General features: G+C 40.5%; 1 protein-coding gene across 1 annotated transcript; it reads right to left on the reverse strand.

The window, feature by feature from the left end:
* Positions 1–5,210: 5,210 nt before the first annotated feature.
* RAP1B (RAP1B, member of RAS oncogene family) lies at positions 5,211–37,027 on the reverse strand. The gene is made up of 8 exons (XM_075058125.1): positions 36,872–37,027; positions 17,767–17,851; positions 16,308–16,376; positions 13,470–13,526; positions 11,914–12,054; positions 9,729–9,872; positions 7,904–8,019; positions 5,211–6,450 (listed from the first exon to the last, which is right to left on the reverse strand). The coding sequence occupies exons 2-7, from the start codon at positions 17,821–17,823 to the stop codon at positions 7,933–7,935; spliced, it is 555 nt and encodes a 184-aa protein (XP_074914226.1). The 5' UTR covers positions 17,824–17,851; positions 36,872–37,027; the 3' UTR covers positions 5,211–6,450; positions 7,904–7,932.
* Positions 37,028–72,089: the final 35,062 nt, after the last annotated feature.

The raw sequence follows: 72,089 nt of genomic DNA on the forward strand, positions 1-72,089 counted from the left end.
TGACAGATGAGAACAAAGCAAGAGAAATAAGGCTGAAGAGAAATTAAGAGGGAAGCACGCATGCTTTAAAAAAACCCAAACCAACCTGTACAAGAATATAAAAGATCGGGGCCCTCGAGAGACCTTGTCTTTGTATATACAGCCTCCAAGTGCAGGCTGGGGAAGCACCTTAGAGGCTTCAAGTTGGCTCCAGTAAGGGGACAAGAGGCAGGGGAACAGGGCAAAAACCTGGAGGTGTGGTTTCAGGCAGTATTTTTTTTGGCTATCATCCCACTTCATATTTATCCACTGAGGGGGAAAGAGGGGGAAAAAAAAAAGGAGAAAAAAAGAACTGAAAGTCTCATGCAAGCATCTTACACTTCCAGGAAGCAGAAGGGAACACAAATTTTTCAGTCAGTGATATAAAGGACTCTGAATTTAAATTTTTAATTAAAAACTATAAATCCATCTTAAGTTTCACATATTTGTGTCAACACTGATCCTAACTGCAGCATGCTGTCAGAATATCACGAGGGGTAGTAATGCTCCATACTTAGAGGCAGGACAAGCAAAGACAACTCAGCAGCTAGCACAACTAACACAGAAACATGACATGCCTATCACCAACACCTGAGGTTCCTCTGCTCCCTACTAACTTTCTGTGAAGTTAGTGCAGTTTACAGGATGTACTAGGTTAAAGTTCAGGATAAATTCAGATTAAGTTCAGATTAAAATTAAATAAGTAAACTAACTCAAAACTCCAACTACCCTTTAAAAAATACATTTAGACAGCTCACAAATCAAATAAATTGCCCTAATGCATTGCTAAGCTGCATACATGACACATCTGCTTGTATAAAATCGTAGTCTTAATTCAGAACTATCAAAAGCAAGAACACAACAAAGTTCTTGTGCAATGCATGACAGCAGCACAACTGCATTCAGTACAAAGAAAACTAGAACCTACGCTATACCTTGTCTTTTTGTAAGAGAAGAAGAAAGCTCATGTTTTAGCCCATCTTAGTTGAAACACATGCCTGGAAGTGTGTAATTTTTCCACTTTTTAAAAAAATTTAAATGTAAGGAAACTTTTTTTTTAAACCAATCTCAAGAATTTAATTAAAGTGTTTATATGCTTGCTTAGTATCAAAATACCCGTGTTGACTCTCAAATTGTTTGCCGGGGGTCTTACCCTAAACAGATTGACTCCAATGCCTACTCCTATTGAGGAAGCTCAGCTAAAACCCCTTTTTTATTAAAAAGGAAAAAGAAAAGAGACAAATTTGTAACTGTCATTTTATTTGTGTCTGAAAATCATGACAGCAGTGCCAAAGGTCTTTGTTGTATTGGGCACATTACAAGCAGTAAACCCTGTTTATGAGAGCTGGGACTTCACATGTAGATTTTTGTACTTCATACAGGAGTGAAGTTACTGACTCCTCCGTGCTAGATTGAGTAGTATAAGGTAAAAATGCCACATAGTATGAAAAAGGAAAGCATAATGACGAAAGAAGGAACTATAACTTCTACTATAATTTCACTCAGTATCCAAGATTGCAGAAACACCCCTTCCCTCCAAGTTTACGGCAGCCAAAAGACATTACATGAATTAATTAGAAATTACAATGTCTTTCAAATGAAGTAGTTCACCCCAGCCACAACCTCAAAGAAAAAAAAGAAATCCTGCTGGCAGTGAACTTTCTTAAAACAAAGCTGTAGAGCTTGTTGTTTGGCAGAACTAATATTTTTTGAGGCTGAAATGAGTACAGTGGAATTATGAAGACATTTCTTCCTCTATTCATAAATCTCTCCCTAAAGAACATCTCACCAAAAACAGGAAGCCACCCTCTCCTTGACAATTCAAAATTCTGAAAATAAATGGGTTTGGAGGGTATTTAAAAAAAAAAAAAAAAACACACAAAAAAACACCACCACCCCCAACCCCAAATAACCCAAACCCCCAAACACAGAAAAAAGAAAAAAGAAGTCCACATTTATCTGTTGTTTGAAGCCCAGATATTGCAACATTGAGAACAAAATCAAGACTACAAAACCAACTTTATAGTGCCAGACTAAGAATGTAAAGTTTGCAACAAATGTGAGTATCATTCGAGAGTTTACTTTACAGAACAGAGAAGTTAAATTAGGTTTTAAGAATCTTCAAGTTGGTCCTAAACCTTTCAAAGAAAAGCATAAGGTGCTCAAGACTCAGAAATAAGAACCTAATTGGCTTAAGAGCTCTGCTGCACACAACTGCATTTTGTTACATATTTGAGCAACTTTTTCTTTGCTTTTATTCTCCTTCCCATACACAGGCAAAAATAAAAGCTGTAAATTGAAGTATAGCCTAATGCTGTTGGGAGAGCAGTTTAAAATTGGACAAAAAGCTTTCTGTCTACACTGATGCTTGGCTGAATCTTCATACTACAATTCAAAAAGTGCTATAGACAGCTGTATATAGACCACTATTTTTGACCATTCACACCTAGAAATAACTTTCTATTGTTGATACGTCTAAACTGAAGTCTATCTAGAACAAGTACAGTATTGTGGCAAAATTTCTCCCCCTCTAAGTTATTCCCCAAACTGGCAAAGATTAGAAAGCATTGGAAAAAAAACCATGAAGTTTGATTTGTCCATAGTTTCTTTAGAGCATTTTAAAAGAAGAAAATCCTCATCTTTAGTGCTCGCCCACGAGGAAACAGCAACTCTATTTACACCAGAAAAGGAGAAAATGCACAGTTTAATCCAAATTCCAAACTCCTCCCACCTCCCATTTCTAGTATTGCAATATCAGTACATATTACGAAACAAACTTAATATCTAATTCTACAATACTTTTCCAGAAGTTACGTTCTCTTATGCAGAAGAGCAGTAGTCTAAGCTTACAGTTCATTCATTTGGACATCTGAAAACATCTTGCAATGTCTCAAAATATTTTTGTAAGTTAGGCAAGTAGACATTCATTTCACAGAATAATTTGAGAATGAAAAAGGGCATTAGGAACAAGGTAAGGTATAAGAAAAATTTATACTGCAAGGAAAGAGTCCTAACAGGAAGAGTGCAATTCCATTAAATAATACGTCTGTATTTCGGGACATAAACATTACTTTTTCCATAGAAAGCTCAGACATTTAAATACCGACATATACCAATTTCAGATTAGGGTGGAAATAAAGCAGTCACAACCTTTGTGTGCACTGTAAGCATAAGCTAACTTTACAAGCAGTAATACATGTGTATTAACACTGAGTTTGGAAAATTACTGCGTTAGTTCTCAAAATATGAATTATGCATGTTTTCATCCAAAGCTTTAGGAGAAGCGCTCTGTTTCTGTACAAGTAGTTCAAGCGTGAACTTCTTAAGCGTTGGTACACAAAGCAGTTATCCTGGAGATATGTAAAAGTTTGTTCAAAAATTTCAGCAGAGGATTCTTTTCTAGAATTGGTAACTGCTTACATAGTTCCAATTCCTGTGGGGAACTGGATGTTCACTTCCTCAGCGGGAACAGCTTCTTATGCCGCAGTTACTTAGATATGAAGAAAATTCTTTCATGTGTTTTTCCTTATGCTTCATGTCCATCACTTCCTCAGCATCATTTTGTCATGCATCTTCCCTTTAACAACCAGGATACTGCTCCCTTGAAGCTTGCCTAAGTTTTCAAGGAGAAAAAACCTGGGGCTTAGGTATTACCTGGGTTATAATGTGTTGGCTTTACAAATCTGGTCTAAGTTCTAAAAATAGGGGGGTGGGGGGCAGTGTATATCATTTTTTTAGCACAATCTTTAGATGGTAAAGTTAGAGTTTCTGAAAATTTTACTTCCCTGGGGTTTGATCAAGCTGACTACCTCTAATGCTGAGGAACTGTACATTTACTATTCTACAAAGCAGCCAAGAATCCTTCAGTAGAGAGCTTTCAGGACAAAGCCTGATGTTCCCTGTAATTGGTACTCTTTGGCTGGACACTGAGACTAGACCAGGGCCCCCCTCTCTGATGTTATCAAAGAATTTTCTCTCCCTCCCACCCAATGCCATCTGTACAGCTGCCTGGAAAAGAAACACATTACAAAGAAGACTGATAAAAGGACAACTGGGACATAAAAGTGTTATAAGACCTGAATAAGCAGAGGTTGAAAATGAAGGGAGGAAAAATACTGATTAGCTCATCAAGGAGGAAGGTACCTAGTGGAAAAAAAGAACTAGAGCATCCAGTGCTCCAGTCTCATCTACTCTGGGGAGCAATCAGGATGCAGGGAGTACCAAAAGAGATATTTATGGGGATCATCAACCACATGTTCTGGTTTCTAATGATAAATGAAAAGGAATTTCAGTCTTAACAATAAATGAAAAGGAATTTCAGTCTTAACAATAAATGAAAAGGAATTTCAGTCTTAACTCTGACTCTGCACAGTGGAAAGAGTATATTACCTCCATTAAACAATGGTGATGACTGATGAAATTACCAGCAGGAAGGATCAGCTGGGCTCCTTAATTTACTTTGGGCAACATAAACTATCTCAAAGCTTACCAGTATTAGCTAACCTAATCTGACTGAATTTGCAGCAATTGATTAGAACAAGCTCTGATAATTCTGTGCCAGAGAAACAAGAGGTACCAAGTATTTGGTTGTGACATTAATTTTCAGCAGCACAGCCAAGATCAGGAAATCATCCACAGTCCACACATTCCACTTCACAGTCCAACAGTGTTAACAGATATTTAAAAGTCTGCAAAACTCTACACTCAGTACTGCAAGAAAGAATGCTCTTCTGCAGATTTCCTTGAAACCAAACAAATATGGTTCAATCATGCAGAAAAATCTTATTTTCTCCCAAGAGGATTTTTTTTTTTTAAGCTACACTAAGTCAATTTTAACAATGAATTCTTCCTGGAAAGAAGGAAAATAGCAGGCAACATATTTTCAAGTTCCCAAAACAGCCACTGATAGTCTAACCTTTGAAGACAGGTATTTTTGTTATGCTCTCTCTTACATTAGAGCTTGGAATATTGCAAGTCCAAAACTGTAAGTGGAATTTCATTCAGTCAGAAATTCATCCACCCTAGCACATGGGATGCTATTAGAAGAAGTATCTACAGCACGTATTTGTCAGAAGACAAAGTCATAATGGTTCCTTTTCGTCCTAAGATGTATGAATCTGCACTGTGCAAGAGATTTAAAATCAATATTTACTAGCACTACTAAAACACAAAACATTCAAGTAGTATATAACTGTAATGCAAGCCCTTGCATGGCAATCCAAATTTATTGAACTACTGATGCTAAGTCATACAAAATTGCACCACTTTAATTAAGGCTTTTAGTTTACATTTGGCCACCTCAAAGCAGTTGTAACATTAGGTTGGTCAATTTAAATACTGTGGCTCCCTGTTGGATATACACACAATCTTTACACCCAAACGTTAATGCATACAAAGCAACAAGGCATTGTTAAATAAATCAGCAAAAGTTAATTACTGCAACTTAGGCCCTGTGACCAATTACACATGATTAAAATTACTTCCCACATTCACATCCACAGTACTCTTCCACCATTTAACATCTCAACCAAAACGTTACACATGTAAAACAATCACTAACAGGCAAAAGTACTAAACCTGTATATTTGGTATTGCAAATACACTTAATGCATGAGCAAGCAAGGGAATTCACAGTGAGAATCTACAGCTGCAGAAGCCCAAAAATGATTTACAAAAAATTGTTAAATCATTAAAAAATCGTTTTAAAATATACACTTCTTGTTGTAGACCCCCACTGTACACACAACTATAAACATTGTTCCCTATGTAAACAAGGAAAAGGAAACATACAATAAAAGGTTGAAAAGTCTGGACATTTCCTTCCCAACAGATATTAAAGGCCATGTCTTTAGTCAGACGTTATACTGAAAGGACTCTTAAAGACTAGATCACTGTCTCCACAGGTTTTTCCTAAAATTAAAAAACTATATAGCTGTTGTGTTAATCAAAGCGCTTTTGTACAATACGATGATGATGATCCTGTATTTCTTTAAAAAAGTTACAATAAGCTACAAATACCGATGAAGCAAAGTTATCTGGAGTAGTCTATATAGGAGCTCTTTGGACTTTCTTTTATTATGCTAAAATAGTGGTGCTTTTAGGATTTACATTATTGTACTCTCCAATAGAAAGTGGGGATTGTTGAAGTATACAGTACACAGTTTTCATACATGTACAACATTGGTGGATGAACAATGTCTCTTATCAGTAATACTGGATGTAGGCTCTGGTTTTACCAGTTGCATACACTTAGAATATTTATAAGTAAAAATCTCTCATGACACTGGAAAGTGATTAGAATGTGCAAACTGATGTAGTAGCTTTCATCCATTTCTTAAAGGGTACCACCACAGGAAAGTCCATTTAAGATGTTGGTAGGTTTAATAAAGTTGGAATGCTGGCACTGTTGAATTGGGCAACAGTTCTTCAGACCTGTAACAACAAAACAAGAGGTTCGTATTAGTAACAATTTTTTGTCATTGCTCTTTAAGTTAAAACAACTAAAGCAGGAACTAGGAAAGTTCTTAGCAAATAGACTTAGAAAACAACCTTAGCACTTCTCCTCTACTAGTATAATTTCTACTGTACACATACAAATAACAGACTGTCTCAATTAGTAAAACTGATTTGGGATACATATGGCAATCCAAGCTGAACTGTGGTAGTAGTATTTGATGGGTGGGACTAGTTTTGCTTACAGTATGACAATTCCAGTGGCTTTAAAAACAAACACACATTTGGAGGATCAAAGCTCCTGAACCAAAAGCCCTGTTAAGGAAATGGGGCAGCCATTTCTGCCATCCTCAGTTAATGCTTTTGGAACTCTCTCAGGTTTACTTTGAACTGGTTCAAGTTGTTCAAATTAAGTAAGTTTTAATATTGATACCAAAAAGAGTTAAACATGCCACTATCTGAATATTAATAAAAGCCTGCAATTTATGACAGTGAAATGTCCTACCGGATCCTCCAGTATATCATATAGGTCTATCGGATGACAAAATAATGGATCATAGCACTGAAGCAAACGAACCACCATATGTCCAGTAAAATTGAAGGGAATCGAGATGAACAGGCAACTTGCATGATGTCAGGTCAATCAAGAGAGACCTCTGCCCATACTAAGGCCTGGAGGTGGAAAGAAGGAAACAACCTGCCCAAGAACAAGTTGCAGAAGAAAATTCATGCCTGCTGACTAACTTCTGAAAAGGCTTACTTAAAGAGCAGGCTGGAGCTTGCTTGAGCCTTCAGCAGCATTCTTAAAGCATGGATTTAGTCATGTAGAACATTAGCCAACTGCCAATGAGCAAGAAATTGATCTAGTCACCAATAGCTCGAGGTCAAATATTTGGAGTGTTACAATGATCACTGCACCATTCTCTTCCTAAGGTACTAATTACAATGCAGCCTATAAAATATCCATATAGTCCAAAGAAAGCAAGCTAAATTCCTATGGCATCATGCAAATATATCCAGGAGTTCAAAGCAGGAAGTGACATTTTAACATGCAAACTGCAATATTTTACAGTGTGCATTCCTGATAATTGAGCTCTTGCAGGATATTCTAATAAGCCTTTAAAAAAAGAAAACCCTGTTTCCAAAAGCTAAATTTTTGAAGTATCAGAATGAACATTGTTAATTTGAGCTCTACCAACACCTTAAAGCTTGAAAAAAAATTGATACTAGCATGAACAGTGTGTCTTGCATATATTTGCAGTTCTGACTTTGGAATGGCAAAATAAAGACCATAAAAATCTCTATGATAATGTAAATCAAGAGTTTTCAATGCTGTTCTGCATCAACAGCTACCACAGTTTAGGGTTTTCTGTCATTGTTGTTTTGTTTGTTTTTAATAGCCATAATACACAGAAAATTTTAAAAGGTTTACCTGGCTCAGAGCTACAGTACAGCTATGTATTAAAGTAGCTGACATGATGACTTTTTGCGTGCTTTTCCAGGCACTGGAGTTTTTCTGTTAATTTGTCGCACAAGGTCGTAAAAGATCTAAGAATATAAAAATCACTTGGTTATTGGAATTAAGAGGCTTCTCTCATAACCTTAAGCCTCGAATCTACACACATAATGTACTCACATACTCAAGAACCCCTGTAAATATTTAGTTATCAGAAAGCCAGAAAGTGAAATTGTATACTTAATTAATACCTAGGGGTTTTTACTGTTTAAGATAATTGTCTTCTAAGGGTTTTTCACTTTCAGTGAAGCAAACTGGAAAGGCATCTATAATCTGCAGCTATTTAACCTCTGGGTCAAATTTATCTGATATATGGCATGATATATGCCACAGTGATCAACTACTATATGCTATTACTTTGCAATTTAGCACCGAGGTCAAGAAACAGGCCACAGCTTTCTTCTAACTCAAATCACTCTAAGGATATTCTTTTAAAGAAAGTTCTAGTAAGTTAACTAAACATTTTCATGGTAACTTGAGTACACTGCATATTCAGTAATAGTCTCTTGTATCTGAATGAGATCATGCTTTTCCAGATACTTTAAAAATACTGAAGTCTAGACAATTAATTCAGCAGCCTCTCTAGGACTACAGCATGACATAAGCGTAACATTTCCTAGAAAAGTAACTCATGTATGAGACACTCTCACACTTTGAGTCTCCTAGAATTCTAATTAGAACATGATTTTGTTGAAAGGCTAATTTAAGACGAGTCTACATACTACAATTAAACAGCATCTGTTTTGTTCATAATCGATACAGTTGTAATTATTTCTGCATCTCCTAAATCAAGGAAGTCCTCGTACTAAAGCCATCCTAGAAGTTTCCTAAGCACTGGCTGCAAAGCAGCAAACATTCCAACAAGGGCTTTTAGTATTTGATGGAAGTAAGTTGTAGTTTATTAAACATATGACTTTTATATAGTTAAGCCGATTAATTTGTATTTAAGAAAAACTGAACAGTTTCCAGAAATTCTCAGCTAATTAAATGCACATTGCTTATTTTTAAAATCAGCTGTGCTTAAAACCACCATACTCTTTTGATTACATGCAAGTCTTGCACAGAGGGCCTTTCAACTTGACTGATGCTGCCAGCAATGTTTTCCAGAAGACACAATGAACTGGAGGGTTTATCATAAAATTCAAGCTGTTCCAGAAATGTAAATATTAACACATTTTTTCTCTAAAAATTCTGCATCCTTTTATGCTGCTGCCCCCACTGGATAAGAAGGCATGCGCTATGGCAAGTCCCAAAAATGCATGTGTTTGATCAGTCACCTAGCTCCTGCTAAACAAGTAAGTAGCTAGATAGTAAAGAGGCTTTTGCCCCCATTTTTCTTTACAGAACTGCTAATTTTGACAAAACCCTTAGGAGTTTTTGTTCTTATCATCTCAAATAATTTAATACCAAATAACTTAAATCAAATAGTTTGAAGGACTTAACTCAAAAGGTCTTTATTTATCCCAAATTCATATGAATATATTTGAAAACTAATTATACTAAAATTTATATAATTTTAAAAAGTCCCAAGTCAAAGCTAAATACATCCCTTAATATAAACATCTCACAAATTCTCACAATAGTAGGGTACAGTTTTGTCCACTGTGGTAACGTTACTCATAATTTTCTTAGTTTTTCCTTGTCAGATGGTAAATATTTGGTTACCAGAACAGTGTCCTATCCTTCTCTCCCTGCCACTTCCCCCCCCCCGCTGCCCCCCCCCGTAGGTAATGGGCCTTACCTCATTAACATTTATCTTTGATTTTGCAGAAGACTCTAAGAATGCACAGTTATTCCATTGCCTTGCTAGGTTCTGACCTTGTTCCTTTCCCACAACTCTTTCATCTTCCAAGTCACACTTATTGCCAACCAGAATCATAGGCACCTAAAAACCAATTTAATACCAGCAAAGAAATCACTAAAATTTTGGGAAGGCACAATGTAAATGCACACCTAAAACCCTATCTGAATCCCTAGAGCATCCTGACTTACAGAATAATCAAGCTCTGGTATAACTGAAACTTAAGTTTACAGCTGTGCGATACCTTGATCTTCAAATCTAAGTGACTGTATTTTTTGCCTGCTGTTTGGCAGGGCAGTAGGAGGAATGGTTTGAGGATTCAGTACACTGCCAACGGAGCAAACTTTGCATCTTCTAGATGACCTAATGAGATTTCATTTTTAGATGTTTAAGGCATCAAGAAGTCTACTGAAGAATCTGCTACAAGATTTTTAATGTTCAGAAATCCTGGAAAAAGTGGTCTGTACTCGGTAGTGTGATGAAGGACACTAAAGCTCCTTTACCATTCCTCTACTTCCAGCATATCTCCACTCCTTTCAAGAGCAGTTTGCTCACATAGTTCTTATTAGTAAGCTGATGCACAGAGAGGAAAGAAACGTGGTACCTTATCAAAATTATGAACTACAAAAACCGCTGAATTGACCTTTGTGGCAAGAAAAGGCAATCATACAAAGTTAATTTTGTTTGTTCTTCCCCTTCCTTTTACTAATTTAAGGACATAGCTAAGTTTGTCCCAAATTCAAGTGTTGAAAGAAAGGGTTACAATATTTTGACCATTTAATTTCCCCCCACTGAGAATGCAAATCATGCTCAAGCTTTGGCATAGGAAAAACTATGTAAATTTTGGTGAGAACTAAAGTTGCAACTTAAAGCTCATTATCCTTCTCCTGATACTATGGAATGGCTTTCAAGATTGAGGGGAGTGTTCTAAAAAGAAATACAATTCCAAGGAAATACTACCAAAATACTACCAAAGAAAGGTTATGCTAGTCAGCATAAATATACCATGTAAACTAAGGTTTCAAATATCATCACACTTATCTTGATTTTAGTGTACAAAATTAAATTGATGCTAAACAAGGCTATAACTTGGTAGGTTCTGAATGGGAAAGGTACATGCAATTTAAATACTATCATTTTGAGATACATTTGTGATAATGGGTAATAAATCACTTCTAGAAGAAATCTGCTGAACGTAGACAAGACCTCCAAATGCTTACGGTTAAGAAAGTACAAGGTGGTTTGTATTACAAAAGTCACAGTGAGCTTTCCTGAAATTGAAGCATTTAATACATTCTGCGTCTGCTGACAGCGGAAGTGTATGTGGATACATACAGCAAGGAAGGCATCAAAGTTTCCATGAGCACAGTTTAAATGAGAAGAGCACACTTAAAAACTGTTCATTGCTTGCTTTTTTTTTCAAGGAAGTTTTTCCTGCCTGATGGCTACAACTTACGAGGTGTTTCTGTTAAAAACACGCTCTTACTGCTGTTTCACATTTGAAATAGCCTTTCATACATTTATTAAGGGACTGAGTATTCACTTCCTACAACCGTAGTAAGTTTTTAAAAATCAGTTATAAACTGGAATGTTTTAGCATCCTTTATCACTTTAATAATGCTGAGAGGTGTGTATTGAAATTGTGTGGAAATAGCACGACCAAACTTACTTGCAAGCACAAACACACAAAACATAAAAGCTATGTAACATGCAAGTTTAAAGCTTACAGTACTGTCTTTTGCAAGAACTTAGAATTTTGTCCTTTTCAAATACCATATTGAAGAGAAAACTTAAAACTGTAGGTTTTTTTAAACCTTCATTGGTAGCAATTGAGGTAAGAATAGAGTTGCCTTAGAAATGTCTTCTGCAGTACTAGTGAATAAGGTTATATACAGTTTCAAATAGAGTATTTTAAAGGAAGAGATTAAAAAGACAATTCGCTACATGCCACATGACAAGTTACAATTTCTCCAGTTTGCCTTAAAAGTTGCATTTTTATACTATGCATCTACTGGTTGATATGTCTCAATTTAAAGCTTGGAAGCTATCTGATCACAGTGTATACATTACAACATCTGTATGAAAACTCTAAATATAAGTATTAAGCATTTTTAGAGATGCTTACATCATCAGTGTCTTTGACTCGAAGAATCTGTTCTCTTAGATCCTGTAAATCATTAAACGTGGACTGTGCTGTGATGGAATATACTAATGCAAAACCTTGTCCATTTTTCATGTATAGGTCTCTCATTGCTGTAAACTGTTCCTGTAATTAAAAAGTAGATACAGATGTTGGATTCAATTTGCACTTTCCTTGCACAAACTGCTATACAGTTCAGGTCACAAATGGATCGCAAGTATGATGCATTTGTGCCCCCTCCCCCCCCTTTAAATTGAACAATATTTTACTGTTTGACTATAAGCATTATAGTAAACTCAACTGCTTTTAAAGAAATCTGAAGTTTGGAACATTATCTGGGGTGGCTGAGCAACATCTAGATATTGCCAAGGGCTACACCCTGGGAAAAAGTGACAAACTAGAGTAATTTCATGAGAGAAGAGGTACAGTAGAAGGTAAAGTGTAATCTGTAGATTACAGAAGTTACATTCCTCCCCAGTTGCTCCTTACGTACCAACTTTTTCCCACCTCCTGATTGTTCTTTAAAATGCATTGTAAAGTAAATGCATCCCTTTTCAGCCTCCATTTTGTCGTCTATGTTAAATTCTACTTTAATTTTCAAGGAGATTGGCTAGAGGATGGAGACACTCAATAGACTTGTCACATTTCCTAAGCTTTGGTGACAACTACGATATTGCATACGAAGACTTGCTGGTGCACTGCACAGCAGCATTAGGACTTCTCCCTCTTTGAAAACTCTAACGAGTATGACTGTGGAACAGCATTTGCCTTTCTCGCATCTGTGACTCCAGCTATCTTGTGCCTGATCAATCACTCACCAAGTCCCTTGCTATATGTCAGTGAAAAGCACAATTTATTTCGAGAGAACAGCCACTCCATCTTTCTGTAGATTTACATGGCCTTACTCTAATACAGAGTTTAAATAAGTTATTATTGGACCAGATTAGTATTACAGTTCAGAGAACACATGTTACACTCCAAGGGTCTTGAGCGTATGCTCACTGGAATCAATGAAGGAAATGACTGGTTTCAGTAATTTTGGAACTAGTCAGAGAAAAACCTGACCAGTATGCAAAGGGTCAGCATAAACCCTGTGCTTTGAGTTCCCCTAAGCTGACTAAAGCGATACTATTTTTATCCCAATGTCAGAGTACATCTCGCACACAAAAGAAAAAGGGAAGAAGAAGAAAGTACGTATTCTCTACAGCAACAGAAATCAAACCTGAGTAACCATCGGGCCTAAATTCTCCTCTAGGCAATATGAACTTAAAACAGCAGCACAATCTTATTTAAAATGCTCAATCTCATTTTTCCCCTATTACAGAACATGAACTCACAGGAAACTTGTAAGTAATTTTCTGCTGCTATACTCAAGTTTTGTTTAAATACTAGTATGTTAAAGAACATCCTTTAATCGAATGCACTGACCACAGCTACTCTTTAACAAATGAGGAAGGAAACATGTCACCATTTACATCCCTACAGCTTTTGATGGTTTTAATACTGTACATCAGTACTTAGGAAAGTTGGGTTTTACATACCGTTCCTGCAGTATCTAAGATTTCAAGCATACACTGTTGTGCATCTACTTCAACTTGCTGTCGAGAGAGAACAATGTGGTTAGAATTTTTCGTCTTGCAACTCTCCCCTCCAAAGACACCAGGAATTGTGTGATTTTTATAAGCAAATTCATAATGCATAAAGCAGCATAATGGCTTAGGAAGTTTATATGGATATACACTTTGAAAACAGCAGGAAGAAGCCTTTCAAAGAGCCCTAGTGACATTTTCAAAAGCAGCATCAGCAGCCAAGTACCACTTTGCAAAGTGATTAGGGATTTTTGATTATTAAAAAGGAGGCTGCTAAATTTGTAATGATGGTTATCAGCAACTACCACAACTAATTTCTACTTGTTTCAGGGATCATTCACAGATTGAAAGAAAAGTACAGGTGAAAGCTACAAAGTTGGACTGGCATATTAATGCTCATTTGATAGTAATTTAGATCAACAAAATAATAAGTAGTAAATAGCAAACAATAAACCAAGCACACCATTAAGAGTGGTGTCCCCTAAACAAGCCTTTAGTGACACTAATCAGGAAACTGATCCAGCTTAGAGAAATTTTCAAAAAATAGAAGGTTTAAGAAGGTAGATCAATTTCTGTATCTATTTCAGAGTTCCTCTGTCTAGTTTCTACCTCAAAAAAAAAAAAAGAAAGTAGCTGTGAGGGCAAAGGATATGGACATGCCTTCAAGCAGGCTACCCACTTCCCCCCACCCCTTTCAAGCTATTGGTACACTTCCCTTGTTTCTATTTGCATGTAAAATTCCTAGTTGGCAGTTCATGACTCAGAGAACTTCGTGCCCCCTATTCCCAATACATGCATTATCACTAGTTTAACTTTGAGCTTTTCTTTTGTAACTAGATTTGAGCTTGCGGGGAGGGGAAGAGGAACATTTCCACCCTTCTCACACCTCCCTCATGTCCCTTAAGGGTGGAGATTCCTTCAATAACCACTATTTTAGCCTGTATTGCTGACAAAGTTATTCAGCTAATTAAGCAGCATCTATTCTCTTTATGAAGAAATATCTGGGGAGTAAACCAAGGCATCAAGTTTCAAGACTTCATGCTCAATTATTTCGTTCCAGACAAACTTAAAATATTTCAAGCCACATCCTCTCAACTTCAAATATTATATAATTAGATTTAACATTAACGGTATAGAATTGCAACTGCCAAACCAATATATTTTGAAGTCACACAAGTCAAAAAGCAAGTTAGAATTCTAACAGTGAGGGGAAGAAAATGACTGCCTAAAGTGTTGTCCAGACTTAAGCAAGACTTCAACAATCTGGGTGATTTGAAAAGAAGAATACAGAGATATTCCTAGTCATTTCAGGACCAAATCTCAAAGCAACATTTTAAGATCTTTGCTAAAAAAAAAAAAATTAATTAGCAAAAGGCAAAATTTCTTAAGATGGCTTTACTTTTTCATGCTCCATGGAAACAGTCTTTGGAAAAATTCACCCAGCAAACATCATGAATCTAGTATGACCTGAAGAATGTAAATATATAACAAAGGAAACATTTCACTTTAGCACAGCTTGTGAATATTTTTGGAGTCATTTATTGGGCCTGACCCAGCAAATGCCTGCACCAAACATTGGGATAGGGTCCAAAATTCCTGCTCGTCTAATACAGAAAAAGTAAGTGGCTATGTAGAATTTGTTGTTGCTGTTGTCTCTTTAATAAGAGTTCTAGCTTTGGCTTGAAGCCCACATGCTTAAACAGACTAGGATTTTGCCAGCATACAGATTTCTATGAGGTCAAAAAACAAGTGTGAAATTATCATTTTGCTCTCACTAATTCCTCTTCTGTTCAGAAGAGATTCTGATGACTATAAGCTGCAATGGCTGTTAATGCAGCCTCTTTATTCCATATAAACATAGTCCAGTGCTGGGAGAGGAGGCCCTGCAGTTTTTGCCCATTCCCAGCTAGGGTTTGTGCATCTTGCCTTCTTTGTATAGACACTGGCATTTTTGTGGCCACATGGTGAGCTACATCAGAGTATCAATGCATCTGAATAGTAATTCAGCTAAAAAAAGAAAGATTAAGAAACTGACACAGCTGAAAATGAATCTGCTTCACCAAATGGTTAACTGTTTTGGTAGCAGTCCAGATGTAAACTATCTTAGCTTGGAATATTAATCATGGTCTCAGCTGAAACTGAAGAGTGAGCAATATGGAGATTCAAGATGATGCAAGGAGAGTCAGACCTTTCAGCCTGTCATGCTGAAGATGGGAAAACAGAAACTAACAGGCCACTGTAAGTGTTTGTTCATTTATGATAGGTTTGTGTTAACTTATTAATAAAACAACAGCCCACCTAATGGAAGCATACCAAGCTATCAGTTAAATTGTTAGGAATACAGTATGATGCCTCCAGTGTTCTAAAGGTGAGCCAAGTTGTTTTTAGCAGATTTTCCTAGTAGCAAAGAAGCTTAGAGCCTCAAACATACAAATCCAAATCTACCTGCATATACTAACACACACACAAACTGCTAATAAATATTATAAAAAAGTGGTAGTATATTTTACTTTTTTTTTAAAAATCAATGTTCCCAATTCTGACAATGAAATTACCATTTTTTAAACTGACTAGCTAGTAAGGTATTATGCTTAAACATTAAAAAGCTAGTCTTGAATTATTCCTTTCAGACAGACTTTAAGAGCACCTTTACCTTTCAAACTTGTTAAGCTACCCGGTATTATGCGGCATTACCAGGCATACCCCTTTTTCAAGCAACGACTCAAATATTTGACAATATGTACTGCAGTTTTAAGTTTCTGTAATACTAGAGAGGTCTTTTGCATATACCTTTCTGTAGGAGTCTTCTATCGTAGGATCGTATTTTTCAACAAATATTCCTTGAACAAACTGTACAGTCTGCAACACAGAAGTTCTTGTAAGATTCTTCTTGCATAGTGACATTTTGTAAATATTGTACACAAATTACTGTTCTAGGTGTATAGTCAGTTATCCATTACATTTTTGAAGGCAAATTAAGTGCTTGACAGAACTATAAGAAACAACAGGAAGTTAGATGTATATGCCTATTTAACTAAGTATTGTTAGATGAAGCAATGGTACACCTTCCTTCATCCACTCTTACTTGGAGCGTAAGAATTAAAGCATGCACTGATTTAAGGTTTGTCTAACTCTTAGAATCATTATTAGTTTTTAGTTGAATAGGATACTAGACAGCTGCATGGCTTTTACATCTGCATTTAGAACTACTGCAACTTCTGCTACTTATCTGCCAGCACAGGAATTAGTCAAAAAACGACTGCCAGCATTTACTAGTCTTAACTAGACTCAGTAGGATATTCCTGTGTACCTAGCATGTAGGATGTTTTTAGCACAAGTCATATGGAACTTTAAGACTCAATGGCCAAGTCTGAGAAGACAGGATCAAATCCAGAAATGCTGCAGTAAGATAAAGAATTCAGAGGTGAAGGAAAACGTTCTTTCACAATCTAACATGATTTGACATTTAAGTTTTCCTTTAGGAACTGCTTTGTAAGACAATAGTTCTTACTTACCTGATAGAATGGACCTCTAGACCTTACTTTATGATAAGGTGCACAATTAAACTGAAAGATGTCAAGTTCTTAGGTGGGCTGAGAACATCATATTCTGTGAACTTTTTCAGTGCTAGTCTAGGTCAGACTAAACTTTTCTGTAATTGTTTAACTAAAATGCACAAGCTCTTTGATTTACAATCATCTACCTGCTGCAGCTATACACCTACTTGCAGGGAAAGATGTAGAAAACATGTTAAAGTTCCTACAAACATGCAAATATATATTTGTGTCTGCATAAGAAGAATATTAGTGCTTTAGAGACTGCTATCAAACATTAAGCAAACAGCACCCTGAAGACCTCTCTAGAGGCAGGAGTTACCAAGGCCAGGCACAGGCAAACCTGTGGCTGGGTTACCCAGTGAAGCCAGAGACCTTGACGATGCTGTGGCTATGCACTTCACTGCTAAGACAGGCACAGATCTGACTAAGCATCATCAACCAACCCCGTACAAAAATAGTACCACGCGAGAATGCACCAATGGATGCGGATATACCCAGTAAAGGATGTACCTATTCTAGCCAGGAACCCTCAGCAGTCATTACTTAAATTTATGTTTATTTGTGCACACCTACATAGAAGGAAATATGGGTTAGTAGAGAGTGTATTAGAGAAAAAAAAAAAACCAACCACAAAAAAGACAGACATGAGAAGCCTAAAAAAACATACTTGAACTGCCTCACAGAGTACTTACCAGAGCAGACTTTCCAACACCTCCAGAACCAAGAACCACTAGCTTGTATTCACGCATGATGCAAGAGATAAATCACCCTCAATACCTAAAAACACACAATAAGTTATTAATCATTTTGATCAAGAGGTCAACTATTTTAGCACTACTACATCCACTAGAAGATTACATACATAACAAGACATGAACAGTTAAATACTGGTATCAACTGATAAATGCAGGAGATACACTATTATAACCAGGCATAACCTAAGCAGGATGTCACTTTAATTATTACACAATATGGAAACTATAGACGGTTATTCAAGACACAGTAACTGCTAAACGATGCTACTTTTTCATCTCACACAAATGAAGCGCCTCCAATGTTTTCTCGTTACCAGGATTTTAACACTTGAAGAAGAACAATTGTTCATGTGTTATCTAGCCTAATTTCATAATCAAGATAGTACAGACTTGAAAAGTTTTTAAAATGGAGATTTTTATATCCCATGAAACAGTAATTTAGAGAAAAGGCAAGAACAGATTAAGACTCTCTGTAATAAAGACCTCAGTATCATGATCCTGCCAAAATACCACGGGTGTTTCAAAGAAAGCACACAAGTATCTGGAAGAACTGCTCACACCCATGTGCACATATCACTTCCACAGAGGCCTCTGGATGGATTAATCTCCTTTATTTACAGCAAAGAGGAATCGGGCATAGAAATTAATTTACTCCAATTGATAGGCCAATTACTTGGATTACAGCATACCAACCAGTGAGGTGTGTTCATCTCATAACATTTTCCAGAAACTGACAAAAATCCCTTCTAGTTATAGCTATAGTCACAGCAAGCATTAAGGTATTTCACAGGTTTCTCAAGATCTTCCATTCACTCACAAGAAGTTGCTTCCACTATATATTTTGCAACAACAGACCAAACCCAATATTCCCAAGAGCCTCACAGGTGCCTAAAGAGCTTGCAGTTTTACAACCACAACATTCACAGCATTGAATAGGTTTATCAGGTAAACAGCTGCTAATGTTTGTTGCCTATGGTACTGATATAGTAATTCTAAAAACATGTTTCTTAAATGTCACAGCTGCTACATCCTTTCCTCATCCATCCCACAAACTTATTTCCTATCACACAAGTTTTTGTAATTTCATATATATATATACACACACACATATACATGTGTAAATGATTTTCTTCATATGAACTGACATGCATGAAATGTCTCCAGTCTCCTCTGAAGAACTGAAAGCTGCTGACAAAACAAAAAAAACAACAAAAAAAACCCAACTGACCACCAACAACCAAAACCAGAATGGGAAACTTCTTTAGGCAACAGCACCTCTTTATTGCTGTTGTCATTTCCTTGAAATAACATCCAAAGTTTTTATCTACTGACCCAAAGTTTGATCTGTATGCAGAAAGTACAACCATGACACCACAATCCAGTTCACTAAGCAGGGTTTGACAGAAGGGCTTGGTTAACTTTTTTTAATACAGTGGCCATTTTCAAACTATCAACTCTTAATGCAGCTACAATAAAATGCTGCAAACCATCAGATATAGTACTACTTCTACCTCATTACTGTTCCTCCATAAAGACATACTGAATAAACCCTGCTACAGTAAAGCTAACAGTTACTACTGATAAGAAACAATTATCCAAGAGGAGATAGCATGCATTTTCTCATTCCGAAACACTTAAATGCTAAACAACGAATCACAGAGAGACTTGTATAAGAAAATTAAACCAACCTCTTCCCAGCAAACAAACATTCCTCAAAAAGAACAGCAGGATCCCAGAAGTCTGTTTTCAAAAAAATCCCTTCTTAAGTCTGAAAGTTGATTAATGTTTTGCTAGATATCTAACCAAAGTTATAACGACTGTAGTTTCATGAATAACTGGAGGCAACTAAAATATTCTTTTGAGACCATTCCTCTCCTACAAGCTGGATCTGTTCCCCTGTTCCAAACTAGCTAGTGTGGCTGCCTACAGCAGTCTGCCAGATCTACTTGCTCATCTGTGTTGAAAACTGACCCAGCAAAACCAAAACAAGGCCACAGATTTTAGGACATGTCTTTGGGTCATACACACCTCTTACAGTCCTGCTAGCAACTGAGCTAATAGGACTGTTACTGCTGCCCTGGGAACAAGGTTTCAATTCCTTTCCTGCAGGGGCTCCAGCACTTACCAGATTGAGTTACCTGTTTTCTCCCCTCTCTGCCCCTGCAGAAAGATTAAACCCACCCCACCTGATGAATAATTTGGGGGTCGGAAGCAAGGGGAAGTGCAGGGAATCCAACACAGGTGCTTGTACAAGGTAAGCAGCAGAAGTAAGGCAAGAAAGACCCTTCTCATCAGCAGTAATCTCACAGCATCTCTGGAGTCACACCATCTGTTAGGCATTTAGCACAAAAGGCTAAGATGGTTTACATAGAAATTAGAGCACCTCCATGTTAGTGTCCATCTTTGCCATCGCTGATTAACTCCACATTGTCAGAAAACTGAGAAATCAAGAGGCCAGGTCCTATTTGATTTTATTCTTGCAAACATAATGAGCAATCTTTCAACTTAGTGAAACTGTTCCTTGCACCTTAAGGAAGCAAAAGGAACACAAGGAGAAAACCGTAAGGAAATAATTGACCTGATGTCCAGCAAAGCAGGTCTCTCCACAGGCTTCTGTTACCAATAACTTTTGAGACTCTTCAGTGATTTTCACACTTAATAGAACATCTACTCACTCCTGACTTTAAAAACTACGGTTCCTTCACTAGATAAAGTTTTTGCAAACATGGACCACCAGAACCGTTCACACCACAACCTTAATCTTTTTGGCACCACTGTAAATGTTCAGTTAGATCCACAAGCCTGTACATTGTCCAGCCCTTCCACAAACAATGAAGGATTGTCTCTAACGGTACTGAAATGCACCTTTCAAACTCCTGAAAAGTTAAGCCTATAACTACATTACCTGTCATTTCTTTAAAACAAACAATTCAGTTATGCCTGTATTTTTGGCAAGGTGTCACTAGAATGACATAAACATAGTGGGTGTAGGGGAAATCCCAGTACAGTAATCTTAGGTAAACTGCAGCAATTTCACTGTCTTTAGAAGAACAGTCCAAGCTGAATTTTTCAGTCTTCAGTCTGAAGTTAGCAACTAAATATGGAGATGTCAATAACAAAGGCTGACAGTAATTTAGAAGTAACAGAACTTAAGCAGCCGGTACCAAACATCTGTTTTACCTAGTGTTTTGAGTAATTTGTGACTTTTTCTTACTGAATTATCTACAATTCCTTAAAGAAAAATTCCAAATCCTGAAATAAGAAGCTAACAACTTGGTTTTAGTGAGAGACTGCCAATTCCATTTTGGCTCTCAAACAGGGATTCAGGAATTTAATGCAAACCAAAGCTTCTTTCAGCATCCAGGTTTGGAAGTTCAGCCCTAAATACCTAATTGCTGTACAACACTCTGGAGCCAATTTCACTACTTTAAGTGGTGGTACATAATTAAAGCATATATACACACACTATTACAGCTTGGTTAGCCAAACTTCTTAACCTCTGAAGCACCCAAGCAAAAAGCTTTTTTAAGATCTTTGAAGACATGACAAAGCCAGACTGCAGTATACTCAAAAATTTCTCTGACCTTCCCTCCAAACTCGGGCAATGAGCAAGGTGAGTACTAACTTCCTCTTTCTCCATGACAACTTTTGTCATTTGTACAGTTACTCCTTAACTCACCGAGAGCACGCAGTAATGCTTTATATATGCACACACCTATGTAGCATAGAGGTAGCTCGGCATCTCTGCGCTGATCTATCATCAGGTAGCCTGGCCATGACATTTTGGAATGAAATGCAAACCAATGTGTTCTCCAAAATGCATTAAGAAAGCTAACTTGGACATATCTAACAGAGCATGCAGCAAAAGCACGGTGTATCCTCTGCTCCCACTTACATCTACCAGCACGCTGCCTTTGTGCAGCAGTCCTGATGTCACTTCACCTTCCTCTTACTGTTTTCTAACAGAAAAGAAAAACTCAATTCCTAGCTAAGAGAACTTTCCTAAGAAAACTTTCCTGGTTACAGGTCTTTGCCTCCTTCTCAGCTAAGAAGCCACCAGTCCACAAACCTAGGAGCTGCTTTAGGACACTGCCACATTATTGCATAACAAGCTCTGCCACATTATTTGGCATAATAAAAGTCTAGCACATACTTTTCCACTGACCAGTATGTCTGTTGACTGCAAGTGTGCCCCAGACTCAGTTAGGGCTCTGAACTTGACTTTCCAGTGATCCCCAACTAGCCTGACCTGACTTTGCTCTAGCTCAAACCTATTTTTCCATATTGCATGTTGTACAGACTGTTTGCATCCTAAACTCGACCATGCTCTTACTTCACTTTTCAGATTGACAAAATGCTTGACTCTGGAACTAACACGGTATTCAGGTCCATCCAGTGCCAACATGATTTCCTTTTGACTCACTTAACACAAATGAGTGGGGGCAGAGGAAGAAGATGACAAAGTATAAAAGAGGAGGTTTAAGCCATAAAGCACCCTATCTTTCAGTTACCTGACAGTATGTGAAACAACACAAGCCATTAAGCTTCAAGTAAGACATTAAAGTAAAAAGTTCAACTGCTGAAAGAGATGCAAACTGAGATGGAAGCTCAAACTTCCGGTAGATTTCCTTTTCTGCCTAAAAAAAAAAAAAAAAAAAAAGGCATGTCTCTAGCAATTCTAAAACAGATACTGGACTTAGTGCATGCAGTATCTCTTTATAAAGTCTGTGCCTTGCATTTCACATATTGTCATGCCCTCCCACCCCCGAAAAAAAGTTGTTACTGGAAGAACTTTGAAGAATATGTAATTATGAAACCATTTGTACAGTCAAGACAGAGCTCAATGTAGCACCTTAACAATAATTTTCAGCAATCTGCACTAACCAGTCATTTCAATTATACCCTTCAGTTCTACAGCTATCAGAAAGCAATTGTATTAACTGGAAAAGGAGGAAAAAGGATCATTAGATCACATGATCTCAGTCATTCAAATGAGGAGACAGCTTCATTCAAATAAGGAGACAGTTAGGTTTACGTGTTTCCTCATCTACAACTTAGCATTCTAAAGCTACAGCTGTATCACAGCATGGCCAGCATTTCTAGAATAGGATAGGGTTAAGTCCAACAACAATATTTGTCTGTACTCCACAGATCACACAATCTCAGGGCTGTAAAATGGATATACTCAAAGGGGCACAACAGAAGTGAAGAGACTATGATAACTGAATAACAGCTAAGCAAACCCCCCCCAGATTTATTGGACAGTTGATGAGAAGTATCCATCGAATCACCCAACAATTAAGATAATTAAGTTTAAACTTACTCCTACCAAATAAACTCTTCATTTAGTGGAGTCTATTTTAAGAGGGAAATTTTGCTTTGAAGGCTGGCTACCTTTAAGGTGACAGACCTGCAGCAAGGAGTCAGAGCAATGCCAACTTCCTTTGCTTTTTCATTTTTCTGCTCATCCATCTTTACGCAGGAAAATACTGTCAACTGTGGTCTCTATGCAGGTGCTAAAGAACAAGAAGATAGGAAGCATGCAAAAAGTAAGACCTTTTTTCCTAATTGGAGCAGGTATGGGCTTTGAACAGCTCAGTCAAGTATTTATATGCACAGGTATTTGACATAACTGTGAACTCTGGAGATGTCTAATCCAAGATTTAGCTAGAAAAATGAGGGAAGCTACTCTTCTTCAAGAAATAGCATTTTCACATAAGCTGCATTCTAATGCTGTCTCAAGTATACAACACCTCAAAAGTACAGAGCTGACTTTCAGATTGCCTCTGTTAACTACCAGTTGCACTTCAGTAACTGCCTTGTGTACTTCCTGAAACAGTCCATAAAACCACCATATCTGTGCAGCCTCTCTCACTAGTCTGTTCATATTACTTTTTCTAATTAATGCACATATTAATGCATTAGCATAGTATGTTAATGTAACTGAATTCTACTTCTTCATGGCACGCTTCTTAAAATTAAAGTACTTGATGAACTAAAGGAGCAAGAGCTTTATATGCACATGGACACTTTTTCCAACAAAGATCCTCTTTGAAGGATGAGCAGATCTTTGAATAAACCAATTTGAACAGAAGGAAGAAAGGTTAACCAGGACAAGTCACTGGAAATGAAGTATTTTAAAAGCTCCATATCTGTCAAGGACTGTCAACGTGGAACTTGCTTTCCACTTCTGCCCTTATCAGACAAACCAAGAAAAAGTGCCTCCTGGACATTTTCTTGAGTAATTTCTTGAAGCACATCTCCAGAAAAAGGCAAACCAAAAAGTGATAAGAAGGATGAGGAATAGGAAACCCTACTTTAGCGGTGAATGAAGAAACTGCACACTTACTGCTTGTAAAGCTTTCCTAAAAAGCAACCACACAATGAAGAATTCAGGAAAGTTCAAATAACATTGGTAATTGGGATTCATATGATAGTTATGAAAGTGGGGTTTTTTTGTTTGTTGGGTTTTTTTTGTATAATTTAGTTTTCTTTCAACTCTTTTAGCTTCAAATTTTGGTTTTTGATTCAACTTTGTTACCTGTCTGAGGAATGGGAAAGCTAATAATCCAATCTTTCCAAGTGATATTAAACCAAATGAAGCTGTAACTGGAGCTCAGCCCCAGGCCAAAGACATGAACTAAATACAGTCAGTACTTGAAGATATCCCTGAGACTTGCTCATGTGAACTAGTTGTTCAGGTATGGAATTAAACAAATAGTCCCTCCCAGAAGCAGTATCATTTTCAGAAGGGATCATGATTATTCAGCACTTTACAGACACCATGATTCTTGTTCAGACCCTGACATTCTGGTTGTATTGTGAAGTTGCGGTGTACTCACTAAAATTTTCATAATGCTTCTGGCCCCAGCACATTTACCTCTATGGAAGAGACACTTTGTTAGAACCACCTTGGGAACAGCACTCCTAAATTAATCTCAAGTGTTTGCATGAGAAAAAAAAAGTTTCAAACATTAGAATGACAGATGAAGCAAATTAACTGACTGGTTTACCTGCTTACAATCAGCAGTGGAGGGAAAAAAAGGCAAGGAAAAAAAAAATCCTGCTTCTCAGAGAGGAGATACTCATCCTGAGATGGAACAAGACAACAATGGTCAGACATTTGGAAAAATAGCTCTAGTTCAGTCACAGGACCAACCAAGGTCAGAGGATTAAGTCTTTCCAGACAAGATGTTTCCCACTTCTGGTACTAGAGCAGTCTCAGATGGCCACATCTAAATCTTTCTAATTGTCTGTACCATTCAGATTCCGCTAAGTTTTGAGTCTCTTGGTTTAGAACCCCTTCTTCAGGGAAGCAACTCATTAGAGAAGACAGGATGTGTGCTGTTCTTAATATTCCCCACTTACATGTAAGGGGAAGTCCTAAATTCTTATCCCACAAATCCAAGGAGTTTTTTTTTTCCCCAGAATAATTTCAGTACATAAACAGCACCTTGACAACATAACCCAAAGTAGAAGCCTGTTCATTTTCACCCACTGTTAGATAGTTTAGCAATTAGGGCAACTCAGATAATCCTTACTCAAAAGGGTAAGTGGTATCTCTTATAAAAGAGAAATTAAAATACTCCAGAGCTGACTTTCACACTTATTTACAGAAAACACTATTCAGAAATCAATTCTGAAGACAAGATACACTGAAAAGCTGATCGGGTCTAATTAAAGACTTTTATATTCAAGACTTCTGGAAGTAGATCTATTTCATTACCAACACAGACTCTTTGGAAGTGAGTCAACTGTTCAGAAAACAAAGCTAGAAGCAATTTTTATTTCTAGTTTTTACCTGGGTTTGATAGCTTCTTGTCTTTACATACAAGTTATTTTGCCAGTTGGACAGCTAGTTCTTCTGGGCACTAATACAATAATTTTTCTTGGACAAAAATATTTCTTCAATTATATTCAAATACTTTAACTGATTCCAGAGAATCTTCAGAGGATTTTCAAAAAGCTGCCTGAGTGATTAAGCTTATCCAGTGACATGAAATCATACTAACCACCTGAGAAAGAGGCAGAGACCTGAAAACAAGTTACTGCAGCACAAACACAGCACCGAGGTTTATGTTACTGCTTGAACTGCCCACGGGGACACTTACCCACAGAGATAGCTTAACCAAGTTTTTCTCCTTGCATTGAAGGGAGTTACCTTGATTAATACTGCACACGGGGACAATTTCCACAAAGCAGCTAACATTAGCTTGTGAGACTAGTTCCACTGTCTATAATTAGTATAGCTGAATAAAGTTTGGTTTTTTGTTGTTGCGGGGTTTGTTTTTGTTTTTTTTTACCTTAAGTCCAAGTTAACTCCCAGCTAGATCTTAAATCTGAACACAAACTTAATGCATGTTCTAAGGATGAAAACTGGCCTCCTTGAAGCTACTGATATCTCAAGATGAAAGCTTCCTAATGTGAGAGACTAACAAGCATGTGCAACTTACAGTAGTTTCCTATGAAGTGTAAGAAGTCATTTCAAGGCAAGTGATGTAATGAACATTCTTAAGCTACTAAAAAATATGCTATGATTCAACACTTACTGAGTTCAAGTTTCAACTTTGTGCAAAAATTCAAATATGTCAATTCAAATTTGGAGTCCCTTATAAAACCTAAGCTATAGAGTCTAAGCCTCAACTGGAGTTTGTAGCATGTATCAGATTTATTCTTATGTTTGTTGACCATTTGCCATGGTTTTGCATTTCCTCCCTATTTCTGTAAAATCATCACCATCCCCCATGACAGTTGTTTGTGCATGTTCTACCAGTGAGACTTCCAGCTAAAACGATGATCTCAGAATTCCTGAAGAAACTGAATTGCAAATGTTTTTTATGCTTCCAAAGAAAATCCAGGCACACAAATAAAGAAGAACACTCAGATTTTTAAAAATACTACAAGTATATTAAATTCAGAGCACGCATAATTACCACATTACAATATCTCACTATGCATAAGCTAAGCGTTCAACTATACAGCAAGTTTCGAGAACTGAGACAGCAATTTATTGCTGTGAATTTGGCTCTACTGTCACTGCAAAGAAGGATCAGTATTTAGCTCTAAAACTTTTATCGATCAATGGATTGCCATATCATGGTATACTCAACATGCTTTACCTGATATGCATCCTTCTGATTAAAAGCAGATATAAGTATTTGTTTCTCCCCATAACTGTTACAGTAAATTTATCTGTCAAGCTACAAAACTAGTTAAAAACAGCAGGATTACAAGTAAGGCATGGAAATTTTCAGAGTTAAGATACTTCTCTTGTAAAAATGCACTCGTGCAGTTTGAAAGTTACTTCAAGAATAAACTTGCCAGTTGGCTTAAGATACTATTCTTTGGAAAAAGGCAGCTTAACTTCTGTTGCAGAAACAAGACCTAGCCTCAAATTCCATGTGATATCTGCTTAACATCTGGCAATCCTAGCTGTACTCTGATTGCGACACTGGCTGCTGAACCAGTAAAGCCTTATATTGGGTTTCCTTCTACCGACATAAGACAATGCTCAGTTCAACTGCAATTCCAATACCACGAGAATTTTTGTCACTCCTGTCTATTTTTCTCTATAACCCGCACATCATATACACCCCTGGCAATGCCAGAGCTTGCATACCAAGGTATCATTACTTGCACTGTCTCCATTATTAAAAGTTTGGTTCCAATTAAGGTCTGTTTAGATTACTAACACATCATCAAGGCACAGATATATATATTTCCTTCATCATTATATGATCTTTTGTTACTGGCCATTTAAGACTGGCTAGTGTAGGCCCTTTACATACAAAGTATTCTTCCATAGTATGATTTACAGAAACTCTATTACAAATCAGGTTGATAGCCTGAGAGCGGTCTTACAAATTCCCATACGTCATTTTAATTAAGATTAGAAGGTTTATCTGTTGAAAGAACACTGATTCTATGCAAATTGAGAATACTAGCTACTAGCATTCATTAACAGGAATAAAATTAGTTCTTCCATGATAAATGAACCATACCAGCAAAGTCCCAAGTAATTGTAACTCATGTCTGTTTTGACCTCTCAATCAATACTTCCCTAATAGAAACATGGTATTTGAATGTGAGCAGCAAACGTCACTCGAAGTCACCCAAATTATACCTAATTTCACAAACAGTTCTTTTGTTAAAGCTTGAGACATCTGTCCGGAGGTTAAGTTGAAAAAAGCATACACCAACACCCAGCAATAACTACCATCTTCTGCCACATGGGTTTGCTACCTCTGCAATAATGGAGGTGCAACCTTAACTGCTTCTTTTCACGGTTAACTTTTATAGCTGAATCCACTGATGAAGGTGGGTTTATAAAAGGTCCAAAATGCTTAATTGAAGTGGCTGAAACTCGGGCAGAACATCCTGTTCTGTTTCTGGCAGCGAGGCAGTAGCATCTCGAACCTAGGAATGGTAGCTCCTCAGTAAACATCCGACTCACAAACATACCTTGACTAGAAGATGACAGCTGTAGAAGTTGACCTCCACACTTCTGCCCATATGCAGATGCACAGACAACTTGGTTGTTTCTGAGGCAACTGTAGGTTGTCACAAGCTTCAGACGAGGGTATTTAAAAAACAAAAAAACCCCAAACCACCCCCCTAAACCAAACCCCCAAACAAACAACAACAAAACCCACTCACCCCACCCCCCAAAGAAATCCTGGCTTATCCTGACATGCCAAGCTGTGAACTGCCATAGTTCTTCATCTGCTTTGTGAGCAGCTGATGCATCTTAGCCCCCCAAAAGTCTCATTTAATGGGTCAGGAATTTCCAAGAGAGGGAAAAATCTGGCAGTTATGAGGAAGAATCCAAAGGTAAGCAATTCATGCTTGCAAGCCTGAGCTCATAGACACAATGACACCTACATGAAAAGCTGAATAATTCTAACCAAATGAATTTGAATCACACTCATCCCCCACCACTTTCTATTACATGGACTAGATCTTTAGTAGAGTGTTACCAAATTAATGAGGGTTAAACTTGTTTAATCAAGTCTCCACAAGAGTCTATTTAAATCTTCTTAAGATCACTCTAGTTCTTGCTTAGACCATACTTTTGGTTCCTCTGCATCTTCAAAGCTTGCCATTTTCTGGAGAAACCTGTCATACCTTAAGACTCACTTTGCTTTAAGTCAAATCAAACATGTACTTTGATAAGGTAGCAGATGTCCAAAGCATACTGAAATTTAAAATCACCTCCAGAGGTTTGGATGGGAAGACTATTCTAAATACAAATCAGAATGTCTGGTCTTCTAAGAGTTCATCTATTATTTAGACTATGACAATCACCACAGCATTTGAACAAGTGTTACTGCTACATCCTATATCTTTCACTGAAGAAGAGTTTTACTTCCAGCAAGTTAAATATATGCATCTCAAAACAATCTATAGTTTGGGCAACGCCTGAGAGGAAGAATGACTTTTTAGTCTGACTGTTCCAGTGAAGCAAGTTTATCCTTCATGAAACCACAGTCTCGTATTTCCACATTGCTTAGGGTGCTCCCAGTTTACCCAGTGCGTCCTCTGTTTAGGTTCTTGGGATCTATGACTTCAGCTGTCTGTAGATAAGGCTGTGAATGGTTCCTTATTTTCACTTCTACTGTCACAGCAGATTCAGCATTCAGCTTGGAAAAGTGGCTTCAGCTTTCCTCTGTGAAACTGACAGCACCAAATTTCATTTAATAAGTAGTCCACAATAAGATTAAGTAATGGAAGAATTACATTACCTGAAAATACAAATATTTTCAAGTTGATATATTTGTCTTTGAAAAAAGTATTTGCAAACCGCATCTTAAGATCTTGCCTCTGGCTAGAAGCAGGATGTACCTTCAGTTAGCAAGACTGCACATTGTTCAAAACATTGGTTACTGTAGTTAAATTAAGTCCAAACTAACATGCACTTAATGTTGCTTCTTCATCAGTTTCCTGGCTAGACAGGACCCAGATTTCTAGCAGAAAAGGAAGATGGACTTCTTTGTTTCTTTCTTCAAGAATAAAACTGTGCAACCTACTTGATCTTTTCATTCCAGGCTTCACATGAAATATTCTTATTTTCTCACTCTCATTCCTAGTCACACAGATACAGCACTTTTCTTCAGAGATTACTCTTAAGCATTTGATGAAAAGCAACACAGATCAAAAGGATGCCAAACACCAGCACATCCAGTGGTCTAAAGCACTTAATGGTAAAACTGTGCTTTCAGCTACTCAGTTTTTGCAGAACTTCAGCTACCACACTTAAGTTTTCTATGTGAGATCTCTGGCTGAACCTCAGTTTAGCTTAGGGCGTTTTCTGACATAAAAGGTTTAGGGATATCAGAAAAAAAAAAGCCACCAGAAAAAAAAAGCAATGGACTTGCTCAATTATAAAGAAAGGAAAAAAGGTAACAACTGTAAGAACATACAATAAGCAGAAATAGCCATCATTCAGAAATGCTTGTTTCTCTCTAGTATTCAGATATAAAAAGCAGGTAGAAAATTGTACACCAACATTAAGAACATTTGAAGACCAAGCATCCATTTAAAAAAATGAGTTACAAATGCTTGTTGGACTTCTCTCTATTGGCCTCCAAACTTACTCAATGCCCAGGACGATCTATATCAAGTAACAGGGTATCTCTTCTTTGGTGAGATCCCACCTAACCTTATGTCAAAAAAGATGTATCAGAAAAATGGAAGACTGTTTCTCTAGCATGACACTCAGCTGTTTTTGCCTCTTCCAGTGCTCCTTCTTGATGCCACAGGACTACTACACAGTCTCTTAGGTTCCACCAAGTGCTAAGGTGACAATTCGGCATCAGTTTCTAGAAGCATGGCATATTCTCAACTAATGTCAGCAGAAGTTGGATTTTGAACACAGCATTTCGCAGTCCACTAAGAACACAAGTCCAAGGCGTCTCAATTTGTATACTTATATTCAGTGAACACTGTTGATATAAAACTGTCTTGGAAATTCATCTACAGGCTGGTATAATAAGTGCAAAAACTCTGAAGGTGAATCCACACTTGCCAAGAACTCATTTCTGATGCCACTCATCATAAAACCCGTGAAAACACATAGCATTTTCTGTACACTTGCACCAATATAAACAATAGACAGTACATAACAAAAGGACCATTCCCTGAATGGAAATAAAACCACCACACTCACAGAATGCCTACTGCCCATCAATTCTCCATTTTAAACAAGTCAGAAGGGTCACAGAAAGACAGTATATCGTTATACATACTAACTATATAAATATAACCCCAGAAGCGTGAGTCAAGATTTTGTGTGCAGTATTAATTTATACACTTTCCCAACCCCAAGAAAATCCTTCAGCAATATTGTATGCCAAAAGCAATCACCTGAAGCCAAGTAGGCTATGCTTATGGGTCATCTTGTACATCAAGCTTTCAGAATGTTATCCTGTAAGTAGCTTCGCAATGAAAAATCAGAGGAGGGTTACTGACTGCATCTTACAACATCTAACAATTCACCTTAACCACTTCACATTTGCAAGATTAATAAAAGAGGTTCCCACACAGTATGTCATTGGGCTGCCCCCACACTTAACTAACCACATAAGCCTGGACACATAGCCATGCATAGCTCAGTCTCAGGTGTGAATGTCACAAACAAATCTAGTCCTCAATACCGTATTGCAGAGGTAAAATTCTTAGGTAACTTCCACTTAAAGATTACTTCCATTCCACATTCCAGTTTACCCATCTCCACATTCAGAAAAAACAAAACATGTTGCAACTTTCCACTAGTCTTCTAATGAATCACTTTTGGGGGAAGTATCAGACCAGATGTTATAGAAGTTTGATTAACTGCAAGCAAGGATTGTACAACTGCACAACTTCACTATCAATATTGTCTGGGTTCTGATGCAGTCCAAGCACTGTTCAGCATAACTAGCTTCGTCTCAAATAAAATAAATGTTGATTATATATGAAACCTTTAGAAAAAAACAGAAGTAGCTGGTCTGGCCCTGCAACTGCGGAAACACTTTGATTTCAGTAACGCTGAAGTGCCACATGTAGCAACGTACAGGTCCTCCTTCTGTCTCCTGTACCTCCCCTCTTCAACTCCACACAGGTAACTCAAGTCTATCTGCAGTTCATCTTTAACATGGATGTGGTGGTACTCTTTTTGCTTCTTCCTGATATATGCAGAATGCTTTTAAGAAATTTCCCTTCATTGCAGACATGAAAAAAAGTGAAGGCACAACTGGTTAGGTTGCAAAAAAAGAGACTATTGAGTGGAAAAAAATAGGACAAGACTTCAAAAGCTAAGACAACCCATACAGAGAAACAAAAAGAAACAGTTGCAGGGACTATCTGTGTTCACAAGCTATTTTAAAGTAACTGAAGAGGGGCTAGACAACATACCTTATCCAGGCAATACATAGCAAATTCATTTAAGAGAAAACTTTCACCATCTAATTTCACATAAAGTTATGAAGTAAGCCACACTAAAGGAAATATTGAACTACATCTTTTCCTTTAATCCAGATTAACTACTGAAATCAAGACTTAACTTATAATTAAAGCAAGAGTAACATTCACCTCAACGTCAACAAATTTTGATGCAAAGAGCACATTCTCCTCAGAGTTTCTATGAAAAAAGACAAGAATTATAACTACAGATCCTTGCTTTAAGTTTGTCTTCAGTTATGAAAATAAACTGTTTGCCTGTTCCAGTTCTTCAATACTGTCCAGAAATTTAATCATATAAAGGTTCTCACAGCTCTACAGTTAGAGTTATATTGAAAATTATTTCATGAATGAGTAACAGTGGCGCACAATATCCTTTCTGCAGAAGACCTGGTCAAGTCATTCAGATTTAGGACACCTTCCTGTACTGCAACAGCTGCAGGAATGATATGAAGTGATCTAAGAAACTAGGGGTTCCCTGAAGAGAATCTCAGGCTGCAGAGAAACATGAGATGCTGCTTCTCTGCATCCATTAGAAGGGCTAGGCTGTCCCACCCCTGCACTATGGTCTGGCCTTCCTCCCTTAGCCAGGAATGAACTAACCATGTGTACTCTAACTGGCAGTCTCTTTTCATAGTTGCATAGCAGGGATTTACTTCAAATAACACCAAGTCCTTAGATTAATAACTAGAAAGCTGAGTGGGACAGTGTACAAGATATTGTCGAATGCATCCTCTTCTACCTGGTTCAACTCGAAAAAGTTCCTTTAACTCTGCTACACGCATTCCTGTATCGTCTTATAGTAACTTTCACCCTACTGCTTCAGTAGTAAAAATTACTATTAAAATACTGCTCTTGAAAAAAGAGCATCCTGAATAGCTAGAGGGCCCCCAAATCATTTTGTATTTCAAAAGTTGCCTAACAGGCAGATTTCCAGCCTGGCATTTACAGCCTTCCTCCCTTTCCTTGCCACTAGAGGAGAGGAACATGTAGTATGTCAGGAGCTCACAAAAACATATGTAAACAGGCGCACACGATAATAAAAAAAACCTTTCCGCTTTTAGTTGTCCAGTGTTTCTTTAGGCATTCTAAAGCTCAAGAGATGAGAGCTTCCAGCCAGAACCTACTGCCACTTTTGAAGGTAGCCTTATTCAACAGTTCCATGAAGAAACAGTTTGTGCCAGCAGACAAGGTCTTTGACTTTCTTCAAATAGTGCTTGCCTACTACAAGCAAACTGCCATAGCTTCATCAGAATATTGCTTCCACTACACCTGTCCCACTCAGCTTTCTCATGGTTGACAGGCCCTAAGGAGAAAGTGATACATTAGATGCTTTAAGTGAGATACTAAAGATCTACGGCAGTCAACCACTAAACAACTTTGAAAACTCAGTCAACTTGAAAACCAGCCCCTAGTAATAGCATTCAAGTAACAAAAAAACTTCCTTTTTCCCTGCTTTATGCAAGAAGAATAGAAACAGACCATCTTAACCATGTCTGAGCAGGAAAACAAAGTTTGCCTTCGAATATGAAGGTGTAGCTACTGCAGATACTCCTCTAATCTCTCTGAACAAGGAGGCTGTCTAAAATATCCCTCTACCTGACCTAGATGCAACAGAACGCAGCAGAAGCCTGCCCCAACTCAGCAGGGATTCAACGCACTGACATTAACACAGTGCACTTCGGTCTGCTTTTGCATTTGTTCTGAGGCAAAAGAGTGACAGTGCTTGCAACCATGAGCTAAACATGAACTTCTGTTGCACAGGGTATGCTTAGAGATTTGTTTACTAAGAGAACAATTGTGATTAAAACTCACAACAACTTGAGCCTACCCTGAACAACACTCTCAAAAGTCAGTTAGGTATCTGAAAGTCATCTAAGTGTTACTTAGGCGAATTCATAAAGGACCTGCCTACCCTCTTGCCATACACCCAAGGACAACAGAGTGCCTGTTTTTATCTCTAAGATACTCTTACCCTTAAGAGCACCTCTCCATACCTAACTCCAAGCAGCTAGCAGAGCTCTGCGCATGACAGGATTGGGACTGTAGCAGTAAGCATCTAGTACTTCTATGACACTTGCACTTCCCACATCCCAGATGATAGGTGGACAACTGTTTATTTTAGTTCCCAGCCACCTTTACTGTTAGATCACAAGGTACAGTACAGCCTTCAGCACACTTCCTTCCTCAGCCACACAAGTAACTTCTTTCTCCTTTTGTAGGCCCTCACCTAGATTCCCATCTGTTTGCCTCTGCTCCAGAAAGGCTCTCAATTAAAAAGACAGTCAGTTTTACTCTGCAAAACTGGCACAGCACAAAGAGAACTGTCATGGCTAACTTCAGATTTATTTTTGATGAACTGTCCTACAGCAGAGCTTTGGAACAAAATAGCATAATTTTAATTCCACTCAGAAAACTTATCTGGTGCACGCATGTAGTAATAGAAGCAAGACACACAGTTACAGACAGTAAAAAGACTATTGGTTCCCCCTGCCGTATAAAAGTTCTGTTTTTACACCTATAGTCTTTCAACTCTGTTTTGCAGATTATTTTACCCCCAGGCAGACAGGTGCTCTAAGTACGATCAGCTTTGCTGCAAGAGATACATGACATTTATATTGTACAGTACAACTCAAAACTCAGTTATTTAGCTACAGATAATCATAAAGCTTTAAACTGCAGTTGCAAGTTGAACTTGAAGTAGTTCATACCACTACAAGAAGCATCCCTGAAAATACACAAGTACCAAGGAATAAAACACTGCATCTAATTAGTTAGAAAGGTTATTTGCAAAGCCTTTGATATGAATAGCCAAGGTAACCTCCACTATTCACTCAGCTCATTTTTAGCTAGAATGAAGTCTACAAGATAGACTTTGAACAAGAGTAAAAAAGATGTGATGAATAAAGAAAGCGAAAACACTTGACTGTAGCAAATTTGTTGTTTGGTTGGGTTTTTTCCTCCCCAAAAGCTATGGTTTTAACACAGAGGCAAGTCATCCAAAGGAGATCATTTGACTAATTTTTTGAGTTTTCCATAGAGGAGAAAAGAGACTCTTTCCAAAGGGAAATACATTTGGTTTTGAATGATTACTATATGAGATAATGCGATTGCTTCTTTGCCTTTTAATTATAATTTATGAAAAGAGTGTTTTGTGTCTTCTTTTTTATAACAGTAATTTCAATGTATATTTTACCGCGAAAGAGTACTGAAAAGTCTGTGTCATACACTGTCTACACATTTTGCACTGGGCTAAGATGTAGCTGTTATATGCTGGAAATAGCAAGTTACATTAATCAAAACATCAAATGCAAGAACACACATACGACCTGTGCAATTTTCAAGCTAGGCATCTCTGAAGCAGCCTCTCTCTTGGAACCATACTACCTTACTATCACACCCCACAACAGCATAGAAAAAGACTTTGTTTTGTTTTACCCTGCACAGCACAACCCATCCCTTTAAGACAGAAATGGGAGTAAAAGCGCACTGATTTTTTTTTAAAGGAAACCTTGGTTTATTATCCTCTTTTTGTAATCCGAGGCCAGGACGGGAACACTCGGATTCGGTTTTATTTTCCCCTCTGCAAACTTCACTTTCCTTCCGCCACTTCTTCACCCAACACACGCAGAAGGGTACGAGGTCTCTCAGGCTTATTAGACGGGTTTGGCGCAGGAAGCGCCCGTCAAATTCTTCCATTTGCTTTGACACGGGTGGCGGTGGTGCGTGTGCGGGGTGGGTCGTTCAGACGAGATGAACATCCCTGTCATCCCCCTTTTCCTTTTTATTTTGCGATAAGCAGGGAGGGGAACTCGCCGGCCCCACGACGCTGCCTGTGCTCGCCCCGCTCCGTGGCCACCCCGGGCACAAGCACCGGCGGCCGGCGGGCAGCCCGCCCGGCCGCACCCGGACCGTGTCCCGTCTCTGTGTGTGTGTTCCCCCCCCTCCCCGCCTCGCCCCCACACACCGGCCGGAAAGAACGAGCAGCTTCTCTCCGACGACCGGACTAGGTGGGGCTCCGGGCTCGGACTTCCCGCTGACAACGACGGCGGCAGCCGGGGACCGTCCCCTTCCCCGCCCGCGGCGGGGGCCGAACCGGGCGTCAACCCGCCCCTCCCCGCACCCGGCCGGGCCCCACGTCGCGGCCCCGAGCCGCGGGGTTACAACTTTCCGCTTCCGCTCCAACTTCTGCTCCGGGGAACCGGCGGGAAGGCGGGGAGGGGGGGTGGGGGGTGGCGGCGGCGAAGGGCAGGGCCGGGCCCTCGGCCCCGGCTGCCCCTCAGCGCCCCGCTCCCCCCCCTCCACCACCCCCCCGCCCCCTCCCCCGCCGTGTCCCCCCGCGCCTGAGGCCGGACGAGGCGGCGGCTCCCAGTTCCTCCTCCGCCATGTTTCAGGCTCGTGCCCCTTCCCTCACAGCGCGCCGCTCCCCACCGCCGCTTCCCACCCACCCACCACCACCCCCCTCGCCCTCCCTCCTCCTCCTCAACCCGCCGCCGCCGCCGCCCCCACCGGCCCGTCCCCGCCCCGCCGCGCCACCTGTACCAGACCCCTCTCCTCTCCCCACACGACACCGGCCCGGCCCGCCTGTCCCCTGCCGCCAACCTACCGGACAGCGCCTCCGCTCAGCCGCCGCCGCCGCCGCCTCGCCGGCCGAGCCCCGCTCCTCTCCTCACCGCTCCTCTCCGCTCCCTCTCGCTGCCTGTGCCGGGGCGCGGCTTGGGGCCGTCGCCGTGACGCCGCACGCCCAGCCTCGCTCTGGCGCGGCGGGGGCGGGGGCGTGCAGCCGAGGGGAGGGGTGACCTCGCCGCTCCGTCTCCTCTGCGCAGGCGCGGGGCACGGCGCCGCGCGGCCGCCCCTCCCCCTCCCCTCTCCCTCCCCCCCCCCCCCGCCTCAGCCCCGCGCTCTCCCTCTCTGTCGCCCCGGCGGGCCCAGTGTCGGTGCGGTGAGGGGCGGCACTGACACACAGCCCCGGCGCGGAGCGGCTGGTGGTGGGTAGGAAGGGATGGCCGGGCGCTGCCCTGACTGGAAACCCCGCTAAGGAGGGCCGGGCCGCCCGTCCTGCGGCTCTGCGGCCTGCCCCCGGCCCGCCGCCGCCTGTGGTGGCAGCGAGGGAGGGAGGGAGAGGCGGCCCACGGGACGCGTGGGCCTTCGTCCGCACGGTCCTGCTTTGGGCTTGGGAGATTTTGGCTGGGGGGGATGGAGCACGGGCAAGATGTGCTGTTTGAGGGGCTGGAAAAATGTGTGAAAGCCAGAGTGCGGAGCCCAGCGTTGCCTTGCGGTACCAGGCCCGTCATCTGTAACGCTGTCGCCAGCCCTGTTGGATGTTCCCAAAGACGCCTCGTGCTCCACAGCAGCGCGTCCATCGAGATAACCGACGTCCCTTTCTCTCCAAGTTCTTGTCGGGATAACGCAGTCCCTCTTTCCCCAAGTTCTTGCAAGCCCTGAGTAGGAGCCCTGGGCTAGTTATAGCTCAAAGATTGGTCAACAGGACAGGATGGTTGGTTTTAAGTTAATTTAGAACATCAAGAGCTGGAAACGTAAATGCCAGGGCAGTCTAAAAGGGGTCAGAGATCCACTGTTGAAGGGTGTTTTAGAAATGAAATGTGCTGCTCTTTATACGTGGGTTATTACACCTTTGGATGTGAACAGCCTATCATTAGCCCTGCTGTAAAAGCAGGATGCCCATTGCCTGCAAGTAATTATGGTATATCTTAGCCTTTCGCTTATTTCAGTCCTAAGTGACATAGGCACTTTTTTCCCTAGTGTCACTAATATTTTCCAGTTACAAAGGGTTTAACTGATAAAGGTTAAAAATAAATGAGCATTTACGTTACTAGGAAACACTTAGTAAGCAAATAGTTAACGTGGTACGTTCAGATAAAACTTTTGCCCAGAGGAAGTCCACAGCAGAGTGTAAAACTGACAGGAAGTTGCAGTGAGGCTTCTGGCAAGGAGAGTGGGTGTGGAGGAAGCACAGGCTTTCTGTTTGTAGCACAGAGATAGAAAAGGGATTAAAAGAAAGAGAGATTACATTTCCCCAAGTTGCATGATGGAGAGTTCCTTGCTATAAATGTTTGGAGACCGTACAGCTTCAAATGAATGTGTGGGACATGCTAGAGCTCAGAGAAAACAGAGTCAAAGAATGACCGGTGAAATGAACTGCCCTTGGTAAGAGAAGCTTCATCTAGATTCAAGGCATCCAGAAAGTGACGCATTTAAAAAATATTTTTCTTTTAGAGTGTTGCTCCCAAATCCCAAACGTCATAAAATCTCTTCCAAAGTCCAGACAAATCTCTTGGTGTTTTACAGCTTAAACCCTTGTGCAGTACTTTGATAATGAATCCCTGTAAATGACGGATAATGCAAGAGAGCTCAGGTTGTGAGAAATCAAGTACATAGAAACCAGTCCTTTCTCAGCGGGGCATCCTATGAGGGGCAAAAATCATTAATGAGAGATGGCAGAATAGATAAAATACAGCCTCTCAAGTAAAAATCATAAGAGCATCTCATGCAGTTATTAGCTGTGTAGCGTGTTTAGTCACCAGATTAAAAAACATTTCTGTTTCTTTAGTCTTTTCTGTCAGTAGGTATTATTATCAGCACCCAGAATATTCACAGGCAAGGAACAAAAAGAAAGATATATCCTCTGCCCTCACAACTTTCTTCAGTGAACTAGATTAATCACAAATAACAAGCAGTGTTCCAGGAACAGATGTGTGCCATTACCGTAATAATATTTTACAGTGTGCCTTTAATTGCCCTGTGTTTAATAGGCAGTGGGGCAAATACTGCTCTTTGCTATACAACAAGAAAACAGGAAGGGGCCTTTGGGAGTCTGAGTGAATGTCCCATGAGCAGATCTTGGCGTTTTGAGTTTCATACAGGGGAATCTGAAACTCAGTATTTTAGAGGAAGTGTATATACACGTATATACACATATGGTTTACTTAATATAGACGTGCTTGGAGATTGATCACTGTAACTAGAAGAAATAGGCAATTAGGATCCATTCTGAGCAAGAGACGGAGTGTTCCCTTTTCCGAAGTCTCTCAGCCACATACTTTGAATGTAAATCGGGCCCTTAAGTTTGGATTTTCCTATGAATCATCTAGCTAATCCTCAGCGCAATTCGTAAACCAGCTTTACTCATATCAGTGTGACTGGCGAATAGAAATTGGTGCGCTTGTTAAGCATACTCACCTGGTACTCCACAGGGCTTGTTCTGCTCAGCTTGCTAAGCTTTTCACATGTGCCTGAGCTGCTTGCTGATGGTTACTCAAGCAACTGTGCCAGTGCAGAGGTGCTCCTATGATAGAGCAACTCCCCAGAGAACTGAGAATATGGAAGAAATGAGGGAGATAGGGCCAAAGTGCTGTTGTGTTGGATAGGAACAACACAGACGCATCAGCTTTCCTTAGAGGGTCTGCCTGCACCCAGCATTGACCTGGAGTTTTTAAAAGAAGGAGGTCAAATAGCTAGCTGCCTGCTCACCGAACGAAAAAACAGAAGAGACCTGCTTGTGCCCATAAACTTTACTGACAAATAGACCTTTCTGAAGCACCACACCACTTGTCCTTTGGGCTGTAACTTCTGTCTCCCAATTTACCAGTTGCCTGCCTGTACTTCAAAACCCTCCTATTTCAATGACCAGTGCTTAGCTGGAGCTAATTCAGCCTGCTCATCACTAATGGGGTGACATGTCTGATAATGTCATGTCTGTTGTGAGGAACAGCTACAAGGGAACATGGAAGATCCCCTCTGATGGAAGAAGAGGAAGAAAACAGTGACACATCTTGTTAAAAAGCTCTGTGGAATTAGTGGTGGGCAAGGGGGAGTTGATAGGTTATTTGGGGAAAACAAAGGAATATTTTTTTAAATGATGCTTTAATAAAAGCTTGACAGGGTGGCCTTTGGTCACCTCCATATAATTTTTCTAACTTTGCCTGCATTGTTTTCACTGGGGCTGCACGGGTGTTGGAGCAAAGAATGTGGCTCTATGTATATTGCAGTTTCATTACTGCTGAAATACAGCCATCTCTGGGACAGAATGCAGAGCTGGCTTGTGCCAGCAAACTCTGAAGTTTAATGGGCATGTGGTGCCAGGGAATGTTGTGCTGGCTGCATGCCAACTAGCTGTGAACTTTTCTAGAAATTTGTCCTGAAGGGAAAAGAAATGTCATTCGGTTAATCTAGGAGGTTGCTTTGCTTTCAGAGAGGAAGCAAAGTTCTCGTCTTTTCTGGTGAATGGACTGAAAGACATCGATTCTTAGCTCAGAGACTTGGTTGTTCCAGCAAGAGAGTGTTTACTAGATCAGAATGTGCTTTGGATCATGAGAGCAATAAGGAGACATCATCTCCAACGCTAAAGAAGAATGTCTCTTATTTCTGAGACATAGATGTGTGAGGTATCTTCAGCATTTTTTATCCTTCAACATGATTTTCGTTTGGTATTTCTCCATACTCAGAAGATTTAGTCATGTAGAGTGGGAATACCTGCCTGCCTGAATAGTTCCTTGAGACATTTCAGAGACGTGTCTTCCCCTGCAAACTTGATGCAATTTCTCTGTGCCTTCATATCTGTTGATACAGCTTCAGCCTGAGATTTTTACACTGATACTAGTTTATCACCTTCACTTCTGACATAGCTTCCATTATACAGTTCTGCATCTTAACCTCTCTTCATTGCATCTTCGTGATGTATTGCCATTTACTAATCAAAGTTGTTTAAACAGGGGTTTAATCACAAGCTCAGCTGAAACTTGAACTCCCAAGATTTTTTTTTCCCAAGCCTTTTTCACTTTCCATATGTTTACCTCATTGTTGAGGAAAATCCTCTGCTCCTCTTCCTCCTCCAAACTATCTTGAATTAATGCTTTTTCCTATCACTTAGGGATGTTCCATGACTCTTCCAGTTTACCTGCCAGTATCTCTTACTGGGCTGACCCTTTTCCCTGCTGTTGGCCCAAATCCTACTATTTGTTCCTATAATACAGCACTCCCTTTTTCTTGTGATTTGTCTCCCTCCCTAGCTTGTGATAACTGCTTTGAGGAGCAAGATTTACCTTTGTTTTTCTAAGCTGGGGAAGAACAGGCAATGGACCTACTGCAATTTAAATTGTAAATGTCAGCATTTATTTACAGGGGTCTCATTTTTTAATCTATTTTCTCCTGTCTTTGAGAGACTACTTCTATATCACTGCAGTTACGTCGGATAAAGCAAGGAATAGCTGTTTCACAACACGGCTGTTGTGAAAGCACAGTACTGTGAATTGCAGAGAGATTCAAGAAAGTGCCCTGAGCTCTGGAATTTAAACTCTTCAAAATAAGGATTAATTTGGTAAAAGGAAAAGCCTACTTTATTTTATCCTGTGTTGAAAAGATCTTTCAAATTGCATTGGACAACCAGCTGATCAGATAAGGAGCAAGATTGTCACAGCAACACAGCAACGTCAAGTGTTTTAAAAGAGTAAATGAAGAATAATGTATCCAATTGGAACTAGAGAGGGAATGTCATTACCTGGAGCAGAATCTGTCCAGGATATGGGTGAACACTTCTCTCTCAAAAAAAGAGTCACACGTGTTTTAACATTTTCAAAGCTTCAGAAGTTTTACTTCCCTGCTTTTTCAGGAGAACACTTTTAGCAGCACATGATGCACAAAGAAGATTACTACCTTCTGAATCACCAGCTCCTGTGATACCTGGATAGTTCTTCAAAGTCTTCCATGAAAGGACTGGGTACAACGGCAGTTAAGTGATGATGATGACTGATATATTCACAGTTTAGATAACGCAGCAGTATAAAGTTCTAAACTGATGCTTAGTTTCCCCCATTTATAATTCTGTGCTCTTCCTGAGAATGTCCTTCTTCACTCTGTTACCATATACTTTAGAATAATGCATTGAGCAGAATAGAATAGCCTGAGCAAAGATAGTACTGGGACCTTAGCGGTAGTCCCAATCAAGTATATGGGAAGTGGGTACTTTTGACTCTGCTTTACCAGAACATGAAAGTACAGAATTTTGACTTGGGAAAAGAGTGTTTATAATTATAACTGAATGTCAGTACCAACATTTTAACTATTGTACCTTTCTTTTGTTCTTTGGTTTTTGATTTTGCATTGTTACTCTTTTTTAGAATACTTATTTATATCCAGATTCAAACTCTGCTGGAGACAGAGGAAAAGCTACTGTTGATTTTAATAAGCTTTATAGCAGGACTTAAATTCAGCCCTTGAGGAATGTGCAACGTTTAGCAATACTTGCATTTAAAATATATATTCACTTCTGGTTTATGTCAATATTAAGACAGGAGCAAGTATATTTAATGATGACAGGTCTAAAAATACTCTGTGTTTTTTGTCCTGCTTCCCCCAGCAGCAGAATTATATCCCAATTAACATAGCAATTTACACTGAAATATAGCTATAGATACGATTTTTTTTGCTTCCTTTCGTTTCTGTCCACTTCAGAATCAAGCCTTAACACAATGGGCCAAAAGCATTCACAGGGAAATCATTAGTTACATTAACAGTTCCTTAGTTTTGGTACTCAGTTTGGTTAGAAGAACAAAATGTACAGCACAGAAAGGAGAATTTATTTCCTAACTTTGTGAGATCATTTTCTCCTTAGCTTTCTTTGTAGACATGGCCTTGTTCTGCCATATCTTTCCTCTGGCTATGGAAGCTGTTGCTGAAACTACAATCAGGAGAGAGGTCTTAATGAGGATTGTTAAAGTCTACACCAAGGAATACACATGTTCCTTGCCTTTTAAAGCTAGCCAAAAAGCAGGATTTTTTTTACCTTTTCATTAATCTTTTTTGCAAAACAAATGCATTGTGGGTTTTTAGCTGATAAAAATTTCTTTGTTTTACTTCTTTCTTAATGAGTCAGTAAATGGCAAACCCCTCAAACAACCATTTCATTACAGTGTTTAGCACTAATTCAACTGTATATTTTAGTTGGGAGGCGGTATTTTAGTGAAACTGTATCCCCCAAATAACCAAGGTAAAAAGAAGAAAATGTTGACAATTATGCTGATTTTGGATGAGTGCATGTATTCAAACCATCTCCAGGTAAGTTGCTACATCTGCCACAGGCCATGGCTCACAGTCTGATCTGGAAAAGTTTTGATGCTTTTTCATGTCAGATGGGTGCTATGATCATCGGTGGCATCAGAGCTGTGCAGAGACATGCTGATGTCCTGCTCTGCGTCCTCTTGCTCCCTCTCGCCATACTCTTTGCAGCTTGCTTGCTTCAATTTAGCCTGTTTTTCAGGGTGGTTTATCAGCTAGTAGGCCTACAACATATTTGCCCCTTTCTGCTGTCACTTTCAGAAGGACTCAGGGGTCAAATCCCTTCTTGTTCCTTAACTGGCCTGAGGTTCTGAATAGATTATTTGTGTAATAGATTTATTTTATGAATACTTTCATTTAACTACTATGCAGTTCTGCTGAACTTCAAATTGAAGATTTCATAATATCCTATTCCCATGAGATGTCTGTGTTGTTATATTCATTTTTTATCAATAAAAATACACATTTGAAATGAAAATGCTGTCCTCTCCAAACCTTTCTTACAAATTCAGAATTGCTTCAAGGTTCCAAGCCTTTTAACTACCTCTGTACTACACAGAATCTTCTATTACAACCTTGAGCAGCAAAAAATTTATTCTAATTTGAGCTATAGACAGTATTTTAACATTCAGAGGAGGCTGAGTGAAGAGGAGCCCTGTGAATCACTACCAAAGATAGGGACGGAATGGAAGCTGTTGCCCTGGTGTTGCGTTTCCTTGCGTGAAGGTGATACTCCTGTTGCCCTGGTACTGTGTTTCACGTGCTAAGGTGATACTCCACTGGCTATGCCATTTGTGCAGCCTGTTTTGTGTGCCATGTGGCATTTCCAAATTCGGTTCAAGTGAAAGAAGACAGAGGGCCATGATTTTAATTATGTAACATAAAATAAAAATTCTATTTTTTTTAAATTATATTGTCACTCGAGTTGTTAGTTTTGCTCCCTGCTTTTTCTAACTCTTGTTTTCTACATTTTTCCTTTTCCTTCCATTCTTCTTTTTCCTTAAAAAATGAAAAAATTATGGGAGTTTCAGACTCCAGTGAGGACACAATGGTTTGCAGTAATGGATTTCATGCCGTCTTTCTCTAACTCATATAATTTTGTCTAAGCTTTATTACATATCATTCCATTATTTTGTAAAACAGCAACTTTCCTCCTCCTTCCTTCTTCTAATCTTTATCTTTTCTCTTGTCTCCCTTTTGCTTTAACACAGCAGTTTAAAGATTGCAAGTTAGTTCTGGGGTGGGGTTGTGTGATATAATCAACTTCAAGATAGTGTTTAGATTTCCTTTCTTCCACTACAATACTGAAATTTATGCTCAGAGATCAGCATTTACTCTTACTTTATTTCTTTATCCTCCTTCAATGATATAAAAAGAGAGGACTGCAGCTTTTTTTCCTGAAAACACTCTTAGACTCTTAGATTAGCACAATGTTATTTAACAGTTTTGGTATATAACAGTGGATTCAGAGAAAGAGCAGTGCCTTGGAGATAACAGTCATTTTCTAGCCAGTTCTTGCGAATAGCTTTTTGTCGTTTAAGTGAGTTTTTTTGTCTGTCTTTGGGCATTCAGTAATGGAGGAAAAGCCCTCAGGAGGGAATCCTTCCTTTTATAGAAGTTCTGAGGCGCTTCAGACTTTCCCAGGTTGGCCCATGTCCTGCTTTCCCTGTATCTGCTCTGTTCCAGGCATAACGTAGTATTTTAGTTCCCAGGAACATTCTGTGCATGGTTTAGGCTGTTTGTGAAGGCAGCATGTGTGGGGATTGCAGTATACGGGCACATGGACTCCAGAAAGTGAACAGAGCTGCCCACATTATTTAATGTACAGAGAATACTGAGTGTCATCAATTCACTGGGACAGTAATTCTCAGCATTTTCCATGCTCAGGATTTCTGCTCATCTAGCCAGAGTGTGATTAGATGGCTCTGTCAGATTGCAGTGTAGGGAGGACAGTCAGTCATGACTCCTTGCCACGTACATACATTCATGACACCCATGTTGAAAGGCTGTGCATGTACTTGTCCAAGTCACAATCTGGAGATGTATTTTTTAAACGGTCTGTAATAAGCTAGCTATTCACAACAGAGTCATGAACCATTCTGTCATATAGATGCCTGTCAGCTCGTTACAGCTCATTTCAGGTTTGTTAGTATATTTCCAAGGCGGCTCGGCCCATAATTAGAAATCCTAAACACCACTAATAAGTCTCAAGCCCATTTTCTTTCAGAGTGTATCAGTGGCGAAAAGCTTGCCAGATGAACCTATATGGAAACTGTCATTTCCCTGAAAGACAGTTAAAAACGTATCATATACCCAGTGTCCTGTGGTTTGGTACCAGTGCCACATAAAACGGATTCCGGGTAGTTACATGGAATTTGTAAGATGGACAGATCAACCTTAATTCTGCCCTCCTATATATGCAATCACATAACATATAAAGAAATTACAAAATTCATCAAAGAATATTGTTAAATACATGTCCAAAGTGAAATTGAACTAATTGGTTATTTGCTTACCCACACACTTCATAAACATATACATGGAGGCAAATAAACAAATACGCAATTTTTGAGACATCAGTTTCCTAATAATTTGTCCACATTTCTAATAGGTTTTAAGTGACAGCAGTGGTAATATTTGGGAAAATGCACCGTAGCTATATACATGTAAACATACTGTTAGGATTGCTCTGGGAATCCTATTTTTGGATTTCCACACTTCTTTGCAATGAAATGTTTGACCTTCATGATGTATTAACATACAGATTTTTTTTTTTTTTTAATTTAATATACCGATGAAATTGGGGCAGAGAACACAGATGACTGCCTCTGAGCCCTCAGGCTCCTGATTATCTCAGGATAACTGTGCCTTCCTGGAGTTGCTCAACTGCTGCATTAACAGCCTTTACTGTGAAGAAAGCAGCATTAGATAAACATCATTCAGAAGGCTATCTCTAATTGTTTGAGCCTACAGAAATGATTTGCCCCATGCATCAGCAGTAGATAGGTGTGGTTTTCAGATCATCAAGAAATATCTTTGGCTAGTATCAACTCAGTGCTGTGTCATCCTCTTGTTTGAATTGACACTGAGTGTATCACTTACTCATTCTAACGTACTTGCAAACCTTGATTAAATCACAATAGTTAAATGTCAATATATTCACAGCAGTTTTATAGGCTAGGGGGTTACCTACCTTTTTGTGTGTTTGAATATCTCATGCAGAGACAGTAAAGGACATTTAATTATGCCTGGGTGTTGGCTAGCAGCTGAGGGTGGCACAGAGAAGGTGCAGCACTCAACAGAGCATCCCAGTAGGTATCTTCACTCCCCGATTAAGCAGCTTTTTGAAACAAGCCGCCATCCTCCTGTTTGCAGTCGTGACAGAGAGCAGATCTAGGGAGTGAGGAGCTTCTACAGGGCCACCACATGGATTCAAAACTGGCCAGTAACCCCACTGGAGCAGGAGAGCTTGCAGTTGTCCTCTCCGTGTGTTGCTAACAAGGGGTGTTTTGAAGATGACCCTCTTTGCTTCTCAGCTTCACATCTTCAGTGTGTGTTTGCTCCTTTTTACATGCCCACCATTTTGTCCTCCTGCATATGCCACCCAAATCTTCATATAGACGTCCTGCAGTTTTCCCCCTGCTCAAGTGCAGAGGCTGTGCACCCTGTGTCACTCCACCTGGAGTTCATCGCTCCTGTAACTGCCAGCACAGAAAATGGGGATATACCCTACAGGAAGCCTGGCAAAGCAGAAATGTTGGGGTGCTTGGAAACTCCAACTGGAAGCTCTGTCCCCCATAAGTGAGGCCACTATTCCAGTAAATGACATCTATTTCTGCTGCGTAAAACTAGGGAAAGATTGGTTTCCTGGGACCATACCATACTTCCAGATTAATTGCATCCAAATGAAATAGAAGGTGCTGATGTTACACTGGCAATATCAGATGTTCCTGCTTCATTTACCGAAAGACAAGTTCTGTTTTATTTCCCCATGAATAACAAGTGGCCTGGTGCTGTACCTGGATGTTAGGATCTATCTGAATACAGTAAAAATCAAAGTCATTCTGTGAGGGAAAGAAAAGAAAATATAGTTTGATTGTTGATTACTTTTTTTCCTTTTTGGGTAGTTTTATGTTAGTCTGTCCTCAAAAATACTTTATCACTAACAGTTTGGATATTGATAGAGTATCTATAGCACTGACTTGCCATCAGAATCTATGTCTAGGCTACGTTTTATACACTGCTTTTGTTTAGATCTTCTCTCTTGTTTTGTGTCCAGGGAATTTAGTTTGAACTAACATAGCTCCTTTTTTTATTTCTCAAATTTTTATTCATATGTGACTCTAAATATCATACCCTGTGTCAAAGTATCCATCACTGCCTTGTGCAGATATGTATCAAAGCACATACATATACACTAATATTTGCCATTTATTTATGCAACACACATTATTTTAATGACATACTACATATACTTACACATACCTATCACATATAGGGCTATGTAATAATAATAATTACAATTGTGTATGAATGTATATGATGAGAAAGATCATAAGAGGATTGTAACAACATGCTAGCTATTACTAGTGGTACTTACTTGCAGAGAGAAAGTTAACCAAAATAACTGTAGTGGACTACCTGTGCCTGAAAAAGTATCTGTCCTGGAATTGTCATTATAATTAAAATTCATACCTTACTTTAATCTAGAGAAATGTTACGAGGTACAGAAACCCCATTGTTATTACAAATAGATTCCCCACGAGTTGAGAGATGCATGTTGTGAGCGTTTATCTGTAGGCAGAAGTTACTGTACTTTTTACAAAGGCGACGCATTGCCACAGAAAGGCGTTAACACTTCTGCTCTAACAGTGTGGTTTGTGAACATTGACGGCTTCTGAAGCCTCTCCTCTTTCCAGAGCGAACACTCACAAATCTGCTGTGGGAAGAGATAAATAGCTAGACTTCAATCCCAGCCTGCTTCCACTCCTCTGAACGGCTCATTCAGAAGCACTCAGCTTTACAGACATTTTATCCCGAGGCTTTTATCACTGAAAGGAAGCGGGGACATGACTTCCCTGTTCCCACCGCCCGCTCCCCAGGTTGCGCGTGGGTCCGCTGCCACAATAGGCTGTAGTCATGTTTCAGCAGCAAAAAAGAAACAAGCCATAGCTACAACAAACAGAGAAAGAGGAATAATAATAACAACCTCAGCTGTTCTCAAGCTGAGATAGTTCCACAAAGTGCCACTGGTATTTTAGTTGCAAGATGACGATATGTGAACTTGTTTAAATGATACAAAGTAATCCATTATAATAATACTGATTAAAATGGGAAGGATGGCAGAGCAAGCACTTTTGCATCATAGATATTGGCTGTGAGGTTTTAAGGTCTGAAAATCATTTGTTCAGTCTAAAAAAATGCTTCTGTCAGTGCAAAGTTTAGCAGTTTAACGATACCTGCATTCTATGCAACACATATTCCTTCATTTAAACAAGTCGAGGGTCTGATCTCATATTTATGACCAAACTAAAACTTACAGAGCTCTGAGTGCACGAGGAATGCATAATCAGATTTTAAGAGACTCAAATCTTCAGCTCACAGCTGCCTTGAATATCCCTTAACAACATCTATTCCTAAGGCTTCCTCCCAGCTCAGAGGGAGAGGAAAAGATATTAATTAAGGGTGCTACGCCAGTTCATGGCAGCCAGAGATCCAACCTAATAGTTACAGTCCACAATAGAAAGAAGAGTCTTGATGGAGATCTCCAGGATACATATGCTAATTACCCCAAAGATAATTACTGGGTGCAATGGTAGGAGATGATGAGTACTCTTTACTCACACTGGAACCTGTGGGCCAAGTGTAAAATGGTGCCGGCTCCTCTCCTACTGGCTGATGAAGTATTAACATGAGAATCAAAGATACTCAGCAATACTAAGGAAAAGGTCCTATATGAAAACTGCATACATATTAACCAGCAGCTCTTTTGAGCAGAGCAGGAATTTTCAGATTTATATTGATAGCCAAAAGGGGCACAAGAAACTGGCTGGTAGATTTCAAGTAATGAAAACTTTATCTCTTTCTCCTGTCCTGTCACAGTAATCTAATATTTCTTCTGGATTTCTCCATTCCACATGTTCTGTATTGTGTCCACAAGGTTTTCCCTATTATCAGTCTGAGATGTCGATCTGCTGAAAGGATTCCTCTGGACCAGAAGACAACTTGGCAATGTTGTGGCCATCCTGCAAATCTTTTGCCCATGTGCGACAGAAGCTTTCCCAAATGCCCTCAGTACATTTATAGCATAGGACACTGCAACAGAGAGAGAGTGGGGTTGTGAGCTTAAAGTTTACTCTGTCATCTAACACAACATTTCTGAAAGGATTTAAGAGCACAAGCACATAAGAAATGCCCTACAAGATCAGACCAACGTTCTGTCTGGTCCTGTATCCTGCCTTTGGCACAGATGGGAGATGTTGTACAGGTAGAAGGGCAAGTGAGCCCTGACGCTCTCTGTACCGCCAGCATCCAGAACTGTTGCATCGGGGGTGTTGGAGGGTACCTGGTGCTTTTGATACTTGTTTATGGACCTGTTGTCCGTGCATGTGTTGGACGTTGTTCAATTGTTGTTCAGCTGAAACCTGACTACATGTCTGAAAATACTTGAAAACTCAGAGTAAGGTTTGCCACTAATGCTGTGCTGCAACTAAATAGTTGCAGTTTTGTCAGCATGAATTCAAGTCATAGGAAAAGAGAAAGAAATCAGTTTCTCTCTCTTGCTTCTTGGACTATATCTTTTCCCTTGAAATTCCTTGGTTCCATCTCTTATTTGTAGCGCTTCGTCATATTACTGTTGCTGTTTGAGTCCTGCAAGATTCCCAGTCTACCTCTTTGTACATATTTCCTTCTTTCCAGTTCCTGAATATTTTTTGCATATTAGTTATTCACTATTTGTTTTCTGTTCTTTTCTGGTTCTTGTACTCATGTTTCCTTTCGTACCACGCATCCATCTTGAAGGAAACAGCTTAGTGTCATCTACCTTGTTGCATTATACTGCATTTATTTTAGAAAGATTTTTCAAAGTAGCTTGCAGAAAAAAAATCTGTGACCCTTTGTGTTTAAACTGGATAGCATATGTGGCTTCTCATGTGGGTTTCTCAACCGAAAGGCAGAGGAAAGCATTTGTGAACAAATAGTGGTGGCTTCTGATACGTGGGAGAGTTGAGATAGGTGCCTGCGTTTCTGTTACAGTTGTCAGCAGAAACACTGTGTAAGATACAGAGTTATGGGGAGGGGCACAGCCACAATTTGGAGGACCCCCATCTGGCACTGTAGTCTCTTTTGGACCTTTAGATGTCAGTAAGTCTCAGTGGCCAAGTGAGGAGACACCAGACCAGGTGCCTGAAGCAGTCCCAGGATTTAGTGCCGCACGTCCATCCCTCACTTGTAGACAAGTTGTGCTCGCCGCGAGGTGAGGCTGGTGAGACCCTCGCCCCCGCTGTCCTGCTAGAGATCATCCCCTCTCCGGGGAGGACCAGGGCAACCTGCGGGGTGTGTGTCCAGAGACGTTGCTGTGAGGGCCACGAAGCCATGGAGGTCCATCTGGTTGCCTTCCTCAGTGCCCGGGAAATTTCCGCGCAAGGCACAGCGGGGAGTTTCCCAGGCTGGGTCCCCAAAGCCGGGCACAAGGGCACGAGCCAGCTGGGGCAGCCCAACCGGGTCAGAGCCAGCAGCTACACGGTGTGCTGTGCAACAGCATTTCCTTCTGCCTGGCCTTATGGTTGTGCTGCTCTGCTGCTGAGATGAAGTCAGCAGTTTTAAAGCTGCTTTCAAGCTGGCGGTTAGTGATCGTGAGGAGTGGGGGACACAGAGATCTGCTAACTTCAGTCCTCGTCAGGTTTGCCAATAAGTAGAGTTGGGCCATATCTACAGGTTAACGGTCCTTTGTAATGAATGTTCACGTAAATCAGAACCTTAATTTATTAACTGAGCTGAAGAAAACACACCTCCTTCTCTACCATGCACGTTTAAAGAGTTCTGCCAATAAATTAAAAATTGCCTCCAAAATACTTCTCATTCCCCACGGATCATACAGCACCTCCAAAGTCTGTCTTACTGTCATTCTCCCAATCTGTTTTGCACTGCTCTTGAACAGAGCTCATACCTAGCAGCAGTTCTTCCAGAGTGCTATGTGTCTATAGGTCCTCCTAGGCCTGGTGCCTGTTCTTCTGTTTGTCTTGAACTTAGTCCTCCAGGGACATAAGCAGACTGGTCATTAAGAAGTAGATGGAGTATAAGGTGTTATCAGTACAACTGCAGGAAATTAAAAAAATAAATACTTCTGCATTGTAAGAGAAACGAAGCTCTTAATTATTCAGAATTCATCACCTGCTTGGGACAGTATAGCTTTGTGATTCATTAAAAGCTTCATTTTATTTTGAATTTTTTTCCAACTTTGTACAGTTATATCAACAGTCCCTGTAGGCCTTTCAACCCCACAGTCTGCAAGCAGCTCCACCCTGCAGATGCAGTTTTAAGGAAAGCCACAATCCTTTTATAAGCTAGTTATTATTGAAAGGTAAGGCTACACCTTGGGCACTAATTCTTCCCTAGCTTTGCTACGTGGGGCAAATATGCAGATGGCCTCAACTTTTCATTATCTCCTCCAGTGCAAAGGGAAGTTTGACCGGAGTCCCCCAGTGAGGGAGCAGACCTGCTGCTTCATGCAGTAAAAAGAAGTACTTGCTGTACAAGACCTTCCTTTAATTTTTTTACTAGGGTATCACGGGAAGATCAGATGAAATCTGGCCCTAGAGCATTTAATCTGACTAATTTTTTTTGTGCAGCTTCTTTCATGTAAACAGTACAGTAAAGCACTTTGCAGAGCAAAGGAGTATTTGAGAAGCCTGCTAAAGATGTTGGGTTCATTAGATTCACATAAGGCCAAATTCTGTCCTTCAGGACACACCTTTCATTAGGAGTTAGATCATGCATCCGGGGAATGGAAGTTATCCTTTAATGCAGCCGTATCAAAGAGATTCCACTTGACAGTTTTCTGATTTCTTTCAACAATTAGAAATGCTAGCAAAAGCCCTAGAACAACAGTTAGTTTTTCCTTTGATTTATTCCATGTCTCAGGCTTGTTGCTTAATTTTTTTAGAATTCTGTATGACCATAGGAGAGCCCTGTTTCTGTTGGCAACTTGCAAATGGCTAACTTTCCTCTCCTGCCTTTGCTCTCCCACAGAAACCAGCTCTTCAGTTTCAAACTATTTCTTGGCCTCTGCAGAACGAGAAGGAAGACGTTGTTCCAGAAAGGGATCCACATGTTGGCGTTCATGGCCCAAGGTCTGTCTCTCGGAGTCAGCTGGGCCTTCCCTGCGAAGACGTGGATGGAGAGTAGAAAGGCTTTGTTGTGTTCCACAAGTGATATGGGAGGTTGGGGAGGCAGATGGTATCAGCAAGACAAAAAGAAATGAGGCAAATTTGCAGATAAAAAGTCAGTAAACGTGCTAACAGCACTAGGCAGCAACGTACCATCTAACATCCCTCAAATGGCAATTCTGCTTGTTGGGAGATGGAGAAGAATGGACCGGAGAAAGTGTCTAGACTCACATGCTCTCCATGAACAACATCTTCCACTGCCCACACTGAAGACAGAATACTGGATGAGATGGATCGTTAGTTTGACTTACTGGGACATTTCTGCTGCTCTTAATTAGGACCTGATATTTGAAATTATTATTGTTTTTCAGTGAAATTTTCATAGCACTTTGATTGTAATGGCGATCATGAATCAAATTAAATAAGGAGAAGTCATGTTTGTCCTACTTTTTATTGCTGTAGGGTGCATTTCTATCTCGTAGGTGTTCTGCCTTACTTGCAGCACATCATATAACTATTGATGTCTCAGTCTGTATTTCTGAGGGGGTGCATCTAAAAGCCACTGCCTGAAGGGAGAGAGGAAGGGAGACTGAGACAGCTGGAAACAGATAACGTACCAGATGTGGGCTTGTTCTTTTAAAACCCAAAATTCCTCTTCCAATTTTTAAAAAATCTAGGTTTTATTCCAGGTAGAAGGGTGATCAAGTCTGACACAGTGAGTTTTTTCAGGCTCATATTCTGTTATCAATCTGATTTACCTCACTTAATCCCTTTGGAAATTGTATCTGACCTAATTTTTTCAGCAGTGACTCTTACGGCAAGAACAAATAATAGGGGTGACCCTGTGCATTCCTGCCATATCTCTTTCTCTGTAATGTAGATTATTCTAGTTTCAGTCCACATTTGTCTGTGAAGAGACAAAGTCAAAGACCAGTTCAAAACAGCGAATACACTCCTGCAAATTCACATTTGGCAGTACTGTAAGTGGGTAAATATTGCCAACGTGTATTGATTGCTTTTTCTGCTTCAGCCAACAGACGCGAAGTTATCTGCCAAATATTAGGTTTTCTGTAAATGACACCTCACATTGCCTGTTGTTGCATGGGCTGTATCAATTCACTGTGAACCTCACCTGCTCTGAGGGTGTTATTGGCTCTATAGGGGATTCTGCTGTTTTCAACAGCAGATTTTGTGATTCCCCCTTTAATCCAAATTTAGCAGAGAAACAGCTTGCTAATAGTGAGACTTCCAGTTATGGCCATTTGCCACCTTTTAGGGAGCTGTCTATCTGCTCACTTGCTGTGGCACTGCAAGGTGGAAACCTTATAAATTGCTTTTATCTCTCTTGGGCCTTTATTGTTTCTCTGTGTGTGCGTGTGTGTACTTGTGTGTGAGTGTTTGTGTAACCTGATAAGATGCCTTATGGTCTACTCTGTTAATACGCCTTCTGTGTCGCTCCTGCTGCGGGCAGCAGCCGAGCTGCCCTCACCACTTGTGGTGGGTGATGGAGAATGCTCAGAATTCAACAAGTGTCCGCTGGCTCAGCTGGTTTTTTATCCCCTACAAAGGCAGGCCTGCAGTGCGGAGGAAAGCGCACTCTGCTCCGAGCAGCAATATTCTGGGCTGCTGATGGTCTTTAGGGAGATGCTGTTTCGGATTCAAAAACAGATGGAAAAAAAAATGTTTCCCCAAAGAAGTTCTTTCCATTTGCCAGAAACAGACTCGTTTTATGAAAGAACTATGGAGCTGGATGCTGTTGCGTCATCTCGATATGGAAGCTGAGCAAAGGAAATATTTTATTGAGTTATATTGTTCTTACAAGGATTATAAAATAATTACTCCTTCTACTATGATGAGGTCTAATAGGTCCAATATCAATGTCCTAGGCATTACAGAAACGTGGCAGAGACATATCCTGCTTTAACAAAGATATAAGCTATTTCAAGAAGATGTGGAAATTGGTTATTGCTGCTTTTGACATGACATTGGTGGTTATTGTGAAGACCCGTATGAATAAACAAAATCAATAATGCAAGATGAATGCCTCCCTTTAACAGCAACTGCTGCATGAAGTAGTTTGTTTAAGAAACCTTTGCCGAACTGGAAGGTGTACGGTGACTTATAAATGCTTTCACTACAGGTTCTTTTTCTGCCACGGTCATTAATCAACTCAAACTTTCATTCAGCTTACTGCTATAAAGAAAATCGTGCTTCTTGTATGGCGTAGCTACAGTGTGATGGGGAAACTTCAGACCCTTCCTCCTCTCACCGAGCTCTTCCTCAGTGCATCTGTGTAGTGGCAGCAAAGGAAATGAGATTAAGAGCTCCTGGCCTAGCAAGTATTACCTTCGTTAGCTGTTGGTACTGAGAACAGCCCATGTGGGAGAGCAGCTGGAAGAGGCTTGAACGCCATCCCTTCACCTCACCTCACCGGTTTTCTGTTCCCCATTCCCCAAAATGGGCTTGAACTAGGAGTGATTTAATTCCATAATGAGATTCCTATTGATTGGATCAGTCCCTCAAATAGAAGAAATATCATCCTCAGTTTCAAAGTATTTGTGGTGCTAAAAGCCTCTAGTTTTTTTAATCTTTTATTTTTAAATGAAGGGAAACTGAGGCAGAAAGGAACAGTAGCACGAGGGACAGAACTTCCAGCAGAGTGGTCTTCCTCCCTTTTTATGCAGGGGGCTGTGGAGGTCCTCATGTGGGGTCCTTGTGATAGGATGGATGGTGCAAGCTGCTGATTAACTGTTTTGAACGAGCTTACAGCTTTGCAGTTGGAGGGCTAATGGGTAAGGAATTATTACCTGCTCTTGGATCTCAATTATGCAATCTTTGTCTCTGGTCTTCTGTGAAGCAAGGAAATTGAAGCAGAGATGAAATTTATTAGCAGGACAAGCTGCATTATGAATGTGGTAAATGCTGATGTCTTATTGCAAATGAGGTATTTGCTAAATAGAAATGCTTTTAAAACAGTATAATCCTTCACTGTCCCTCCAGGACAAACAACTGGAGAGCAGTGATTGCAAAAATCATTTAGGTCATGCAAATCAAGCTCCAGCAGCAGTGTTTCATGCAGTGAGAAAGGAAGGCTAGACTGTCCTATTAAGAAGCCTTGTAATGATAAAACATGATTAAAATGACTTAGAAGAAATTACCAAGTGGGGGTCAAGAAGGGCTAAGAAGGGCAAGCTGATCATGGAAATGTGTTTTTAAATGGACTAATTCCAAGGGAGTATGTTTATCATAGTCACACATAAATGGCTGAACAATAATCATACCAAAATTACGTGAAAATTATCGCCCTTACAGGGTCTGAGGGTAGTTTCGTAGCTTTTTATGTACAGAGCTGATTTACATCAAGTGACACAGGGGTCTAAAATTCTCACGTAATGTTTTCACAAAAGATGACGATCAGCTTTCTTCTGGACTTAAATTTAAATGTCACTTGGACAAATATCAAGTTACCCAATATTGTACAGTGTAAGCAGAATGTAACAAAAGGTGCTGCAGCTAATGCTGCTGCAGTAAGCTTTATTGTACAGGGGAGCCAGCTCTGTCATTTGCGGATCCTGGAGATGAATTTCCTTTACAGTGGTGCTGGCCTGCCAGTCCGGCTGAACGAAGACAGTGTAATTGCTTTCTTTAATGGAGCTAAACAATCTGGGATATTTTTTATGGCTGGCAATACCTGCAGGAAACGTATCGAATGCACTGTTTGGTTACAACAGGCTGTGCAGAGGCCCTTTGCAACTTGGAGAGCATTGACTCTCCGGTGTTACTGCACAGCAGAGCTGAGAAGTACGTCTTTATAAGCTAATGGTTATAAACCGGATTGAACAGCAAGCTGTCTCTTGGCAAACACCGAGGAGCTTGTCTGTTCCTCCTCCCCCCTCCTTCCCAGCCACCCCTTGCTTCAATTCTCAGAATTATTTCTGTTTCCATCTTTCGGAGGTTTTGGTGCCGGTGGCCCAAGGGTGGTTCTGGTGCATGCAACTCCCCAAAGTCAGTGACGCCAGCCCGAAACCACATGCTCACACGACCGCTGAAGATCGGCTTCGGACTTGCTGGCTCCAAATTTGAGGAATGCAGATTTTTGATTAGCTACCAAAGCAGGAAGCCAGCTGGTTCTGGTGCTCCATCAGCTGCTTCCCAGCCTTCCTCAGCAACGGCACGTGGATGGTGAGGATGAAGAGAGGTTCAGGAGGACAATGAGGAGCACGAAGAGGAAAGGACAACCAAGGCCGTCTTTGGCCTGGCCACGGAGTCGTAGCAGGGAAACTGAGAGGCCAATTAGATCTCTACCCAACAGTACGACGAAGAGCACAGGAGCTAATTACGTACGAGGTGTTACTGTGACAACCCACGAGGCAGCGGCTCAGTGAAAACAAAGTACGGAAACGTAAAGCTGAAACCAGAGGAGAAAAAAAAAGAGAAGATAAAGAACATGAAAGAAAGGGGAAAAGAGGTACAAGAGAAGCAAGAGCAAACGAAAAGGTCAACATACAATTTGAAAGGATGGGGAGAAAAAAAGAGTTGGTAGTGAGGGGGCAACAGGAGAGATGCGTGATCAGAAATGAAGCGTTTGATAGTCTGGTTAGCAAACAAGAAACCAGGATGTGGTGCTTTCACACCGAAGACCCAGAGATGTTTGGGGTGGGGTTTTTTAATCTGACTTTAACCATCTCAAAATTAGGTGTTCAGCCTGAGGAGGTCTCCTAGGCTCTGTCAGGAGTCAGCAGAGAGAGACAAGTACGAGGGGAGGCTCAGTCGTTCTCCAGCCAGTGTGGATGTGGTGGGTTCGCAGATGTTTCCTTTGCTGTCAGCGATGGCTTTAATTAAATTTCAGCTCTCTTTGTCTCCTTGCCTTCTCGCTCCCCTGCACTGTCCTGTGACTGGTGCTGGTGAAGCTGTTGTTGGGGGGTGTGTGCAGTGAATTGCCTTGGGAAATCCGGGAGAACTCTCGTGAGCCCACATCGGTCACAGAGCGGCCATGCAGAGTTTGGCCGACCCCGCCGAGGGAGTCTCGTGGAGGCACAAACGAGCGGTTGAAGGGAATGGTGATCCCTGGTTAAGCCGTCGCTGCCAGCGGAAAGGCTGTCCGCCCGTTTGCTGTGCTGGTGGGTGGTGACTCGTCCATGGGAGATGTCTCGATAGAAAAAAGCTCCGACGGCTGGCCTAACCTGGCAGCCTCACTGCTTCACGGCCTTACCCTTGGCCGCTAGCATTTCGTGCCCGCTACTCGCCGCAACCCGTGGTATATCGGGGCTGTAAATGCACGGCCGCAGACTTGGCTTCGTGACAGAGGGGTCTGGGAGAGCGTTGGGTGGTTGTGGTGGGTGGCTGGGGGGTGATGGCTGCGCGCCTCAGAGGCCTTTCACCACGTCCGATGACTTTTCATATGGCATCTGTATGATGATAAGGTCTGACCTTACAGACATTCTGTAAGGTCTCCCATATTGTCCCTGCTACACTCATTTTTCCGCCGGGCTGACCGCTTTGGCAGTGCAAACAGCACCTGTGTCAGCCACCTTTCGTATTTAAAAACTCTTCATATGTATGAATTGGCAATAACTAATTACAGAAAGGAAACTCTGGTGCAGCAGCTGTCAGAGGGCAGTGAAAATTAACAGAAACCAACTCAGTGAAAACAGTCTTCATTTGAAACAGCTAAAATTTAAGTATCTGGCCAGCTTGGATTAAGTAATCTATGCTGGGCACAGACCTCCAGCAGTCACTGCACTGCTAATGAGTGAAACAATTCTCTTATTATAAAATCATTATCAGTCAATAAAATGAGCTCAAACCACAAAATAAGAGCAAAGTTCAGGGATCTGAGAATTTATAGTTTAGCCCCATCACTGAAAATGTCAGAAAATTAAAAGAAGCTCCACACAGTGGAACCCAACACACAAGAACAATCCCCAAGTGCCATGGCAACACTCATGGGCTCTTCTGAAACAAAATGCTGTTTCTAAGGTGAAAGAATGGGGCCTTAATCTTTGCTCCCAGCTCTCCATGCCCACCTTCATCCATAAGTATGCTTCACATAGCTGCTAATTATCTAGCAAAATGGAGGCAGGGAAGACAGAGGCGAACACTTGGCTTGAAGAAAAAAGAAGAGCAATACGAAACATATCTAAATTAGACTATAAAGACATACAATAAGAAAAAAACAGTGAGCTAGCATCATGCCTACCAGGCACGCACAGCTCCCTGTGAAGGGCCCATGCTGTTTCTAGACCCGACCTGGGCTTGTGCAGAGCTGTCTTAGGAGTTACCAAGAGCAGAATGGATAATCAATGATGGCTAATTGACAGCTGACTGTTGCTAAAGTTGGCAGTGAAACTAACTGGTGATTTTTCTCAACAAAGGTTATATCAGAGGAAGAGTTTATTACATTACACCTCTCATTTGACTAGGCTCTGCTCCTCGGGTCTTGGCTTGGCTGATTTTTGTTCAGCACCTTCTTTCCCTTCCGTTTGTTCAAAGGGAAGATGTTGCTTTTAGGCGGCTTCAGCAGCTCTGCGCTGGGACTCGGCTGGTCCCAGCTTCCCAGCTGGTCCTTGGGCTGCCCGGTTCTGCCTCCTGCATGCACGGCTTTCTGCCTGAAGAGCTGCAGGTGGGATCTCTAACACCCTGCTTCCTTTCGTGGTGGTTGGAGTGACCGCTTAATCCAATTAATTTGCTCCTAGAGGGCTGAAGAAAGGGCAGATTCACAGCGGTCATGGTAGGGCAGGAAAAGAGGAAATGTGTTGGAGAGAAGGGGTTGGAGAAGGTGAAATGTTTTGTGTAAAAAGGCACCGCCTGTTTTTTCTTAGACAAATTTTATACCCTAGCCACAGAATCACAGTGTATGCATGGTCCCCTGGAATATGAACAGGTGGGCTAAATTCAGACTGTTTGCAGCCTCAGGAAGACATTACTGCGCTGGTTGATGATGCCGTCACAGTTTCAAGGTTACCTTTGTGACCATACAGGAGAGGAGCAGATACCATGGCAATTCACGTTCTAGACCAGAGTCCTGAGGAAAGTGAATCCTTGCAAATTCTAGAGCATGACATGAGAAAATATTGAAAATAATTAAAACCCCACAAAAATGGTATAAACTACTACTGAAAAGAGAGCAAATCTATGAATCATAGATTATAGATACATCGATTTAAGATACAGCAGTAGTTTTACTTAGGATAACAGTACTCAGCTCTGTTATACAACTCTTTTATTTGTAGATCTTAAAATTCTTTATAGAAATGAAGGAAATATACCTTTGTTTTGCATATTACAGATATCAAGAGGATTGAATCACAAAGAAGCCCCATGACTAACCCATGGAGAAACACTGGGTCATTGTCCATCTGGGTCTAGCCTGGACCTTTTTGTATGCCAAAAATCATCTTAATCTGTAGCTTTTGTTGGAAACTGATGCATATCAGAGTCTCCTGTAAGAAACCTTTGGGTGTCTGGTGCATTGCCAAGGCTATAGTTTCAGGCCTAACATATTTAGGATACCTCACAAATGGGCTAACCTTGTAACATATGCTTGCAAACTCTGTAACTAGGCAACTAAAAAAAGAAATAAACCTCTATGGTGGTTATCAAATTTGTCTTAGGAAACCCTTGTCCTGCTGTGCAACTTAAATCAAGAGATGGTGTTGCAACAGAATTACATATTCTCTTAAATTATATTGTCTTATAATTCATGCAACTGTATTATCCTAGTTTTACCCTGAACCACTGGTCTGCATTGTATCTTCCACAACAGAGAGGCAAAATGCTAATTTTTATGCGATTTTACCTCGTTATTAAATAATTCTGTTATCTAAATAGTAAAGCATTGTGGTCTAAGTACACACATTTTATTTCACTGCATCTCTATTGTTAATGAATAAAAACTAAAGGAGGAAGCATAGCTCTGGGTTTTTTCTGTTCCTCTTTATCTATTGCAGTTTGTAGATCCCAAGAGCCACTTGGACTTACTGTTTTGAATATCCACGGAAATACACAGATCACTTGTAGTGACCGCAGTGCTTGTCAGCAGGGTTCTGCAGATGAACGTTCACTTGCCCCCACCAGCCAAGCTAACCCCTACCTGCTACTCGTTATGCTGAGTCCCAGTGAACTTCAAGGAGCTTACATGAAGCAGATGTTGCGATGCAACGCAGTGGATGGGCTTTCGCAGAAGAGTCGAGAAATCCAAAGCCAGATTTCTTACAGATCTTTGTAAACAAGCCACGGCAAGACACAAAGTAGTAAGGTATCCTACTTAACACTATGTATCTCGATATTAAGAAATAATAACTTATTTGAGGAGGTGGCTGTATGTTGCCGTCAGAACAATGTCTTTGAAGATTGTACAGAAAAGTTATACCTGAAATATAATTAAATACTCTGAACTGAGCTGAAGGTGATAAAGGCCAAAAATACCATGATTATCTGACATAGTAATCAATTTTGATGATACCTATGAAGCTTCTCAAAAAAAAAAAAAGGTGCCAAATATAGGGCAAAAACACCCTTCCCGCAAGGAAATGCTGCAGCTTTTACATAGACTCATCTGTTTCTGCAGAGGGTTCAAATGCCTCCTCAGGGAACAGCGATTCCTAGGCAGAAATGCCAGTGTGAAATGCTCTGTGTGACTGGAGCCAGGAAGAAAAATCAGGCCTTTCATTCTGGATGTATCTGAAGTCATCTGTGAACAGTTCAGGAATCTATATGTCTTTCCAGAAGGAGATTAATGGTTGCCCGTTTCCCAATCATCTGTTCGTAGCAGCCGGGCTGTGTGGAACCACTCTTGTGCACTGCATCCTGAAAAGTTCGCTATTTGCAAAACATTTTACCATTTTTCCACTTCTGAAGCTTCTAAATTTAGTAATGGTACATAGCTCTGCCTCCCCAGGGGCCTCCAGTTCAAAAGTCCAGCTCTGTTTTGAATGTAAGTTTACAGCAAACAGCACAGCATGACATAGTAGTGGCTGAAGAACAACCTACGTCTGTTCCTCAGGGCAAAATCTTTATCCTCTTGAACTGAGGGTGCAAGAGCCCAGGTGAGATGCTCGGGGCTGCGGCAGTTGAAAGCGTTTTCTCTCCTCCTTTCGGTGTGGACTTCAACAGCGACGGGGATGTTCTGGTTCTCCCTCTGGACGGTTGTGGCCCTGTGGTCGCTTGCAGCTCCCACCTCGCGTTGCCTTGCTGAGAAGCAGTCAGCCAGCTGAACGGCAGCCCTGTGGTCTAGTTGCCCACTCTTCCTCTGCAAAATCCTGCTTGCTGGACCATAGTAATCTATGGAGCCACTCCGTCCCCTCTCCTGCTTACACCACTGCTGTTCACCGTCCCACGGTTTCTGGACCCTTGGTGTCCTCAGAGGGAAGCAGAAAGCAGATCTCGTCCCCCCTGAACTCCAAAAGCAGAATTTATTCACCACTGCAGCAAAGAGAAATACACTGGAAAGACAGACTTTTGTGTAGGGAAAGATATTTGCACATATTAGAGTCGAAAATATGAGTCTTTGACCCTTTCATTTATTATTATATTTCCTGACCCACATCTTCAGAGAAGGCATTTTGGAGTTTATAAATGATTTTGGATTTCTCTCCAACCACTTTCTGTTCCTAGTTAGTCCCGTGCTGGGTCATATCATCCTGAATGTCTCCCATCATACTAATTTCTCTTTCTGCTCCTCCCAGCTCCATTTCCAGCATTTTTATTGAAGATCTTCCTTTCCCTCTTCCATCTTTCTGTGCAGATCCTATGGGCAAATTCTCCCTAGTCTTCCCTTCTCCCTGTCCACCTTCGGCCCAACGTAACCTCATCCACCTACACAAAATCGGGTGACGTATCCTTGTGGGTACCTTGGACTTCCACCTCTCTGCCAGGACTTTCTCTCCAAATCTCAGCACCTCGCTCTGTGGCAATTCCCAGCTGATGTCAGGTCAAACTGGGCATGCCGGCAGGCTGCAGCCGCTATTGCTGGCCAGGCTGTCCAAAGTAACCTCACTGCTTTAGGGTTTCCCCTCTTTCTGTCTGTATTAATATAACAGAGAATCCTAAATGCTTTGGTAAAACTTTTTTTTTGTGTCTTCTTCTCGGTAGCACTAGTAACAGCAATAAAACAAATTCGCTAGGAACAAATTCCTAAGTTATGAACTCTAGGTTTGAACAAGGAGCATTTATATTGTGTGGAAAAGAGAAGGCCTTTGTTTGAACACAACAACCAGGCGTGAAGAAACTACAGAAGTATGCTTGGCCAAATTTTTCAGCTTCATTTTCTGTCAATAAGCTAGTGGTAACAGAGCAGAATTTTTCTTGCTGAGCTTAATGCTTGTGCTGTATTATTTTAGATATGCTCCATTACCTTAAGGCACAAAGGATCTGTTTTTTCTCAGTATGCAATAGAATTCACGCTTCTGTTGTGAATTCCTTTGACCGTTATGAGGAATTGCACAGGGAACTGTCTTCTTTGGCAAGAAGGAATGGTGGAAAACAGAAGATGCTGCTCATGAAACTCCATGGGAGTGAGTCTGTCTAGCAACACTGCAGCATAAATTCAGTTCAATGCTTATCAAAAAGCAATATATCTGCACAGTCCCACTATGCAACCAAGTTTAGAGTACTTCTTGAGAACTTTTCTGATAGATTCAACTGTGCATGACAAAAGGCTTGCACCTGAAACCAGACTCAAGTACTTTCACCGTGTACAAACATATGCTACTGTTGTGCTCAGCTGTGGGTTTTTTGTTTGTTTAAAGGTAGAGATACATTTGTCTGATCTTCTGAAGGAGAATCACATCCTCCATTCATCAACCCTAGTCTGTCAATTCTTGAAATATTTCCTGAAATATCTCCTTCAAATATCAAAACCAAGAACCTTAAGCAACAACAGAATGCTGAAGATGTGACCCCCCTCACCACAAAATGCTGTAGATGAGTAAAATTAGCATGGGTTCCAGAGTGACTAGACAACTTAATGAAAGATGAATCCATTGGGGGCTATTACATGCAAAATCACCATGTCTGGTTCAGGAATCCTCTGAACCACAAATTGCTGTGTGCTCGATAGATATTCTGGGAACAATATCATGCACTTGCTCTGTTGCTAAGTTCTTTTCTAGGCATTTACTGCTGCCCACCGTTAGAGATGGGAGACTGGGCTGTACTGATGTTCCCTGACTTGGTGTCCCTGTTTCTATGTTTTGAAAGATTTCTGTGGGTTATTTCACATTTCTTAATAGGAAAAGTTGGAGGAAGAGAGGAATCAAATGATAGCTCATGGAGGAATGTGAGTAGAGGTCACCAAGAAGAAAACTGAAAGAGAGGAAAGTTCCAAATATTGTCATTTCTCTGTGTATTTTCTCACTCTTCTTCTGTAGCATATTTATGATGTGAGGAGAGGCTAAGCCACTTTCGTATGCATTGTGTGTAACCTGATGAATTTTAGAAGAGTGAAGAGCTTGTTGCAAGTTCTGATCCTCTTCCAGTCCAAACAGTCTGCCTCAGAGTCAAAAGAAAACAATGTGGTCGGTCTCTCTTGCCCTCTTCACATCCCTAGTGCTGCTAAATGGGTAATTTAGAAAGGCACATGTAATTCTAGTCAGTCATGCCTTAGCTAATCCATTTGGGTATAGAGTACCTGTCCCCGGCTTTCCAACTTCCAAAGAGCTTTGTTTTCTTCATCGTTTTTGTGGTATCCCTGTGTGGTCATGAAAGCTGAATATTTCAGTCCCCATTAACTCAGTCCTGTTATTTCCTCTCTCTCTCTGCTGAACGATCAGTTTTGCAGTTTCCATTTGACAAGTTAGGAGTTCCTCACCCTGCCATTCCCTGCAGTAAGGACAGAGACTCCAGCCTTGTTTTCACAGAGTAGCCTGGACGAAGACCTAAAGTTTGGGAAACAGTTGAGATGGTGAGCAGCTGTGGACTTCTTACTGACATGCTACGAGACTTTGAGTAAATCTCTTATCTCTGGTGTGTCTAGATGCCCTGTCTTTAAAGCAGTCCATTCTCAGTGATCTGTGGTTTCAGGCTAAATTCTATGATGATTACAGAGGCAGTTTTGATCTGGCCAGACTTGGTAGTTTAGAGAATGTTGCATAGACAGCCATACCATATCTAGAGTAAGTTAGTCTCTGAGAAAGCTCAGCCAATTTTGTACATTTTGTACGAATTTTTTACGTTTTGTATGCTGAACTATTTAATCCCGCCAGACTGAATCTTGCTCTGCACAGAGGCAACTTGGGTGTCCAAGCACCCCATGGCTCAAGGTGGCTTTGCACGAAGCCAGCCTCAGTTTAGCAAGTCTGGCACTAAGCTTGAGGTACTGAGTCCAGCTGGACCTGAGCTAACTCCTGCAGAGCCCTGAATACAACCGCGCTGTGCTCCTCAGCCAGCTCTGAGCATCCCTGCAACGTGGAGCGTGGACAAAAGGCCACAACTGTGCGGTCCTGAAGGAATCGGCGTGCTCCGGAAGGGCATATTAGCACTAATGTGGCACCAGCCATCCTGGCTGACTTCACAGCAAACCATTCAAATGCTTTGGCACCAAGTTGCTCAGTGCCATACTGCCTGCAATTTTCCATTAGCTAGGTTATTTCAGGCCTTTATTCCTCTCCTCCTCTCCCATAGCTCTGGATAATGGCAAGTTGGCCACAGCATGAAAGCAATGATTTTGCCATAACTGTATGTATTATCGGACCCTGTAACTTTTATGGTTATTTAATGCAGTCTTTCAGTTTTTGTCCACCCTTTTTTGGCTAGGCAGCCTGCATTTCAGGATCCTAGCCACGGAGCACAATGAAATTACCGGTTAACTCGTCCCTGTAATAAGCTGCACTTAAGAGTCCTGTCTGTGGGATATGCGGAAGGGATGGGCCAGAGAGCTGGAAATAGGACTTCACTGCATACAAAGAACCACAATAGCAAGTACAATGTCACTGCTTAGACAGTTAAACTCGGTAGCATGCATGCGAAAGAAAAACCAGAAGTCACCAGTCTTGATAAAGCCGGTTCCCGCCAAAACATGCAGTGAATTATCTGTGTTTTCTTCCAAAAAGGAATAACAAGGTTAAATATGAAAGATAAGAGATGCAATTGTAAAGTATTACAGTAAAAATAAAATCAGTGAAACGAGTAAAGAGGACTTTGAAAATTTGTCTTCCTTTGTCTACTGTTTGAAAAGTTTCCAGCACTGTGTTCTTCCTTTTAGATGGTGCAGTACCTTGGCAGCATTTCCTGAAGGCTTTTCATGACCTCCTACCGTAATTGCTTTGAAACCTACAGCAATCTCTGTAGAGTCTTAAAAGAATATTACAAAAGTTAGTAATGCAACTATTTTTCCATAGATTTAAAAATGGAAGGATCACATTTTCTGATGTTTTTGAGTGTCAGAGATCTGCTTTTTAGATCTACCATCATTTTCCTCTTCTCTGTTTTTTTTTCTTTAATTCTTGCTTAAAAACATCATAGGTGCACCAAATTGCACAACTATATCAATATTTCAAAAGCTACCAAATCTTGCACATGCAAAAAAGGAAGCTTAACAATCTTTGCTAATCTCTAATGCAAGATGTATCCATTATTTATGAAGGCAGCAGACAAAGGGGAACTGCTCTTGAATGGAATCCTAAATACTACACGAGATAAGCCCTGGGCAGCTGCACAGCACAAGGTTCCTTGTTACTAAAGTTACTGACCAGTCTCTTGGGAGATTGACTCTGAAAGTTAGTCTCCAGCAAACTTTATACTAATTGAGTGTGAACCGGATTGAGTTTTGTAAGAGAAGGAAAGAATGAAGATATGATCCTGCTATCCAAGCACCATTTTGTACCAACGCTGATCGAGTTACAGTAGGTCAGCACTTTCTCCCTCTCATCTCAGATTTTCTGCATCTCTTTTTGTCTTGTGTGAGGAAGGCAAGTGACCTTTAGTAGCAGGACACTAGTAGTGGAGCCCTTGCATGGTAGTTAGGGGAACTCCATGTCTGGATCCAACAGCATCGAGAAGTTTCCTTCCCTCTGGGTGTGTGTTCACCTACCCTAGTGTATGGGGTAGTAGCCTTAATGCCTGTTAATGCTTGCAAATGACACAATGAGGCCAAATTGCAATTTCCTGAAAGCTGAGCTTAATAGACCCTTAAATACTGTTCGTTTCACCTGTGGCCGATGAAGCTTTTCCATATTGATATTCCATGCTGAGTTGGAGAGGCAGGGTCTGACAAGGGTGAGATCTTTTTCTCATCCGTACAGAGCCCATTTTTGGATATCCCACTTCAGGAGGGGGGTGTGTGTGGAAACTAATGACAGAGTTTCATGAGAAAAGCAACAAGAATGATCAGAGCTCAAGAAATAATCGCGAGGGCACAGACACTGAGGAAGGGCAGGAGGAACTGAAGTTATTTTCTGCGGAGAAATGAAGAGAGAGGAGTGACATGATGTCAGCCTTCAAACGTGTTTTTTCAGACACATCGAGGCCTGCCAGGCAGAGGACAGGAAATTGTCTGACCTCTGTGTTCACGTGGGTTAAGATCAGAAAAAATGTGCTAAGGGGGGATAATGCAAGTGCAACATGCAGTCTGGGTATTAGTGAAGATTTTTAATGGTAAAATGGTGAAGAACAAGAGTATCTGTCCTAGGAAGCAGATCTCTAAGTTCTAGAGATCTTTAAGAGGAAGCTGGAAAAGCATCTGTGAGAAGTGGCGTAGGTATGGTCCATCCTACCGCAGGTAACGCGATGGACTAGAGGGGTTCCTGAGGTGCCTTCCTGCCTCCTATTTGTGAGTCTATTGCTATGTATAAAGATTTCCAGGGTATTTCAGATGGAAATATATTAAAAAAAAAAATCTGAGACATAACTGAAACTACTCATTAGCTCTTTTTTGTGCTGAATTTTCTTCTGTAATCAACACACCAGGCACAAAACACCTACAAAGAGCTGAATGAGGGCCCGATGTGAAGACAGCCACACCACTGAAAATAGTGGGAAGCTTTTCAAAACAAGCTTTTCTCCTTGTGAGAAGGAAGAGATTGGTATCAGCCAAAGCAAGAGCTCATTTATGGATCTGAATGATCTGTTCCTTTCTTTCTCACCATTCTGTAAAAATAATTAAAAAAAAAAAAACAAGAAGAAAAGCACAAATGTAATGGAAAATGCTTTCATCTCCCTAAGGTTTCGATATGTTCAAACTTTTTAAGAGCTGGGGAATAGTTTTCCTCAGGGAAAGTGTTTTCACCATTTCCCTCTTGTCTCATTTACTAAAAAACCCAGTGCTTTGAACTTAAAAGGAATCACACAGAAATGATGGGTTTATGAACATGACAAGGAGAATGGTGTCCGACATTTTTTTCCTTTAGAAGTATGTTCAGGTTTTCTCGTTGTGAATTTAGGCATGCTAAATTCTCCATTCTTTGTTTTAACCATATATAGAAAAACGCTGCCTTTATAGTTTACATCAACATAAAATATAAGCCTGTTCCTTGTGATCCGAGCAGAATGATTCTGTATGATGTCAGAGCTTAACAAGGAGTTTAACTTAAGGTCTTAAAGGTGAACTACAAAGCACAGAGAAATTTTGTGCCCTGTAGTTAACTAAAGGGGGAACGGTGGGATGTAGAGTATATTCTGGGGGGTATCTAAGAAGCCAAAGGATAATTCTGCAAGCCTTCTTCCTTCCTCATCCTCTTTTCTCTTGCTTCTCCCCTGTGCTTTCTCCCCATTCTGTAACCCCCATGCAGGGTGCAACACTGGCTCTGTGCAAGCACTCCATGGTTGGGCTGGGGTTTTTACCCCGACAGAGCAGTTCACCTTCAAACAATTCTTGAAAACGAGCTTCAAATGGCCTTGGGCATTTTGGCTTGAAATTTAGAACACCTTTTGAAAAAAAGTGAGTATATTAGCTTCATTGCTAAAGTCAATTATGTTTTCACATACACTGGACTTTCCTTCAGGGTTATTTTTAATACCGTTTGTAATTTGCCTATCTTTGTCCTTACCTTTAGATTAGAAGACCAAAAAGGCCATGAAGGCTTAGAATCATAAAGCAACTGAATGTGTTGTTTGGTACTGTCCCTTTTTTCTTTTTTTGCACCTTGGGTTGATAGCACTACATTGACTTCATGTCTTACATATTATTGCATGAAAAATTCAAACTAAAGAAATCAGACAGTTGTAAATTGCTGGCATATGCAGTAGTAAATTAAAGAGCAGGCATCAACAGAAATAAAAGCCTAAAATGAATTGGAGTTCTGAGGATGCACTGGGAAACTGAAGAAAGACATCAAAGCCAGCAGAAAAAAAATTAACAACTTAGCAAGGAAAACTGACTTTTAAGAAAAGACATTGGATTCAGCAAAGTGGTGCATGGCCCACAGAGGATAAAAATAATGAAGAAGAACAGCAGGGACCGCAATAAAAATGGCTGGAAATGAATACACCCTGGAAAGTAGTTGGTACAGCCTTCACCAACAAAACTGATAGCAATTAAGCAACAATAAATGCTCAGGAGTTGTCTGAAGATGAGATGATTTGCTGTTTAATGTTGTTATAATGTTGCTTACATGTCAGGGAACAACTGGCCTTTTAAGCTAGTCAGATCACAAGATTCATGAACCATCTTTTAGAGCTAAATGGCAAGGAATCCCCTGGTAGTTTTTAATACTTAGTTATAGGACAGCCTGGAGGGTTGGAAAAAAATGAGTGTAAGGCATGAGTAAAATTACGTCAGGGATTATCTTGTAACTCTTACTTATGCATTTAGTCCCATTACCGTTATGAGATGCAAGTATCAAGCGTGTGTTTGAGAGACTCTCATACATCATATGCTAAAGCAAAACCTGTTTCCCAGGCTGTGGATCATTTTGCTGTATTCTCTTCCGTGTGGATTTGGACTCCTGTTCAATTCCGAGAACTGTTGTTGTCACAGTGATGATGATGAGTTAGGTGAGGGTTAACTCCAAAATACATGTATCACCAGCAGCACCTATAATGCCCTTGCACAAGTTTGTGAGCCCGATTCTGATCCCACTTAGCCTAGTTTTATTCCAGTGAACTTCAGCAGAGTGACTCCTGGTTTGCTGCCATATAAGGGAGATCAAACCCAATATGACTCAGCCCGTCACTTGCCAGTCTATTCTAAGTAAGACTATAATAAGAACTTCCACAAAGGAAGCTTATTTTGCTAATATGCAAAAAAGAAAAAAGAGTAGGAAAAGTGCGTCTTTATAGACATTTGTTCCACTTTTTTGGCTTTTGAACTGGATATGTCTACACAGACTATAAATATTTACTCAAGGCAGATTTGGCATACCTATGAGCTATCTGTGTTAATTTTAATATACTTCATGCTGGTAACAGCAGCAATAAAGCTGTGACAGCACAGGCTAGCCACTGGACTACAAGCAGCCCAGGCACACCTAGTAGTCGCTTGCCCACGTCACCACCTTTTCTTATGCTTGCTAACTAGATTAGCACTGGCCTGGATGTGCTTACCCATCGTAAAATCATTTTGCCTGAATAGGAATGTGGCACATCACAGAAACACGCCTGAGGAGTATGTTCTGGTATGAGGGATGCAACTGTCTGGTTCTTGGAGTCACTGAAAACCAGGCGTTTCTGAACAGGCCCCTAATCAGGAGAAAGAATGACTTTGTGCTTGAGGAAAGCACTCCCAGCGCACTGTTATCCTCACATTATGCCTCAGAGAAGCATTATTTTGTTACTCCAAATTTGATAGCAAAGACACAGTGTTTGTAGTATTTTATTCCTGGAAAAGCTTATTAATTCTGTTGGAAAGACAGGCTATGAAACAACTTCCACAGTGGCTGCAGCTATGGGGCTAAACCCAGCAAATGCCTTAGGCATACAACTTTACGCATATGGGACAGGTTTGCTCCTGTGGCTGTTGATACTGCATGTATTTCACAGCAGTACGCCCCGTAACTGGCGTGTGCTCTGCGAGGTCGTGCTATTTGCCTTGCACGCTGCTTCTAACACAAAACCACTTTGAATGTTAGAGGATGCTCAGCTATTCACGTAAGAAGTCATTCTGAAAGTAATACATTATCCTGTAGAATATTAATCAAGTTATATGTATGTATATTTTCCTCATCTGAGAAGATTATTGCAGCTATTGCCTTAAGGAGTCACTAAGGCCACTGTTCCCTTTGCTCAAATTCCTCATTGAAATGTATGTCTTTCAGGAGGCCAGTAAGAAGCCAGTCTATGCATAATAGGCAAGTAAAAGAGATTTGGGGAATACATAGAGGACCAGCCATCTACATAAATCAAAAGCTTATACTTCTTCGCTCTTCCTCTATTGCTTCCCTTTTTTGAGCTAAGGGACTATGAGTAAAACCTTGGCTTCACTGAATAAGGAATTTAAAACAATTTAAAAAAGATGTGGGCAGTTTTAACTGGATCTTTTTGGTCAGCCATAGGAAAAATGGCAAATGCACCATGATGATTAGTTAAAACTTGGACAAGAACGCCATGCATTTCTAGCCCCAGGCTGCCTAAACTCTGAGCCCTGGGTCAGACGAAGGGTACAGTTTTATACTGTTGCCTTTAGAGGCCTTATTTCTGCTGTGCTTCTGTGGCTTTTTAATATGCTTTGTGGACAAGCAAAAATTTCAGAATTATTTCCTCCTCATTCAGCATTTGCAGTCTCTGGTCTGGTTTTGCTTAAGTCCTTCTTTTGGGCGTTTCACCGTAGGGGCCCAGAGTCAGATTCCTGGGGTGAAAGTGTCAAAGCTTACTCCATTCTTCATTTCTCCTCCAGGACTTCCAGGTTCGTCCCTAGACAAAACGTAGGACTGAGAACTTGCCCGAGTTCCCCCACCCGGTGCCGCAGGGTCTTCTGTGTGTGGCTTCACCATCTGGTAGCTGCTCCTCGGAGTGACACGGGGAATAACTACCCTCCTGTTGTGATGACTCCCGCAGGGATGGGATGGATGGGAGGAAATGTGGAAAGCCGCAAAAGTGTGAGGAGTTTGTGAGGAAAGAGGGGGGTGACCGTGAAGGTTGGCAATGAGTTTTTACTTGAGTCACCTCCCGGGACCGACAGTGAAGTTACTGGGGACCCTGAATGTGATACAAGGCACGATTAGCCAAATTTATTGTCTAACCATGTCTAGAAAGTAGTAATTGATAGTTCACCAACAGCCCGTACAGAGGCATGCAGTAGGGTTGGACAGGGGCCTCTCTGGGTCTGGTACTATTCAATGTGTTCGTTAGCAACTCAGATGATGAAACAGCTTAGTAAATTTGAAGACAACATCATCTGAGGATGGACTGTTAGTACACTGGAGGAGAGGATGAAAATTTAAAAATAATTTTGAGATATTGGAGATACAGGAGAAAAAATAAATCCTTTTAAGA

The sequence above is a fragment of the Buteo buteo genome, chromosome 26 (genome assembly GCF_964188355.1).
Source record: "Buteo buteo chromosome 26, bButBut1.hap1.1, whole genome shotgun sequence".
Taxonomy (NCBI): domain Eukaryota; kingdom Metazoa; phylum Chordata; class Aves; order Accipitriformes; family Accipitridae; genus Buteo; species Buteo buteo.

Excerpts from the sequence above, each read along its gene's own strand:
- RAP1B (XM_075058125.1), bottom strand. The coding sequence starts at position 17,823 with ATGCGTGAATACAAGCTAGTGGTTCTTGGTTCTGGAGGTGTTGGAAAG. Across the intron at positions 13,527-16,307 it reads TAGAAGACTCCTACAGAAAG|CAAGTTGAAGTAGATGCACA; the intron begins GTATATGCAAAA and ends CTCTCTCGACAG. Across the intron at positions 8,020-9,728 it reads CAAAGATAAATGTTAATGAG|ATCTTTTACGACCTTGTGCG; the intron begins GTAAGGCCCATT and ends TTATATTCTTAG.